This window comes from Triticum dicoccoides, chromosome 5B, assembly GCF_002162155.2.
Source record: "Triticum dicoccoides isolate Atlit2015 ecotype Zavitan chromosome 5B, WEW_v2.0, whole genome shotgun sequence".
Taxonomy (NCBI): Eukaryota; Viridiplantae; Streptophyta; class Magnoliopsida; order Poales; family Poaceae; genus Triticum; species Triticum dicoccoides.
In genome coordinates, this window is record NC_041389.1 from 237,949,053 (window position 1) to 238,021,141 (window position 72,089).

The following is a 72,089-nucleotide window of genomic DNA, read 5'->3' on the forward strand; positions in this document are numbered from 1 at the left end:
TATCGAACGGAGGGAGTAGCTCTTTCTCTGTCTCTGCTATCTCTCACGGGCCTCCCCTCTCACTCGAACTCTCTATACCAACGGATTATACGCTCACTGTGTGAGCGTATAGCTCCGCATATTGTTTAGTTGACCGGTCAACCAGTCTACATGCTGCTTTGTCAGCTCGTGTTCTCTATCTTCGTGTGCTGGCCCATGTGGCAGTGGGTGAAATAAGTAAACTAGAGGCCCATCTGACATGTGGTGAAGTAAACAAAGTTGAAACCACTCGGGGTAGCACCCCGCACGCTAGTAAATTGAGGGCGCATTGAGGACACACTTCTTCCGCGTGAAGGACGCACTCACGCACAATTCACCACTGTGCGGCGGCATGCACAGAAGGACGCACTCGCGCACACCCAGCAGGCCCTCCACTATGTAGGCCAAAACACGTGCCAAATTCACTTGTGATGCATTTGGCATCGATGCCCCTCCATTGCTCACCTGGAGCCCCAATCTGGATCACCTACTTTGCTCCGGTGCCAAATTAACTCACGCAATGAAAAAACACTTGCGTGGGAGAGAGAGAGGGCCGAGGCAATAAAAAAACACTTGTTTGGGAGAGTGAGAGGCTAGAGTAGTTGGTTTGATTGATTTGTTTATACATGTGGGTCTGTGTGCATAGCAGCCAACTCTCTCACATCACAAGAGCGGTGCCAAAATCTTTTGATTTGACATGGATGCGTATTATGTGGCATACTTTTGAGAAATATGGTATCGGCCACATAGTGGAAGGCAACAAATGTCCAAGCTCTTCACGTGCTCCTAGGTAAATGAGAGGAGAGAGAGAGAGAGAGAGAGAGAGAGAGTGAAAAATATCACTAGCCAGCCAACCCTATCGTATGAGCGAATGGTATTGGTACCTCTTGATGACACAACAATCTTATATAGCCAGCTGCTCTAATATGTTCTCTTCTTTTGCAGATAAAAAAAGACCCAAAAGTGAAAAATCTGCTACACTATAACAATCTCATCAAATTCCTTGATCTCCATCTTACAGAAATTGATTTGATCGACTACCAAGGCATCACACCTGAGATTAAATTGGCCAGGTTCTTTGTTCTGGAGGCAAGTGTGCTCAAGTAATGAGGTTTGGCGTTCTCTGGCGCAGCAATGAATGGCGTGATGATCACTACAAGCGTCTAAGACGAAATGACAAAGTCTCCACAGAAGCTGAATTTGTTTTGGAAACATCAAGTGGCCAGAGACTCAAAAACTTATTTGCCCATTAGTGACTTGTCAGGGCGGTGGATTTTAGTTTGTACGATAATGTTGCATCCACCTAAAGTAACAAAAGTTCTTACGTAAACTTCCTAGTAATTCCCTCTTCGTAGGTGCAACATTACTCCTAACATTTGTAATATCAGTTTGAAACTTGTAATATTGTCGTGCCCTATTCATGCGTTTTCGAAATCCTGCAAATCAAAGAGGTCCTGAGTTGGTGATGATATTGTGCCTGCCATCTTTCACCAATAGCCGTCGGATCTAGATCTGATGCATACAAACCAAACTTCTCCAGTTTTGCAAAAAGATGCTCGAACTTGTTCCCTATTTACAAACAACTCCTTGTCTCTCACAATTAGCCTTATCTCCTCCCCACCACATCTAGAAGGCCATGGAAAAATTTGGCGCGATGGCCGCTGCCAGTGCCGTCCACCCCCAATCCTGGTGTTCCGTGCAATGCACGAGCATCTACGCACGGGAAATTACGTTGAACACAGCTAGTTGTAAGCAGGCTAGCTCTACAGCCATGATGATAGTGACTACAGACGGTGAGGCTGACTATGGTTGCCGAACATGGCACCTATACTCAGGTGTCATCTCCAGCGCAGGGTCTTGGCACTTCACTGTGAGGAGTAGCACGTAATAATTTGACCAACGGGTAGTACAGTGCTACTACATTGGTAGTACTACTACTAGTACTAGCACCACCGTATGGATTTAGTAGTACTACCACGTCCATCTAGATTTTAGTATTTGACAAGAAATATATAGTAATGCATGTCACAAGAAATGTACTACTCCCTCTATAAATAAATACATGGTGTATTATTTTATTCCTATCGGTGAGAGAACTTAATGCCTTTTTGCTAATTAATAGGATTACATGCAATGAACTAACCACTGCATGTCATGTTTGATAGTCTCAAGTCACTGAAAGCATCGATAACCCACAAGTATAGGGGGTCAATTGTAGCCTCTTTTGATAAGTAAGAGTGTCGAACCCAACGAGGAGCTAAAGGTAGAACAAATATTCCCTCAAGTTCTATCGACCACCGATACAACTCTACGCACGTTTAACGTTCGCTTTACCTAAAACAAGTATGAAACTAGAAGGACTTTGTAGGTGTTGTTGGATAGGTTTGCAAGAATATAAAGAGCACGTAAATAAAAACTAGGGGCTTTTTAGATAAAGACGCAATAAAGTTAGTATAGTGAGTGTGGAAAAGTGGTGGTAGGAGTTGTGAAATTGTCCCTAAGCAATTGACTACTTTACTAGACCGATAGCAAGTTTTATGTGGGAGAGGCCACTGCTAGCATGTCATCCCTGACTTGGAATTCCATGCACTTATGATTGGAACTATTATCAAGCATCCGCAACTACTAACGTTCATTAAGGTAAAACCCAACCATAGCATTAAATATATTGGTCCCCCTTCAATCCCGTATGCATCAATTTCTATGCTAGGTAGAAGATTCTGTCACTCTTGCCCTCCAATGCGTAGTCCTATTAACATACAACTAACCCTATGGTGTGATCCACGCGCGCGCTCATATGATGGGCACCAAAGGACAACAACATAACCACAAGCAAATTAAACCAATCATAGCAATTCACCAATTACCGATAGGACAACGAAAATCTACTCACACATCATAAGATGGAAACACATCATTGGATAATAATATGAAGCAAAAAGCACCATGTTCAAGTAGAGGGTACAATGGGTTGCGGAAGAGTGGACCACTGTAGATAGATGGGGTAAGGTTATGGAGATGTTGGTGAAGATGACAGAGGTGTTGGTGTAGATCACGGTGATGACGATGGCCCTGGCGGCGTTCCGGCGCCACCGGGAGAGAGGGGGAGAGAGCCCCCCTTCTTCTTCTTCTTCCTTGAACTTCTCCCTAGATGGGAGAAGGGTTTCCCCTCTCGTCCATGGTCTCCATGGTGTGGGAGGGGTGAGAGCCCCTCCAAGATTGATCTGTCTCTCTGTCTCTCTCTGTTTCTACGTTCCCAGATTCTGCCCTTTCACCGTTTCTTATATTCTTGGAGATCCGTAACTCCGATTGGATTGAAACTTTCAACATGATTTGTTTCCAGATATTAGCTTTATTGCGGCAAAAGAAGGGCAACAACCGCCTTACGGGGTGTCCACGAGGGTCAGGGGCGCGCCCACCCCCTGGGGCGCGCCCCCTGCCTTGTGGGCCCCTCGAGCATCGTCTCGCGTTGATTCTTCTTCCCAAAAACCATAAATATTCCAAAAATATTATTCGCCCGTTTTTATCCCGTTTGGACTCCGTTTGATATGGGTTTTCTGTGAAACATAAAACATGTAAAAAACAGGAACTGGCACTGGGCAGTGGATCAATATGTTAGTCCCAAAGATAGTATAAAAAGTTGCCAAAAATATATGAAAGTTGAATAATATTGGCATGGAACAATCAAAAAATTTCGATATGATGGAGACGTTCAGCATCCCCAAGCTTAATTCCTGCTCGTCATCGAGTAGGTAAATGATAAAAAATAATTTTTGATGTGGAATGCTACCTAGCATAATCTTGATCATGTAATATAATCATGGCATGAATATTAAGACACGAGTGATTCAAGGCAATAGCCTATCATTTGACATAAAAACAATAATACTTCGGGCATCCCAACTAGCAATCATGTCTTTCAAAATATCAATGCTAAAGAATGCTATCCCTACAAAATCATATAGTCTTGTATGCTCCCTTTTCTTAATACAAGGTACCCCTCATGCACATCTCGGTGTCAGCCAAGAAATTGGTTCATACTTTTTAATGCGCTTCAGCCTTTTCAACCCTCATGCAATACATGAGCGCAAGCCATGGACACAGCACTACAGGAGGAATAGAGTATGATGGTGGAGGTTGTGTGGAGAAGACAAAAAGGGAGAAATTCTCACATCGACGCGGCTAATCAACGGGCTATGGAGATGCCCATCAATTGATGTCAATGCGAGGAGTAGGGATTGCCATGCAACGGATGCACTAAGAGCTATAAGTGCATGAAAGCTCAAACTGAACTAAGTGGGCGTGCATCCAACTTTATTGCTCATGAAGACCTCGGGCATTTGAAGAAGCCCATCATCGGAATATACAAGCCAAGTTCTATAATGAAAATTCCCACTAGTATATGAAAGTGATAACTCAAGAGACTCTCTATATGAAGAACATGGTGCTATTCTGAAGCACAAGTGTGGTAAAAGGATAGTAACATTGCCCCTTCTCTCTTTTTCTCTCATTTTTTATTTTCTCTTTTTTATTTTTTTATTTTTTTAGTGGGCTTCTTTGGCCTTTTTTTTGTTTGGGCTTCTTTGGCCTCTTTTATTTTTCATAAAGTCCGGATACTCATACCGACTTGTGGGGAATCATAGTCTCCATCATCCTTTCCTCACTGGGGCAATGCTCTAATAATAATGATCATCACACTTTTATTTACTTACAACTCAATATTACAACTCGATATCTACAAAGATATGACTCTATATGAATGCCTCCAGCGGTGTACCAGGATGTGCAATGATCTAGCATAGCAATGACATAAAAAACGGACAAGCCATGAAAACATCATGCTAGCTATCTTACGATCATGCAAAGCAATATGACAATGAATTCTCAAGTCATGTATATGATGATGATGGAAGTTGCATGGCAATATATCTTGGAATGGCTATGGAAATGCCATAATAGGTAGGTATGGTGGCTGTTTTGAGGAAGATATAAGGAGGCTTATGTGTGATAGAGCGTATCGTATCACGGGGTTTGGATGCACCGGTGAAGTTTGCACCAACTCTCGAGGTGAGAAATGGCGATGCACGGTACCAAAGAGGCTAGCAATGATGGAACGGTAAGAGTGCATATAATCCATGGGCTCACATTAGTCATAAAGAACTCATATACTTATTGCAAAAGTTTATTGGTCCTGGAAGCACAGTACTACTATGCATGCTCCTAGGGGGGAGGTTGGTAGGAGTTAACCATCGCGCGCCCCCAACCTTCACGCAAAGATAAACAATCAAAATACAATGCGCGCCAATTTGGTTACACAGTTAAGAGACCATACGTGCATGCTTCGGGAATCACAAACCTTAACACCAATATTCTTACTAAACACAACCATTTACTAGAACCTCCCACATATTATCATCTTTATATCACAAAACTATTGCAAGGAATCAAACATATCATATTCAGTGATCTACAAGTTTTATGTAGGATTTTATGACTAACCATGTGAATGACCAATTCCTGTCATCTCTCTAAATAGATATAAGTGAAGCAAGAGAGTTTAATTATTTCTACAAAATATATGCTCATGCTCTGACAAATATAAGTGAAGCAAAAGAGCATTCTACAGGTGACGGTTTTCTATGTGAAGAGAAACATGCAATCCAAACTTCAAATGATATAAGTGAAGCACATGAAGCATTCTATAAAGCCACACTCAAAAGATTTAAGTGAAGTGCAATGAGAATTCTATAAATCAACCAAGAACTATCTCATACCAGCATGGTGCATAAAAGAAAAGTGAAAACTAAATGCAAAAGACGCTCCAAGATTTGCACATATCACATGAATGAAACGAATCCGAAAACATGCCGATAATTGTTGAAGAAAGATGGGATGCCTTCCGGAGCATCCCCAACCTTAGACGCTTGAGTCTCCTTGAATATTTACTTGGTGTGCCTTGGGAATCCCTAAGATTGAGCTCTTGCCTCTCCTCCTTTTCCTCATATCGAGACCTCCTCGATCTTCGAACACTTCATCCACACAAAACTTCAACAGAAAACTCGGTAAGATACGTTAGTATAATAAGGCCAATCACTACTCTAAGTACTGTTTCAAACCAATTCATATTTTGTGTTTGCATCGTAGCTACTGTAATATAACTTTTCCATGGCTTAATCCACTGATAGAAATTGATAGTTTCATCAAAACAAGCAAACTATGCATCAAAAACAGAATTTGTCTTAAACAGGGAAGTCTGTAGTAATCCGAACATTCACCATACTTCTGGTATCCCAACAATTCTACCAAAATTAGGAAAAATAAAAAAAAATTATATAAATACAGTGCAAAGATTTTCAGAACCGTTTGACGTTTCAGTAAAAAAATTAAAATCACGCACTACAGCCAAAGTTTCTGTCTTGCACCGCACAAACCAACAAGCATTGTAAATATCCTAAAGGCACACCTTGGCACATTATTTTTATAATACAATGGAATTGTACAAGGGGATAATTATTTTTGTTGAGAAGTTTCTGTAATCAAGATTCACAAAGTTTCCGTGAGCATTGACAGTGCAACTATCCCTAGGTGGTTTTGGTAATGATTAACAACATATAGCTCATTGAACTAATGCCATTTCAAGATAAATATTTCAGGAAAGTTCAATGATTGGCCTGGCATGGATAAGGAATGTGGACCCCTCAAAAGCTAAGGACAAAATATTGGCTCAAGATCTAAAGTGCAAGACTCTACATTTTCTATTTTAGTGATCCAAGATCACATTGAGTCTATAGGAAAGCCAATACTATTAAAAGGGGATGAGGTGTTGCTTAATGGCTTGCTTGCTCAAAGTGCTTAGTGATATGCTCCAAAGCCCTCAGCCACTTTATCATATCCACATATGTCCAAAACCAAAAGTCAAACTTGGCCCCACCGATTTGATCCATCCGGCGCCACCGAGTTCATTTGACATAGCCACTGCCAGAAACCATAGTCTTTTCGGTCTCACCGATAGGGATCTCGGTCTCACCGAGATGGGGTTGCAAACTCTCTGTTTCCCTTTGTAACGTTTCGGTCTAATCGAGATGAGCGATTGGTCGCACCGAGTCTGCAATGCAAACTCCCTGTTAGCTTATTACCAAAGTCGGTCCAACTGAGTTTGAGTAATCGGTCCAACCGAGATTACGTTATGCCCTAACCCTAATGATATCGGTCCCACCGAGTTGACATGTTGGTTCCACCGAAATTGCCTAACGGTCACATATGTACTAAATCGGTCCGGCCGAGTTTTCTGATTCGGTCCCACCAAGTTTGGTATAATGTGTGTAACGGTTAGATTTTTTGTGGAGGCTATATATACCCCTCCACCCTCTCCTCATTCGTGAGAAAAGCCATCAGATCATGCCTACACTTCCACTACCCATTTTCTGAGAGAGAGCCACCTACTCATGTGTTGGGACCAAGATATTCCAATCCAACCATATGAATCTTGATCTCTAGCCTTTCCCAAGTTGCTTTCCACTCAAATCATCTTTCCACCAAATCCAATCCTATGAGAGTGAGTTGAGTGTTGGGGAGACTATCATTTGAAGTACAAGATCAAGGAGTTCATCATCAACACACCATCTGTTACCTTTTGGAGAGTGGTATCTCCTAGATTGGTTAGGTGTCACTTGGGAGCCTCTGACAAGATTGTGGGGTGAACCAAGGAGTTTGTAAGGGAAAGGAGATCGCCTACTTTCTGAAGATCTATAATAGTGAGGCAAGTCCTTCGTGGGTGATGGCCATGGTGGTATAGACAAGGTTGCTTCTTCATGGACCCTTCATGGGTGGAGCCCTCTGTGGACTCGCGCAGCCGTTACCCTTCATGGGTTGAAGTCTGCATCAACGTGGATGTACGATAGCACCACCTATCAGAACCACGACAAAAACATATGTGTCTCCTATTGCATTTTCACTCTCCATACCCTTCCCTTTACTTTCTTGCAAGTTGCATGCTTTACTTTCTTCTGCTCATATACTCTTTGCATACTTGCTTGAATTGTGTTAAGATTGCTTGACTTGTTCTAAGTAGTTAAAATCTGCCAAGAATTAAAATTGGGAAAAGGTTAAGTTTTTATTTGGTCAAGTAGTCTAATCCCCCCCTCTGGACATACTTTCGATCCTACAATTGGTATCATAGCTTTGGTCTCCATTTGCCTTGATTTCCATAGCTTTTGGTGATCATAGCCTTGGTTTCACAACCTAGGAGAGTATGGCGTCTAGCGAGGGAAATTACCACCGTAGAGGTCCTTACTTTGATGGTACTAATTTTTCTAGTTGGAAGCATAAGATGAAAATGCATATTCTCGGACATAACCCCGCCGTTTGGGCTATTGTGTGTATTGGCTTGCAAGGTGAATTCTTCGATGGGAGAGAACTGAACCGTGAAGCTACCGCGGAAGAGTTGAAGATGCTGCAATACAATGCTCAAGCTTGTGATATCCTCTTCAACGGATTGTGCCCCAAAGAATTCAACAAAATCAGCCTCCTTGAGAATGCGAAGGAAATTTGGGATACTTTGATTAACATGCACGAAGGTACCGACTCCGTCAAGGAATCCAAATTGGATGTGCTTCAAAGTCAACTTGACAAGTTCAAAATGAAGGATGGTGAATGTGTCGCTGAAATGTACTCTAGGCTTGCTCTCATCACAAATGAGATTGCCGTCTTAGGAAGTGAAGAGATGACCAATAAATTCATCATCAAGAAGATCCTAAGAGCCTTGGATGGAAAATATGATACTGTGTTCACATTGATCCAAATGATGCCCAATTACAAAGATCTCAAACCAACGGAAGTCATTGGAAGAGATGTTGCTCATGATATGTCACTCGAGGATAAGGAAGGGCTTCACAACAAGTCAAGTGGTGCTTACAAAGCCTCATGTGATGCTTCTACATCATCAAGTGAGAAACAAACCTTCAATGAAGAATTGAGCTTAATGGTGAAGAACTTCAACAAGTTCTACAAGAGTAGAAGCAAGGAAAGAAGTTCCAAGTCAAGGTCCTACAATGACAAAAGATCTTTGAGTCCTGAATGTAATTGCTACAATTGTGGAAGACCCAGATACTATTCCAATGAGTGTACGGCTCCTTACAAAAGGAGATAACATTCACCCAAAAGAAGAAGTACAAGAGAAGAATCACCACGAAGAAAGAGGAGGAATAGAGATGATCATTATGAACGAAGAACCTCCCGGAGAAGCAAGGATTTGGAAAGGAAGGACAAATGATCAAAGAGCTACACAAAGCAAAGACATCAAACTCATGTTGGGAATGAGTATCCGGCTCCGACTCCGACCATCACTCCAAGAGAAGCTATCACTCTGACTCCAAATATACTCAAGATGAAGGTGTTGCCGGTCTAGCACTTGTGTCAACCAACTCCTATGACATATTTGACTCACCAAATGAAGGAATTAGAAGATGCTTCATGGCTAAAGGCCCAAAGGTATCACACCCCGAGTATGTTGATTTCAATAGTGATGAAGATCACTTATTAGGTGATGATGATTTACTTGTTGACAACTCTGGTGATGAATACTATGATGAAACATCAATTAATCATGCTAATCAAGATAAAATGAATGACAATGATAAGGAGAAGATTGAGCGCCTAACTAAAGAACTAAACACTCTTAAGTTAGCTCATGAAACTACCTTGGAATATCATCGAGAACTTTTAAAGACTCATGAGAAGTTACACTTTGAAAAGCTCAACCTTGAGCAAGAGCATGAGTTTTTGAAGGCAATCAATGATGATCTTCGCAAGAAAAGTTCTTCTTACATTGCCAAGCGTTTACTCTTATCTACTTACATGCCACAAGTCAAGTCTAGTAACAAGAGTAAGAAAGATTCTTCTGCTAGTAGTAACAATAATCATGCTAAATCCAATGTTGTTGCTTCTAGTAGTTCTCTTGATTCCACTAATGATTCTCTTAGCCAAGTTACACTTGAGCAAGAAAATAGCTTATTGAAGGGAATTATAGAGAAGGGTGTCTACAAGAGCCTTGCCAGAAGTAAGCAATTTGAGGAAATTGTACGCAAGCAAGGCACCGGAAGAATCAAGGTGTTGGTTTTGAACGAAAGTTCAATGCTAATGGAGTTGAGTGGGAAGAAGATCAATACCCCAAGACGAAGTTTGTTCCCCAACAAGAGAAGTATGATCCTACTTCTTTCCAAGGGACACGATCTCAAGATGATCTTCCACCAGAAGACCACAAGCAAAAAGGAAAGGATAAGCTTCAAGAGGAGATTGATGCATTTGAAGAAGCTCCCAAGGCCTTGGTCTAGTGGGTTCCCAAGACTACATCAAGTTCTACTTCATCAATCTCCACTACTACCCCAAGGACTCCCATCAAGATGATGTGGATCCCAAAGAAGAAGGACTAAAGAGTTCTTGAGGGTGACTCCACCAATATTGTTCACTCACATATTTTTGGCAAGAACAAGTGCAATCAACTTCCACATCTTGCACTAGTTCAAGGAGTCACAAACCCTTTTGTTGGTAAGACAAGGGACAAGGTAACCTAATGCTTTCATGGACATCATCTTGTGTGTGCATCACTCTATGTCTATGGATATCCTTGCTTGTTCCTTGTGGGACTAACCTGTGTAGGTATTGAAAGTGCAACTCACTCCAATGGATTGCTCCAAATGAACTACAACAACATTGAGCATCCACATCTTCAACACCTACATGAAGTCATCATCGACAAAACCCAAGGTTAGTTCATCCCTCTTAGGGGGGATCTCACATTTAGGGGGGGAGCTTTACTCTAAAGAATGAGCTAAAGCAACTCTAATGGTGTGAACACAACAATGCTTTATTTAAAAGTGGCAACCCCACTTGTGCTTAAACGATGAGTATGACCTATGATCAAATGTTCTCATTTGACTCCTAAGTCAACATACTCATATATAGATGACCTAGTCATCGCCAATTGTTTGATAGATGCTAGAATTGGTTGTGCATGCTCTGCCAGATATTTCATTTGCCATCTTATTGTGTGAGCATGTTGGTTGCATATTTTACTCATTCGAGGACATCCACTTGTTGCTTTGTTTGTTTGGCTCCTTTTCTTTTGCCAAGTGGATGAACAAGAATGCCTAAGAACCTTCTCTAGCTATATATGCTTCTCTCATCTCAAACTCTATTCATGCTAGATCACAGAGTTTGATCAAGTCAGATTCGAACCACTTTGTGTGAGGAGCACTCAGAGTCCCCGATTCGTCATAGACTTAAACTTCCAAAACCTCTTTGTGCATTTTGGTCTGACCGAGAAATCCATTTCAGTCAAACTGAGTTCACTAAGTTGATCTAGGTTTTCATCTCGGTGCAACCGATTTGAACACTTCGGTCACACCGAGTTGTAGCAACCGCTTGCGATTCTGCAATCTCGGTGCCACCGAGTTGTTCCACTCGGTCACACCGATGGGGTCGGGATATAAATACCCACGGGTGAGATTTTAGAAATTACTTCAAATCCTCTCAGCCCGCGCGTGTCCTGCTCTGCCCCCTTGGGTCTCCGGATCGTCTCCTCGCCGCCAACGACCTCCCGCTGTTGGATTCTGCCGCCATTGACGGATTCTGCTCCGCAGTCACTGCCGTAGCGAACACTCGCCGTTCTAGGGTACGTGTTCGACCCCTTGTGCTGTCATTTTCACTCTGATTCCTAGCACAAGGACAATGCCATGTTTCTTGCCACGAATGAGATTAATCTATCCAGCTAAAACTTCCTTAGGTCTAGATTGATTTGAAAATTTTAGGGTCAGCTCTCCGTAGAACTCATCTCGGACCGACCGAGTCATCGAAATCGCTCTCACCGATTCAGCTTATGCCATTGCACATGCACTTTTCGGTCCAACCGAAAATTGCATATAGGTGTGACCGAGTTCAGGATTCTGTGAAACCCTAGAAATCTCGGTGCAACCGAACTGTGACACGGCCCAACCGAGTTCACTAGTTTAGGCTCCAAGAGTTGCTTCAGTATCACCGAGTTTGTCAATGCGGTAGCTCCGAGATCATTTCTGTAGAGGACTAAAACTAAGTTTTTGACTCAATTTATTTTGCAAAACCTCCGTACTTTGTGATGCTCATCTACTCTACCTCATCTACAACCTATTCACAGGGTCTGCTGACAGTTTGCCCGCAAGATGTTTGACCAAAGTGACAGCCAGAACAGGTCTGAACAGCAAGAGAAGTTGAGTGAGGGCACTAGTCCCTCCAGCAGCTATGATGAGGGCAGTAGGAGCACACCTAGTAACTTTCCCAAGGCAGCTACTAGAACAAGGAAGAAGAGAACTTCTGATTCATAGGATGAAGACTATGTTACAGCTGAGGATGAGGCCACTTCCAAGAAGAAGGTGGTGAAGAAAGAGTTTGGCACTGCTGCATCAACTAGGCAGGCATGAACAGAAAGGCACCAGCTAAGAGAGTGACTACATCCAAGCCAAGGAAAGTTGCCACAGGTGAAACCATGAAGTTCACCATTGAATCTGAAGAAGAGGCATCTGGTGAGGACAAGAAGAAGAAGAGGGCAAGGACAACAACAGCTAAAGTACTTGGAAAATCTTCAATGGTGAGATCTGATATGAAGAGGAAGAGGATGCTGCTCCAACACCTAAGGCACAGAAGCTCATGGGAGATGCTATTGAGTCAGAGGCTGCTGCTAAGCCCAAACCTTCTCCCAAAGCTGCTGCTCCAATTCCCAAGAGTGCACCCAAGAGGAGTACCAGGAACATACCTGCTGAGGAGAAGAACAAGGCCCAAGTGACTGTAGCTGAAGAAGAGGAAGCTGAAGCCCAAGTGCTAAGGAAGCTAAAGCCAAAGATCCCAGACCATAATGATGCACATCCTGTTGTAGAGGATATGAGGATCAGGAAGGATGCAGGACTGAGACAGTGGAGAAAGGCTGACCCATATGCTGTCAGGAGGAAAATTGTTGTGGATTACAGGTTCCACACAAAGGAACAACAAGATTTCTATGAGACAATCCTGGTTGACAAGAAGCCCATAGTGTGTGACATGAGATGGGTTGACTGGACCTACATTAGAGAGAATGAAGATCACTTCCCAGGTGTTTATGACAGCTTCAAGGCCTGTGAAGTGGACAAGTTTGTTGGCCAGAAGCTCACAAAGTGGAACAATGAGCTGATCATGCAATTCTACTCTACTGCTCATTTCTATCCAGATGACAGAATTGTATGGATGTCAGAGGATACAAGGTACCTGTCCATAGTTGATGAGTGGGCTAGATTGATTAATGCCTCAGAAGCTCATGAAGATGACTTGGATGTCTGTGCCAAGAAGAAGAAGGATCATAACTCAATGGCAAGCATGTACAAGGACATTCCTGATGCAGACCTAGAGACTCAAAAGTTTGGCTCAGTGAAGCACTTGCTGTCAGGGCTGCCAACTATCAATATCATTCTGAGGCACACTCTGTTGCCAAAATCCGGAGATCACAGAATGATAAGAGGACACTCCATCAACTTGCTGCATATATTTGATATCCCTTGATACATCTCCATCGTATCTACAATTTTTGATCGTTCCATGCCAATATTATTCAACTTTCATATACTTTTGGCAACTTTCTATATTATTTTTGTAACTAACATATTGATACAGTGCCTAGTGCTAGTTCCTGTTTGTTGCATGTTTTATGTTTCGCAGAAACCCAATATCAAACAAAGTCCAAACGGGATAAAAACGGACGGAGAATTATTTTGGAATATTTGTGATTTTTGGGAGGAAGAATCAACGCTATACGGTGCCCGAGGTGTCCACGAGGATGGCCCACGCCACCACTTCAAGTGGCGCGGCCCCCATCCTCGTGGGCGCCTTGTAAGGCGGTTGATGCTCTACTTTGGCCGCAAGAAAGCTAATTTTTGGAAAAATATTTGGGCGAAGGTTTCAATCCAATCCGAGTTACGTATCTCTAGATATAAAAGAAACGGTGCCAGGGCAGAATCAGAAAACGCATAAACAAAGAGAGACCGAGAGACAGATCCAATCTCGGAGGGGCTCTCGCCCCTTCCATGCCATGGGAGCCAGGGACCAGAGGGGAAACCCTTCTCCCATCTAGGGAGAAGGTCAAGGAAGAAGAAGAAGAAGAAGGGGGCTCTCTCCCCCTTGCTTCCGGTGGCGCCGGAGTGCCACCAGGGGCCATCATCATCACCGCGATCTACACCAACAACTTCACCGCCTTCATCACCAACTCTTCCCCCCTCTATGCAGCGGTGTAACCCCTCTCTTACCCGCTGTAATCTCTACTTAAACATGGTGGTCAACACTATATATTATTTCCCAATGATGTATGGCTATCCTATGATGTTTGAGTAGATCCGTTTTGTCCTATGGGTTAATTGATGATCGTGATTGGTTTGAGTTGCATGTTTTATTATTTGTGCTGTCCTATGGTGCTCTCCGTGTCGCGCAAGCGTTAGAGATCCCTGTTGTAGGGTTTGCAATATGTTCATGATTTGCTTATGGTGGGTGGCGTGACTGACAGAAGCACAGACCCGAGTAAGTAGTTTGTTTGCGTATGGGATAAAGGGGACTTGATGCTTTAATGCTATGGTTGGGTTTTACCTTAATGATATTTAGTAGTTGCAGATGCTTGCTAGAGTTCCAATCATAAGTGCATATGATCCAAGAAGAGAAAGTATGTTAGCTTATGCCTCTCCCTCAAATAAAATTGCAATAGTGATTACCGGTCTAGTTATCGATTGCCTAGGGACAAATAACTTTCTCGTGACAAAAAGCTCTCTACTAAAACTAACTTAGTTGCTTCTTTATCTAAACAGCCCCTACTGTTTATTCATGCGCTCTTTATTATCTTGCAAACCTATAGAACAACGCCTACAAAGTACTTCTAGTTTCATACTTTTTCTAGGTAAAGCGAACACTAAGGGTGCGTAGAGTCGTATCAGTGGCACATAGGACTTGAGAGAATATTTGTTCTACCTTTAGCTCCTCGTTGGGTTTGACACTATTACTTAACGAAAGAGGTTACAATTATCGCCTACACTTGTAGGTTATCAAGACCTTTTTCTGGCGCCGTTGCCGGGGAGTCATAGCGTGGGGTGAATACTCTCGTGTGTGCTTGTTTGCTTTATCACTAAGTAATTTCTATTTGCTGTTCTAAGTTGTTCTCTATCTTTAGCTATGGATATGGAACACGAAATACAAAAAAAATTAGGTGTACTTGCTACTCATGGAGATGGGGAACCTCCTAAAACCCTCGATGCTCGTTATGTGAAAGAAATTATGTACTACTTTGATAATCCTGAGAAAACCCCATTCAATGTTGTTATGGGAGACACGTTGGATCAACGTGAATACTTTAGGGATTATTGCTTGACACAAAAAGGGAAACTATTATGGGATCAAATTTATATGTTATATTGGTATGCTAGGCAACTATGCTTGAGATATGATTATACTTGTTGCTCTAGGATTAAGGCTCCACACCTTCCGTTTTCATGCAAATTTAATGATGATAAAACCTTGGCTTCTTATGCTAATGGTATCTATGATTACTATGATGTGGAACAAGTAGAAGAATTTGTTGCTTTTATGGGTGCTTATGAGATTGAATTTATGTTTAAAGAGTTTGAAGATTTTGAAGATTCAGTTTACAGACCTGAAAATTTTGCTATACTTAGATATTGCTATGAAAATTATGAATACAATTCCAATATTGATGCATTTACTGAGAAAGTCTCTGCTGTCCAAGAAGAGACTAATATTTTGCAGGAAGCTATGGAAGAAGAAATTGATGAAACTGTGAGCTCATTGGATGAAAAAGATGACGAGGAGAGCGAAGAACAAAAGGAGGAAGAGTGGATTAGCTACCCGTGCCCACCTTCTAATGAGAGTAACTCTTCAACTCATATATTGTTTAATTCCCCTTCGTGATTACCGAAGGATGATTGCTATGATGATTGTTATGATCCCGTTTTCTCTTGAAATATACCTTTTTGATGATGCTTGCTATGCTTGTGGCCAAGATGCCAATATGAATTATGCTTATGGAGATGAACTTGCTATAGTTCCTTATGTTAAGCATGAAATTGTTGCTATTGCACCCACGCATGATAGTCCTATTATCTTTTTGAATTATCCCGACCACACTATATCGGAGAAGTTTGTGCTTATTAAGGATTATATTGATGGGTTGACTTTTACTACTACACATGATGATTTTGATAGATATAATATGCATGTGCTTGCTGCTCCTAATTTCAATTATTATGAGGGAGGAACTATATCTCCACCTCTCTATGTTTCCAATATGATAAAATTGCAAGAAACTGTTTATACTATGCATTGGCCTTTACTATGTGTGCATGAATTGTTCTTTCATGACATGACGATGCATAGGAAGAGAGTTAGACTTCGTCATTGCTTTATTTATGTTACTTTGTGCTCACTACTAAATTACAAATCATTGTTAATTAAAAATTGGCTTTGATATACCTTGGGATCCGGGTGGATTCATTACTTGAGCACTATATGCCTAGCTTAATGGCTTTAAAGAAAGCGCTGCCAAGGAGACAACCCGAAAGTTTTAGAGAGTCATTTATTTCTGTTGTGTTCTTTCATATAGTCTAAAAACAAAAAAACAAAGAGGGGAATCCAAAACTTTTCAAAAAGGAAAGTGATATTGAGAAAGACAAGCATTGTTGAAGTGGGAGAGCTCCTTGAACTTTGTTCATGCTCACGGAAACTTTGTGAATCTTGATTACAAACACTTTTCATAAAAAATAATTATCCCCTTGAACAATTACATTGTATTATAAAAATAATGTGCCAAGGTTTGCCTTTAGGATGTTTACAATGCTTGTTGGTTTGTACGGTGCAGGACAGAAACTTTGGCTGAAGTGCACGATTTTACATTTTTTACTGGAATGTAAAAAGGTTCTGATTCTTTTTGCACTGTATTTCTGTACAAATTGTTTATTTTTACAAATTTTGGTAGAATTTTTGGGGTACCCTAAGTATGGTGAATGTTCAGATTGCTACATACTGCTCTATTTTTGACAGATTCTGTTTTTGATGCATAGTTTACTTGTTTTGATGAAACTATCGATTTCTATCATTGGATTAAGCCATGTAAAAGCTATATTACAGGAGACACAATGCAAAAAGAAAATATGAATTGGTTTGCTACAGTACTTAGAGTAGTGATTTGCTTTATTATACTAACGGATCTTACCGAGTTTTTTGTTGAAGTTTTGTGTGGATGAAGTGTTTGATCAAGGAGGTCTCGATATGAGGAAAAGGAAGAGAGGCAAGAGCTCAAGCTTGGTGATGCCCGAGGCACCCCAAGTAAATATTCAAGGAGACTCAAGTGTCTAAGCTTGGGGATGCCCCGGAAGGCATCCCCTCTTTCTTCAACAAGTATAGGTATGTTTTCGGATTCGCTTCGTTCATGTGATATGTGCGAATCTTGGAGCGTCTTTTGCATTTAGTTTTCACTTTTCTTTTATGCACCATGCTGGTATGAGATAGTCCTTGTTTTATTTATATAATGCTCATTGCGCTTCACTTAAATCTTTTGAGTATTGCTTTATAGAATGCTTCATGTGCTTCACTTATATCATTTGAAGTTTGGATTGCCTGTTTCTCTTCACATAGAAAACCGACATTTGTAGAATGCTCTTTTGCTTCACTTATATTTGTTAGAGCGTGGGAATAACTTTTGTAGAGAGAATTAAACTCTCTTGCTTCACTTATATCTATTTAGAGAGATGACAGGAATTGGTCATTCACATGGTTAGTCATGAAATCCTACATAAACTTGTAGATTGCTGAATATGATATGTTTGATTCCTTGCAATAGTTTTGCAATATAAAGGTGGTGATATTGGAGTCATGCTAGTGGGTGATTGTGGATTAGTAGAAATACTTGTGTTGAGTTTTGTGATTCCCGAAGCATGCACGTATGGTGAACCTCTTTGTGATGAAGTTGGAGCACAATTTTATATATTGATTGTCTTCCTTATGAGTGGCGGTCGGGGACGAGCAATGGTCTTTTCCTACCAATCTATCCCCCTAGGAGCATGCGCGTAGTACTTTTTTTCAATGGCTTGTAGATTTTGCAATAAGTATATGAGTTCTTTATGACTAATGTTGAGTCCATGGATTATACGCACTCTCACCCTTCCACCATTGCTAGCCTCTCTTGTGCCGTGCAACTTTCGCCGGTACCATAAACCCACCATATACCATCCTCAAAACAGCCACCATAGTTACCTATCATGGCATTTCCATAGCCATTCCGAGATATATTGCCATGCAACTTCCATCATCATCATATACATGACTTGAGCATTCATTGTAATATTGCTTTGCATGATCGTAAGATAGCTCGCATGATGTTTTCATGGCTTGTCTATTTTTTGATGTCATTGCTATGCTAGATCATTGCACATCCCGGTACACCGCCGGAGGCATTCATATAGAGTCATATATTTGTTCTAGATATTGAGTTGTAAGTAAATAAAAGTGTGATGATAATTATTATTATAGCATTCCCCAGTGAGGAAAGGATGATGGAGACTATGATTCCCCCACAAGTTGCGATGAGTTTCCGGACTTTATGAAAAATAAAAGAGGCCAAAGAAGCCCAAATAAAAAAAAGAGGCCAAAGAAGCCCACCAAAAAATAAAAAAATAAAAAAGAAAGAAAATAAAAAATGAGAGAAAAAGAGAGAAGGGGCAATGCTACTACCCTTTTACCACACTTGTGCTTCAGAGTAGCACCATGTTCTTCATAGAGAGAGTATCCTATGCTTTCACTTTCATATACTAGTGGGAATTTTCGTTATAGAACTTGGCTTGTATATTCCGATGATGGGCTTCCTCAAATGCCCGAGGTCTTCATGAGCAAGCAAGTTGGATGCACACCCACTTAGTTTCAGTTTGAGCTTTCATACACTTATAGCTCTTAGTGCATCCGTTGCATGGCAATCCCTACTCAGTCACATTGATATCTATTGATGGGCATCTCCATAGCCCGTTGATATGCGTAGTTGATGTGAGACTTTCTTCTCCTTCTTCTGTCTTCCTCACAACCACCATTCTATTCCACATATAGTGCTATGTCCATGGCTCATGCTCATGTATTGCGTGAAAGTTCAAAAAGTTTGAGATTACTAAAGTATGAAACAATTGCTTGGATTTTCATCGGGGTTGTGCATGATTAAATACTTTGTGTGATGAAGATAGAGCAACATCCAGACTATATGATTTTGTAGGGATAACTTTCTTTGGCCATGTTGTTTTGAAAAGACATGATTGCTTTATTAGTGCGCTCGAAGTATTATTATTTTTATGTCAAATGATAGACTATTGCTTTTATGTCAAATGATAGACTATTGCTTTGAATCACTCGTGTCTTAATATTCATGCCATGATTAGACATATGATCAAGATTATGCTACGTATCATTCCACATCAAATATTATCTTTTTTTTATCATTTACCTACTCGAGGACGAGCAGGAATTAAGCTTGGGGACGCTGATACGTCTCCATCGTATCTATAATTTTTGATTGTTCCATGCCAATATTATTCAACTTTCATATACTTTTGGCAACTTTTTATATTATTTTTGGGACTAACATATTGATCCAGTGCCCAGTGCCAGTTCCTATTTGTTGCATGTTTTATGTTTCGCAGAAACCCAATATCAAACGGAGTCCAAACGGGATAAAAACAGACGGAGAATTATTTTGGAATATTTGTGATTTTTGGGAGGAAGAATCAACGCCAGACGGTGCCCGAGGTGGCCACGAGGGTGGCCCATGCCACCACTTTAAGTGGGTGCGGCCCCCACCCTCGTGGGCCCCTCGTAAGGCGGTTGATGTTCTACTTTGGCTGCAAGAAAGCTAATTTTTGGAAAAATATCTGGGTGAAGGTTTCAATCCAATCGGATTTACGGATCTCCAGATATAAAAGAAACGGTGCCAGGGCAGAATCGGAGAACGCAGAAACAAAGAGAGACAGAGAGATGGATCCAATCTCGGAGGGGCTCTCGCCCCTCCCACGCCATGGTAGCCAAGGACCAGAGGGGAAACCCTTCTCCCATCTAGGGAGAAGGTCAAGGAAGAAGAAGAAGAAGGGGGGCTCTCTCCCCCTTGCTTCCGGTGGCGCCGGAGTGCCACCGGGGGCCGCCATCATCACCGCGGTCTACACCAACAACTTCACCACCTTCATCACCAACTCTTCCCCCTCTATGCAGGGGTGTAACTCCTCTCTTACCCTCTATAATCTCTACTTAAACATGGTGCTCAACGCTATATATTATTTCCCAATGATGTATGGCTATCCTATGATGTTTGAGTAGATCCGTTTTGTCCTATGGGTTAATTGATGATCATGATTGGTTTGAGTTGGCATGTTTCATTATTGGTGATGTCCTATGATGCTCTCCATGTCGCGCAAGCGTGAGGGATCCCCGCTGCAGGGTTTGCAATATGTTCATGATTTGCTTATGGTGGGTGGCGTGAGTGACAGAAGCACAGACCTGAGTAAGTAGGTTGTTTGCGTATGGGATAAAGGGGACTTGATGCTTTAATGCTATGGTTGGGTTTTACCTTAATGATCTTTAGTAGTTGCGGATGCTTGCTAGAGTTCCAATCACAATCATAAGTGCATATGATCCAAGAAGAGAAAGTATGTTAGCTTATGCCTCTCCCCCAAATAAAATTGCAATAGTGATTACCGGTCTAGTTATCGATTGCCTAGGGACAAATAACTTTCTCGTGACAAAAAGCTCTACACTAAAACTAACTTAGTTGCTTCTTTATCTAAACAGCCCCTACTTTTTATTCATGTGCTCTTTATTATCTTGCAAACCTATCCAACAACACCTACAAAGTACTTCTAGTTTCATAGTTGTTCTAGGTAAAGCGAACGCTAAGCGTGCGTAGAGTCGTATCAGTGGCAGATAGGACTTGAGAGAATATTTTTCTACCTTTAGCTCCTCGTTGGGTTCGACACTCTTACTTATCGAAAGAGGCTACAATTATCCCCTACACTTGTGGGTTATCATCCCCCAAAAATTCAAAGTGATGAGTCTGATTGTGGAAACAATCAAGAGGACTGCTGCAGATCAGAAGAGGTCTTGTGGGTATGCTCCACAAATTCAGGTGCTCATCAACTCCAAGATGGGCACATGCACATATATGTTGGACAAGGAGCATTTACCCCTCAGGCCAGACTTTGAGGACAACATTGTCGTCATGGATGAGGAAGATCCTTCCTTAGTGCAAGCACATGAAAAGAGAGAGAAGGCAAGGGCTGAGAAAGCTGCAAAGATGACAACATCTGAAGAGGCATCTCAGTTGTTCTTGAAGAGCAAGGAAGATCAGCTTGGATATCTGATCCAATCCACCTTGAGGATTGAGAAGGGCTTGGACACCCTGACTCAAAACCAGGAGAGCTTGGAGAGGATCATTGAGCAGAAATTCTATGATCTTGATGTCAAGGTAACTGAGATTCAGTCAGTGGTTGAGCAACTTCAGGAGGAAGTGGAGGAGAAGAAGGGCAAGTCTAGTACAGATGCTTTCACTAGAGTGCCCAGAAGTCAGAGGTCTTCTGTTGTGCATGTCCCAGATACGTGAGCTACTACATCTGCACCAGCAGCCAACAACCACTCCACCAGCTCCAGCTACATCTACATAAGCTTTCATCCTTGGAGTCATCTCTACACCACCTCATGAAGACCAAGCCCGAGAGATGCATAACACTATGCATATTTTTAACTTTTTGGTAACTTGTTGGCAAAGGTGGATAAATATGTATAGATTATAGTTTGAGAGAGAGAGAGTGTGTGTGTGTGTGTTGTTTTGTCTCTCTTTGCATTTTATTTGCTTGAACTTTATTGTGTGTTTGCTTGATACACTATGTCTTTTGTGAGATACTTGGATGATCATGTGTTTGATCATATGCTACTTTAATGTGTGCTTGAATGATATTATCCTTCATATCCATTTATGATCATTCACTTTGTTTGGTGATGAGTGCATGATTTCAATTATTATCATTTTGAGTGCTCCACCAAGATATATATGACATGGAAGAGTGGACCATGATCCTAACACATTGTTCATTTGCACTCCAAAGAAAATTTTTAAATGATGCACAAATTTAGGGGGAGCACTTGTTTGTCACATACTTCTCAAAACGACGATGTATTTAAATCTTATTATCATTTGTCGAAGCTTTGATCTATATGTTGTCATAAATTACCAAAAAGGGGGAGATTGAAAGTGCAACTATCCCTGGGTGGTTTTGGTAATGATTAACAACATATAGCTCATTGAACTAATGCCATTTCAAGATAAATATTTCAGGAAAGTTCAATGATTGGCATGGCATGGATAAGGAATGTGGACCCCTCAAAATGCTAAGGACAAAAGATTGGCTCAAGCTCTAAAGTGCAAGACTCTACATTTTCTATTTTAGTGATCCAAGATCACATTGAGTCTATAGGAAACCAATACTATTAAAAGGGGATGAGGTGTTACTTAATGGCTTGCTTCCTCAAAGTGCTTAGTGATATGCTCCAAAGCCCTCGGCCACTTTCTCATATCCACATATGTCCAAAACCAAAAGTCAAACTCGGCCCCACCGATTTGATCCATCCGGCGCCACCGAGTTCATTTGACATAGCCACTGCCAGAAACCCTAGTCTTTTCGTCCTCACCGATAGGGATCTCGGTCTCATCGAGATGGGGTTGCAAACTCTCTATTTCCCTTTGTAACATTTCGGTCTAACCGAGATGAGCGATTGGTCGCACTGAGTCTGCAATGCAAACTCCCTGTTTCCTTTTCATAACGCTTCGGTCCCACCGAGACGAGCGAATCAGTCCCACCGAGTTTGGCTGACCAACTCTCTGTTAGCTTATTACCAAAGTCGATCCAACTGAGTTTGAGTAATCGGTCCAACCGAGATCACGTTATGCCCTAACCTAATGATATCGGTCCCACCGAGTTGACATGTCGGTCCCACCGAAATTGCCTAACGGTCACATATGTACTAAATCGGTCCGACCGAGTTTTCTGATTCGGTCCCACCGAGTTTGGTATAATGTGTGTAACGGTTAGATTTTGTGTGGAGGCTATATTTACCACTCCACCCCTCCTCATTCGTGCAAAAAGCCATCAGATCGTGCCTAGACTTCCACTACCATTTTCTGAGAGAGAGCCACCTACTTATGTGTTGAGACCAAGATATTCCAATCCAACCATATGAATCTTGATCTCTAGACTTCCCCAAGTTGCTTTCCACTCAAATCATCTTTCCACCAAATCCAATCGTATGAGAGTGAGTTGACTGTTGGGGAGACTATCATTTGAAGCACAAGAGCAAGCAGTTCGTCATCAACACACCATCTATTACCTTTTGGAGAGTGGTGTCTCCTAGATTGGTTAGGTGTCACTTGGGAGCCTCCGACAAGATTGTGTAGTGAACCAAGGAATTTGTAAGGGAAAAGAGATCGCCTACTTCGTGAAGATCTACCCTAGTGTGGCAAGTCCTTCGTGGGCGATGGCCATGGTGGGATAGACAAGGTTGCTTCTTCATGGACCCTTCGTGGGTGGAGCCCTCCGTGGACTCGCGCAGCCGTTACCCTTCGTGGGTTGAAGTCTGCATCAACGTGGATGTACGATAGCACCACCTATCGGAACCATGACAAAAACATCCGTGTCTGCTATTGCGTTTGCACTCTCCAAACCCTTCCCTTTACTTTCTTGCAAGTTGCATGCTTTACTTTCCGCTGCTCATATACACTTTGCATACTTGCTTGAATTGTGTTAAGATTGCTTGACTTGTTCTAATTGTTAAAATCTCCCAAGAACTAAAATTGGGAAAAGGTTAAGTTTTTATTTGGTCAAGTAGTCTAATCACACCCCCCCTCTAGACATACTTTCGATCCTACCAGCATGAACAAAGTTCAAGGCTAGCTCCCACTTTAACAATGCTCGTCTTTCTCACTTCCGCTTTTCTTTTTGAAAAGTTTTGGGTTCCCCTCTTTATTTTTTTTGTTTTTAAACATTATGTAAGCACTCAACAGAAATAAATGACTCTCTAAAACTTCCGAGTTGTCTCCCTGGCAGCACTTTCTTTAAAGCCATTAAGCTAGGCATATAGTGCTCAAGTAATGGATCCACCCGGATCCCAAGGTATATCAAAGCCAATTTTAATTAACAATGATTTGTGATTTAGTAGTGAGCACAAAGTAACATATATCATGCAACAATGAAGTCTAACTCTCTTCCTATGCATCGGCATGTCATAAAAGAACAATTCATGCACACATAGTAAAGGCCAATGCATAGTATAAGCAGTTTCTTGCAATTTTATCATGTGGGAAACATAGAGAGGTGGAGATATAGTTCCTCTCTCATAATAATTGCAAGTAGGAGCAGCAAGCACATGCATATCACATTCATCAAAATTATCATGTGCAACGGTAAAAGGCAACCCATTAATATAATCCTTAATAAGTGCAAACTTCTCCGATATAGTGTAGTTGGGAGAATTCAAAAAGATAATAGGACTATCATGTGTGGGTGCAACAGCAACAATTTCATGTTTAACATATGGAACTATAGCAAGTTCATCTCCATAAGCATCATTCATATTGGCATCATGGCCACAAGCATAGCAAGCATCATCAAAAAGGGGTATTTCAAGAGAATCAACGGGATCATAACAATCATCATAGCAATCATCCTTCGGTATCCGCGAAGGGAAATTAAACAATGTATGAGTTGAAGAGTTACTCTCATTAGAAGGTGGGCACGGGTGATCAATCCGCTTTTCCTCCTTTTGTTCTTCTCTCTCCTCCTCATCTTTTTCATCCAATGAGCTCACAGTTTCATCAATTCCTTCTTCCATAGACTCTTCTTGGGCAGAGGAGAAGTCCTCAATATATATTAGTCTCTTCTTGGGCAGAGGAGAAGTCCTCAATATATGTTTTAACATAGGCATTAGAAGCATAATTACCATAACAATATTTAAGTATGGCAAAATTTTCAGATTTGTAAAGAGTAGCATCATACTTTCCAATCAAAGAAGCAATTTCATAAGCACCCTTAAAAGCAACAAATTCTTCAATTTGTTGAACATCATAGTAATTATAAACACCCTTAGCATACGAAGATACGATTCCATTATCACTAAACTCACATTTGTAGGGAAGGTGTTTCTTAGGGTTTTCATAACAACAAGTAACATCATATATTTCACATAAATTCCAAGCATATCATTCATTCCAGTAAAAGTTTCCCTTTTTCAGATATGCGGTGTCGCACATAACAAGCATGCTCATCTAAAGATTTGCCCTCAACTAAGCTAGTTGGGGTTTCAGCACGAGCACATAGGGATCGAAGATGATCCAAGTAAAAAGCTTCAGGAGTGTGATAGATTTTGAGTGGTTCTTCAACCATTGGTGTAGTAGGTACAACTATTTTTTTTGGTATTTTACATTTCCTACCCATAACTAAAGATATAAAACAACTAAGAATAGCAAATAAAAATTACTTAGTGATAAAGCAAACAAGCACACACGAGAATATTCACCCCACGCTATGACTACCCGGCAACGGCGCCAGAAAAAGGTCTTGATAACCCACAAGTATAGGGGATCAATTGTAGCCTCTTTCGATAAGTAAGAGTGTCAAAACCAATGAGGAGCTAAAGGTAGAACAAATATTCCCTCAAGTTCTATCAACCACCAATACAACTCTACGCACGCTTAACATTCGCTTTACCTAAAACAAGTATGAAACTAGAAGGACTTTGTAGGTGTTGTTGGATAGGTTTGCAAGAATATAAAGAGCACGTAAATAAAAACTAGGGGCTGTTTAGATATAGATGCAATAAAGTTAGTATAGAGAGCGTAGAAAAGTGGTGGTAGGAGTTGTGAAATTGTCCCTAAGCAATTGACTACTTTACTAGACCGATAACAAGTTTTATGTGGGAGAGGCCACTCCTAGCATGTCATCCCTGACTTGGAATTCTATGCACTTATGATTGGAACTATTAGCAAGCATCTGCAACTACTAATGTTCATTAAGGTAAAACCCAACCATAGCATTAAGATATATTGGTCCCCCTTCAATCCCGTATGCATCAATTTCTATGCTAGGTAGAAGCTTCTGTCACTCTTGCCCTCCAATACATAGTCCTATCAACATACAACTAACTCTATGGTGTGATCCAGGCGCACGCTCATATGATGGGTACCAAAGGACAGCAACATAACCAAAGCAAATTAAACCAATTGTAGCAATTCACCAATTACCGATAGGACAACGAAAATCTACTCAGACATCATAGGACGACAACACATCACTGGATAATAATATGAAGCATAGAGTACCATGTTCAAGTAGAGGGTACAGCGGGTTGCGGGAGAGTGGACCGCTATAGATAGATGGGGGAAGGTGATGGAAATGTTGGTGAAGATGACGGAGGTGTTGGTGTAGATCGCGGTGATGACGATGGCGCCGGAGGAGAGAGGGGGAGAGAGCCCCCTTCTTCTTATTCTTCCTTGACCTTCTCCCTAGATGGGAGAAGGGTTTCCCCTCTGGTCCATGGTCTCCATGGCATGGGAAGGGCGAGAGCCCCTCCGAGATTGGATCTGTCTCTCTGTCTCTCTCTGTTTCTGCATTCCCCGATTCTGCCCTTTCACCGTTTCTTATATTCCTGGAGATCCGTAACTCCGATTGGATTTAAACTTTCAACATGATTTGTTTCCGGATATTAGCTTTCTTGCAGCGAAAGAAGGGCAACAACTGCCTTACGGGGTGTCCACGAGGGTCAGGGGCGCGCCCCCTGCCTAATGGTCCCCTCGAGCATTGTCTCGCGTTGATTCTTCTTCCCAAAAATCATAAATATTTCAAAAAAAATTTCCGTCCATTTTTATCCCGTTTGGACTCCGTTTGATATGGGTTTTCTGCGAAACATAAAACATGTAACAAACAGGAACTGGCACTGGGCACTGGATCAATATGTTAGTCCCAAAAATAGTATAAAAGGTTTCCAAAAGTGTATGAAAGTTGAATAATATTGGCATGGAACAATCAAAAATTATAGATACGACGGAGACGTATCAAGCATGCACGACCCACATCTCTCATTGGTTGATGTGTCACGAAATAAGAAACGAGGAGGGAGTTAATGTACCGTGCCTAAGTGTTTGGGGATTATTTGGTTTTCGTAAGGTGACTTACATAACATTTTTGGTTACATGCATTAACATTTTATTAGTTAAATCAAAGGTCAAAACTTGGCAAAATGCAAAGGGGACCAATAAACTAGTAAACATCAAAGTTCTCTTGTTTGGCCCCAACTAGAGGTCCGGTGAGATGATTATACTGCACCGGCACGGAGGGGGACGCAGCTTCATTGACTTACTGCACCTGTCTTTGGGTGTATGGCACGTCGGCCCAACGGGTGGCTGGCCCACCTGTCATACAGCCAAATGCAGGTGAAGTAGAGGGTCGAGGAGTAGATGGCCAACACGCACGTGAATTCAACGCAGTCTGCACTTCTCATATAAAGGTTCCTTGCCAGTCCAATCTAGTACGAAATCCTACGCACCTACGCACGCTAACCAAGGGCAAGAGTGATCACTCCAATCGCAAGATCAATTGACTAGAAGCTAGACCCATGGAGGCAATGAGCGCGAGCATCAGCCAACTGTGCCAGATGGTCCATGACACCGGCCTGCGGCCCGGCAGCGAGGAACGTCTCGAGGTCGTGCTTGAGGCCGCCAGGGCGAGGGGGCGCTTGGACGACAGCTTCATCTCCTTGTTCGGCGAGGTCCTTATCGGCTTCCTCGACAAGTTCACCATCGTCAAGAAGCTCGCGGACGACCTTGACGTACGCCTCCAGCCCATGAGCCCAGGCTCTGTGATGCCCGCCACCCTCAACGGCCTCTATGGTGACAACCTCTTTGACGCACTCGTGCCCCTGCGACTGCCCGCCGTCGCGCCGAAGAATGTCCACCTCAAGGTCGCGCTCGCCACGCAGCGCCTGGCACAGCAAGACAACATCGACATAATCACCCACGTCTACGTGCAAATCGTCCACAAGGACTACTACATGCAAGAGGAGGACGATAGGACGCTGGCCTTCTTGGACCACAAGGCATCCTTGGACGGCATTGTTTAGAAGCACGTTGAGCTCGCCGCCAACACCGCTGCTCCTCACACGTCGGTTGGTGACACGGCGCACTAGAGCGTGAGGATGTCGTTGATGGATCCACATGTATCTTTATCTTTCCGTCAAATCCATGTAGTAGTATATGGTACTACTAGTAATTATCTTACCTTTCGCATCAACTTCATAATTTTCGTACGTACTCCATGCATGAACCACACCAGAACCAAACTTCTTATTACTCTAGGGAAAATCACTATTTCTATCTATCGGTCGCGCCATGGAGCGGAACCAAATTTTACAAGTTACAAGTTCAAAAGGAAAAGCCTGCCGTGTTCGTGTTGCACCCCCACACGGTTGGTCCGACACGCCGCTCAAGGGGGAATCTGTGTTGTGTTGCATTTTCACTTACAAGTGGGACCGCAGTTGAGCAAACCGACTATCGGCAAACCCCCACCCCACCGACCGCGTGATGGCTGAGAAAACAAGAGGGAGAAGGGATGGTTGTAGCACGGACTCAAAGAAAATTGGTGTCGGATGGGACTCATGTGGGTGGCGTGTGTCGTACTGCTAGACGTGAATGGTAGCTATGGCCCATGCCACCCTGCTATATCAAGCCTATATCAAGGTGCTGGTTACATAGAACAAATTTCTTGGAGTCCGTGGTGAGCCCTCCTCTATCTCTCTTCTCAACCAGCCATCAGACGCGCGGAGCCCATCTTCTGTTTGCTCATATGCGGTCCCACATGTTAGTGAAAATGCAATCGGACCCACTGAACATGCACATCTTTCACCTCTACATGCTGGTGATGAAAAAGAAATCCAATAAAGATCTTCGGTGGCTGCTTTTGTCGTTACTCAAGAGTAGTAAGATTCTATTTACAGTTTAACCCAAGATGCACATCATGTGGCTTCAACTACCACTCCATTTTTTCTTGCATGACACGACCTAGATGTTGGATGTCCCATGTGTCGGCAAAAGGAGGAAGAACTCGACCAAATCTTCAGTTGTGCTCTCGGATTAGACTAGTTGTGCTAACATAAAATTTTATTGTGTAGAATGGATGCAAGTTTTGGTATTGGGAAGAAGAGTACATCGATATATTGTGAGCGCAATTTAGTGGATGTTCTATCACTTTTAGCTAGCATAGAGGCTAGAGATGAGACTAGTGCAGTTGTTGATAGAATAGAGGCTAGACATGAGACTAGATGCGAGGAAGCAACGTCTACTTCTTTACACTCGAAGAAGAAAGAAGCACGCAAGATCGAGCCTCCGCAGATCAACAATGAATGCATCGAGAAGGCACTAATCAAACTTATAGGAGCAGTTTTGGAAGTTGGATATCTTCTAAAATGTATTCTTGTGGTTCTAGTTTTCTTTGGTCTTGCTTTTCTAGTCAAATTTTGGTGATGTATTTCCATGTACCAAAAATCAATGATGAAAAAAGATTTGTGCTTGCAAAGAAAAATGTATGCGGCCGGGATGCGGCCGCACGTTGGGCGCGGGGCCACCGCATCCGAGAAATGGCCCGAACACGACCCCATTGCCCTACCCAAACAGATAGAATCCGGGCAAAACATAGGTCCGTTTGGGGTCGTGCGTTGGAGTTGGCCTTACAAGTGGGACCGTAGTTGAGGAAACCGACTATCGGCAAACCCCCACCTCGCCCGCCGTGCGATGACTGAGTTAGAGAAACGACAAGGTTGAAGAGATAGATGTAGCACGGATTCCAAGAAATATGGTGTCAGATGGAAGTCGTGCTGGTGGCATGTGCCATACTCCTGGACGTGAATGCTTGTTCTGGCCCATGCCACCCTACTATATAGTATCGAGGATTCGAGGTGTTGGTTACATACAGCGAACACATTAACATATGGCCCACCTCACATTGTGGCCAAATTTCCTGGAGTTCGTGCTAGGTTAAAAAGTGTTCTTTGTGAGGGTGGGTGGCTAGTCTCAAGTTTAAAATTGTTGTATTACATATATGTAGACGTAGAGATAGTGCAGCAGTTTTGAAAGTTTGAACCCAAACATCATAATGCAATTTCTACTAGACTCATTCGAGGACCTAGGATGATAGGATTCGCAGCTACAGTAAAAACACCCACCCGATGCGCGAAGCATCTGAAGCTAGTAAAAATAGTGTACTATTGTTGATTGGCCTCATCCGATAACCTGTTGCAATGCACGTACAATTATGTATTTGGAAAATATTTTTTTTGCCTCGTCGCAGCACCCACTTAGAGAAGCGACTCGAAAGCCATTCATAAATTAGTAAGTTTATCACATGCATATCATTTTAATACATACAACATGTCATCAACCCACAACGACAACGAGGATACATTATAAATACTAAAGTTTTCATCACACAACAAATAACAAGCAATGAAATGAACTTCAGCTCAACCACTTGTCGGCATTGGAAACGCTTTCTTTGAACCAGAAGTGATTCTCTGGGAAGGGCTAGCTACTGTCATTCTCGAGACCAATGCAGGACTGATCATCCTGGCTGAAGCGGCCTACTATGTCACGACCAGGGTAGGGAACCACCGAAATGTCCGAGGTATAGATACATAAGCTTGCTTCTCATAAATGGTAGTAACCTTGTGTCAATAGCAGCTGGATCGCCTTTCACCATCATTGGATAGTTTTGTCCAAGGAAGAGCGAGTTTTCTCCAAGACTATCAATACTGTTCCAGGGAGAAGGTGTTGGCGCTACCACACTAGTATCCATCCTGAATACCCTGCAACGGGTGTTGGAATAGGTCCGGAGAGTGTGACCATGGGAGACAACACCTACTTCCTTAGTAGTAACATAAGCAGTGCGCTGTATACAGACAAGAAGGGGTGATCCATTGGAATAAGTTGCCAGGTGCCACTGAGTATATAGGCCCTACTCGTCCTCATGCTCGTGATCATCACCATCATCATCTCCCCCTTGGTTATAAACTTTTTCAAGTATAGGTGGTGGAATGTTCACAAGACCTTGGAAACACAAGAAGAAGGTTAATTAGTAAAGGGAAACTTGCTAACCTGCATGCATGTGGATGAAACAATTATAATTACGATGGAAGACAAACGTACCGAAACCACGAGGATCCCATGCAAAAACAGTGCCATGAGTGGTGGAAGCAAACACAATACCCTCGTATTGAATTGCATCACAGTACACATCCGTGTATAGAAACTGATTTTTTAGCAATCCATCTAGTCGAACCATGAAGGAAGGCAACAAGCTTGTCGAAGATAGCAACAACTCCATAGTTCCTATAATGCCAAGAGCGGTTGGGAACTCAACAAATTGCTATCTTCCGTAGACGACAGTCGTCATGATTGTATTTGAATGTGCGTAGAATACCGGTGTGCTCAACCTCTGGGCAATCTGAGATTTTTGGAAGTGGAACCCGGTGACGAGTGTACACATTCACAAGTTCCCACTCGCAGTTGGACCCAATATATAAACAACCCAATCTCCATTTGCGCCTGCCCAAGCCTTACCCTCAAGTGATGGCATCTTAACATCACACGTATCATTATCAAGCGGCATCAACTTGCACAAGGCGAGGCCTCCGTCATCCGCGCGCTGGTCAGTAGGGTCACAACAAAGAAGGTATGGGAGATCCAACCGCTCCTGGACCCTTGGGTTCCTAGTAATCATGTTATTAGTTGAGTCAAGAATGGTCTTGAATGAACCTACCATGCTAGCCGAGGTGATGACGTCGCACCGATCAATGAGTTCCTCCACCACATCATCTTTCAGATCGGGGCAAGAATGGCGGGGTCGTTTCCGGCCTGTTCCCTCCATGGAGAAGACGATCGAATAATGGCAGAAGGAAGGGTGAAGGCAAATGGAGGAGGGAGGAACAGCGTGTGACAGCAGTTCCAAATCGAGAGGGAAAGGCGAAGAGTCGGTGGACGGTTGCCAGGGTACACGAAGAGGCGCCCCGGCCTACATGTCCGTTCGGAAATTGTACAAAAGGACCCGCCGTCGTCTCACTGACATGTTGGAACGGGACCACATGTCAACAAAACATGGTGTGTAATTTCTCGTGCAAAATGCGATCTGGCCGCGTTGGCCCGAGGTGCTGCATTAGTTATCGACCTTTATTTTTTTAACATACTGAGTGGATAGCTCCTATGGTCATCACATGTGAGCGGATATATAGGTGGGCTAGGTGGGTAGGCGGCAACAATCTGAGTGCTAAAAGAGTTGATCCAATGCTTGGTTTTGTTTGGATTTTCCAACTATGACCATTGGATAGAGTGAATCAATGGCTTACATTCAAAGTTATTCTCATACTATAGAATGGTATAGGAACGTGGAGAGATTTGGTTGATTTTATATCGCTGAATAATATAAAATATTATGAGTGTAGACGCTCCACCGCGAGGTTTGTTGGTCCTTCTCGGTCGTCGGGAATCTATGTTCTTCCACTCTTTCATTTAAGACATGAGCTTTGTTCATCCTTTTGCTGACACGCGGGACATCTAGCATCAAGGTGGACGTGTCATGCAAGAAAGTGGAGATATGTAGTGCGTAAGTTAGTCGTGCACTTCGATGGCACCTAGTACTACGCAATATTTTTTCTCCTCAATGGCACGTGAATAGTGCACGTACTCAATGACAGAACACGGGATGGTAGCCATGGACATGGTCGGCCCTTTTTGAAGAGAGTACTAAATAACTTTGATGTGTCCCGTCAACTCGACAAGAAGCTTGCTTACTACGCCTTCTCCCTCGCCAACGCGTGCACGGTGGCTCGCAGCACGAGGAGAAACTTTTGCTTACAAGCGGTGGACGTGCAACAGTTCATTTGGTGCCAGATTGCGAGAAGTACTACTGTACTACCATCATTATTGTTTGACTTCTGGAAGAGGAGAAGATCCAAGCACAAGGTCATCTACTAACCTAGTACAGTACTACTATAGCCAAAGCTGGTCCACCTTTTTAGAGCATGGTTAATTAATATAGGCGGCTCTTGCAGCGGCACATCATTTAGATCAAGTACTCTCTTCGTAGGAACAAAGGAAGTGAAACAAAAGTTGGAGTGGATGCTAGATTGCCAATTAAAACATGATTACATAGGGAAAAAATCCTATAGCATTATATCCTATGAATCAAACGAACAATGTAGGAAAATTATGAGGGGGTCTCTCCAAAAGTGTTCCTCGGCTCGCACCTAGCATCACGGTGTTCGAACTTAGAGTCATTCATCTGGTACACGTGACATCTCAGATCTGGACACAAGGTTACGCGACCTCTCACTTCATCTGCCATTTGAAGCAGCGCACCGGTGGAGGGCTAGCATACTCCAATATTAGGTTGGCTCTATGTGATGTGGCAACTTCACATACTAACCGGATGCTGGCTATACTACTACGATACTCACATTCCAAGAAGTGACTCGAAAACCATTCATAAATTGAGTTTATTACATGCATTTGCAAATGTGCCATTCATTACATACAACAAGTCATCAACACACAACAACAACGAGGATACATGTTGGATTATAGATTATTTCCAATGAAACATTCTCGTAAATACTGAAGTTTTCATCACACAATAAATAACAAGCAATGAAATGAACTTCAACTCGACCAATCCTCGGCGTTGGGAACGCTTGCTTTGAACCATAGGTGCTCTAGGAAGGGCCAGGTATTGTCAATATCGAGAGCAACACAGGACTGATCATCCAGGCTGAAGTGGCATATATCAGGACCAGGGTAGGGAACCACCACAATGTCTGAGGTATAGATACAGTTGCTTCCCATAAATGGTAGTAACATTGTGTCAACAGCAGCTGGATAGCCTTTCACCATCATTGCATAGTTTGGTCCAAGGAAGAGCGAGTTTTCTCCAAGACTATCAATACTGAACCAAGGAGAAGGTGTTGGCGCTAGCACACTAGTATCCATCCTGAATACCCTGCAACGGGTGTTGGAATAGGTCCAGAGAGGGCGACCATGGGAGACAACACGTGCTCCCTCAGTAGTAACAACCTCAGTGCACTGTATACAGACAAGAAGAGGTGATCCATCGAGATTAGTTGCCAGGCGCCACTGAGTATATAAGTTCTGCTCGTCCTCGTGCTCGTGATCATCACCATCATCATCTCCCCTTGCTTATAAATATTTTCAAGTATAGGTGGTGGAATGTTCACAGGACCTTGGAAACACAAGAAGGTTAATTAGTAAAGGGAAACTTGCTAAACCGCATGCATGTGGATGAAACAATTATAATTATGGTGGAAGACAAACGTACCATGAGGATCCCATGCAAAAACAGTGCCACGAGTGGTGGCAGCAAACATAAGACCCTCGTATTGAAATGCATCATAGTACTTATCCGTGTACAAAAACTGATTTTTGAGCAATATCCATGGACGAGCCGTGGAATCAGTAACGACGGCAACAAGCTTGTCAAAGATAGTAACAACTTCATAGTTCTCGTAATTCCAAGAGCGGTTGGGAACTCGACAAATTGCTATCTACCGTAGACGACAGCCACCATGATCGTATTTGAACGTACGTAGATCATCTATGTGCTCAACCTCAAGGCACTCTGAGATTTTTGGAAGTGGAATCCGCTGACAAGTGTACACAATCACAAGTTCCAACTCGCAATTGTACCCAATATAAACAATCCAATCTCCATTTGCGCCAGCCTAGGACTTACCCTTAAGTGATGGCATCTTGACATCACAAGTATCATTATCAAGCGGCATCAACTTACACAAGGCGAGGCTTCCGTCGTCCGCGCCCATGCGAACAGGCTTATAGCGAAGAAGTTAAGGGAGATCAAACCGCTCCTGGACTGTTGGGTTCCTTGTAATGATGTTATTAGTTGAGTCGAGAATGGTCTTGAATGAACCCGCCATGCTAGCCGAGGTGATGACGACAGATTGATCAATGAGTTCCTCCACCACGTCATCTTTCAGATCGGGGCAAGAATAACAGGGTTGTTTCTGTCTTGTTCCCTCCATGGAGAAAGACGATCGAACAATGGCAGAACGAAGGGTGAAGGCAAATGGAGGAGGGAGGAAGAGCATGTGACAACAGTTCCAAATCGAGAGGGGAAGGCAGAGAAGCGATGGACGGTTGCCATGGTACACGAAGAGGCGCCCCGGCCTACATAGACGTCCGTTAGGAAATTGTACAAAGGACTCACCGTCATCTCATTGACATGTTGGAACGGGACCACATGTCAACGAAACATGGTGTCTCATTTCTCGTGCAAGATGCGATCTGGCCGCGTTGGCCCGAAGTGCCGCATTATTTCTCGACTTTCTTAATGGCGTGCCGTTCAGTTTTCAAGCACGACTAACTGGTACTGTATGCAGAGAAAATATAAACTACTCTACCACTACTCCACCTCTAGTACTAGTAGTATAAAAAAGATATACAGGATGGAGCTTCAGCGCTTTCGCTAAGGGCTGCCCACTTGCTTCTCACACTATCACCCTCTCTCCACATCTAAAAAAGACGACCTCTCTCTCCCTCCTCACCGGCGGTCACAGATCCGCCGAGAAACAGCATTGACGCACTCGTCGTCGGCGAGCGGGGTCACGCACTGACGACAAGGCCGTCCTCTCAGACCTAGCGCTCGCGCGGGATGGCCTACATCCCCAAGCTCGATGCTTTAGTGTGTGCGGAGGACGACGACTACGAGTGAAGCCACTTCCTACGGACCCTCAGGTATGCTACCTCTTTTCGAACCATACCCTTGTTCTCTTGCCCCATCTGCCACGTCGCTGCATGTGGATCTTTTTCCACTCCACCATCTTCCTAATTTGCGATCCTCTGCTCTCCTGGTCACGTAGACAAAAACCTTAATTTGCGTTATTAAAGGAAACCCTACTTCATGCAGAATAATCCATGTCTGGGTTGAATAAGGAAAGGAAGGGAGACTGTATTGTCCAAGAGAGTAGGCATCGAACCCGCATCTAGGTTGAAAAGGGGAAAATCAGTAGCTAAGGAACGAGTCTCGTGTCTCTTGGTTGAAGAAGGGTAGAAAGGCATGACAACGCAATAGAGAATGACCAGGTCAATCGGTTTGTTGTCCTCACATAGGAAAAAGGTGGCTAAAGAGAACAAAAATGGGACGTAATCCACATATGCTGCCTGGATATTTGTTGCTCGGGGTAACCATACCTCCCTCACCACTCTATGTGTCCGTGGAGGTACATTGTACCGGTGCACCCACTGTCCGAATGGGCCTCCCATGCTCTTATTGCCACTTTTTGTTGTTAGCATAACGCCGGCGATCAATTCAATCAATGCTACTGCTAAAGTGCTACCAAATTTAACTAATGCTGCACTCAGTCTAATGCTACCGATAAATTTAAGCAATGCCATTTAATGTCACTGGATTATTTTAGGGTTAGCTGTTGATTGTGGATGTATTCAAGATTTTTCAGCTAAGGCATTCTAATGTTGTTGCACAACCAGTATACCAACGATGAATCTTGTTACTACCTTCAGATTTTTGCACTGTTAATGCTTATATATTACATACCTCACTTTCATGAGGTAAGTCAATTTTTTTGTACAATGTCAAGAGGAAAGGTCAAGAGTGGGCACCTCTTCCTCCGGCTGTTCTCTTGATTCGTTCGATCAAGTTTTTATGTTTGACTGATTATCAAGATTGGGATAGCAATTTTTAGGTCCCCTCGAGTTTGAAATGATATTTACCTTGAAGGTACATGGTTTGCAATTTTTTTATACTGTTATTAGTTAATAATGCTAGTTACCTTCAGACTTTAGTATTTGGTTTAATTCTCTTACACAGCTTGTATACCAATGCTGAAACTTGTTACCTTTACATTTTGTATTTTTAATTCTTATAGAAATCTTCCAGTGCTAGAGTTTATGGAAATTTGTTTAGTAAAACCGTTGTACTGTACCCTGTAATAAAATAACTACTCTACTGTTGCGCTAGCCACTGGATTAGTGTATATTTATACTATTCGAATGGTGTTGCATTAGCGTATGGACATAAATAAAGCCTGGCAAGCTTTCCCAGATATATGCTCAAGAAAACTACTACCTATTTTTCTAAATACTAGACGTTTGGGTACTTTAAATTGAACTGCAAAAACGTCTTATATTAAGGAACAGAGGGTGTAGAGTTCACTAAAATTATCCTGGTAAAGCTAGTCACACCTTTGTTAAGATTAATGTTCATTATGTTATGGGAGGAGCTCTGTATGCTTGTCTCTAATGACTGTCGACTACATACCTAACATCATGATGTAATGTTAAGTCATTTTCTTTTATACAGTGTCACTGAATTGTCAAGGCGGTGATGGCATTTTATTTTAGTTGAACTGCACAAAATATGCTTAAAAGAAGAGGAAAGGTCAGGAATGGTTCATTTTTTCAGAAAGAACTATATATGCCTTCCTGACATCAGCCGTTGTTGCCTTATTTATTCCTTCAAACGAGTGGTTAGAAACGGTCTTGCTACCGTTTCCCATTAAGAAATTGGAATGCTTATATTGAGTCCATGCTTCAACTAGTGCCACTTTTATAGTAATCACACTTTCAATATCTATGCAAACAGGGATGCTCGATTTTAGTGGAACTGCACAAAAAGTCCAAATGGTTCAACATTAGGAGCATGATTTCTTCCAAACCTTTATTTCCAATTGGTGGCACTATGAGCTGTTCATTACGAAGGTACATGGCTTGCTACTATCTTGCTACTCTTTTTGTACTGTCATTAGATAGTAATACTAGTGGTTTGCATGTGAATTTATTGGCAGGGTGGACCTACATTGGAGGTGCAAGACAGGATTCAATGATTGGATGCTCAATTTCAGTTGTATCAATTTCACCTCTTCCATCACTGCGAACATGGATATCCTTGGTCTGATGAAGAATAGGCGCTATATTTCTTATCTAAACCAGCAAATCAATTCAGTATGAAATTGTCCAGGGCAAAACATGACTGTATCAAATTGTCCAGTGCAAAACATGACATGTGCTAAGTGGAAGAGACGTGTTTAAACCGAAAATACAAGGTGGGGTATATGTTTACTAGCTGCTTGATATTTGTGCAGACAGAGATGTCTACCCGTTGCTGTTTGGCAAACAAACAAAGTGACCGCAATTTTTGTTCAACTACACAAGAGAATATTATAGACACTGCATGCAGTGCCATTTGAAAATATACACAGAAAGATTGGATAGTCACTTCATGGACTGCAAAAAATTAGTACTGTACTATTTATTAGCCAACACTAGGTGCTTCATTGCTTTGGTCTGATTATACAATGGGCATCATTTTTCCTAAGTTAAAGTTTGTATTCCGAAAATAGTCTCGCCGTGTGATCGAGAGAAGACCAAATCATATTGTAGTGGATGTTCCTCCATCATGTGTGGTTCATTCTCATGGTTCCAGCTGTTGGTGAAACCACTTACGTTTGCAAGAGGAATTGTAGACTTCACAAACAAATTTTTCTTTCACTCTGTTCTGAATGTTGGCCAAGAGAAGCATCCATGTTAGTAGGAAGAACAGATATTTTTTTCTAGATCTTTGATTTTGGAGCTACATATTTGTATATGATATGTGAATCCTTGAGATGCCTTAACATGTTGACCTTATGTATGGGAATCGTACTAGTTGGTTTTGAGTTTGGGTTACTAATGTGAACATATTACAATGCCAGGCCTATGAGTCTCGTGTGAACATTTCAAACAGATCGACTCTTACTACTATGCACAACATGATCCTTATTTCTATGTTCTCAGTGTTACCAAGTTACTAACAGTTCCTTATTTATATTCGCTCAGTGTTTACAAGTTACTGATCGATCACTAGCTAGCCTACTAATGCACTCCTGGAAGTTTTAGTTGCGACGCAAGATCCAAAGTGGCAGTTTTTTGAATAAAAATGCCTACCTATGAAGAAACTGACAAGTTGCTCTGAATAAAATGCCATGCGAATCTCAAGAAACTGCCAGCAAAAACGTTCGCAAATGCCTTATCTCCCAGCTAGCGTTCATCAGCTAATGCGATCGTACACGTACACCATCCGACCTACTCGATCCTACACGTGCACTATCCAACCTACTCGATCCTACACAGATAAATAGCAGATCACGCACGTACTACCTCCTTTCCAGTTTGCAGGGCTCAATTCAAGAAACGACCTACTCAATCCTACACGAATAAATAGCGGATCATACACGTACTAGTACCTCCTTTCTGGTTTGCAGGGCTTAATTCAAAAATCTCACCAACCAAAGTACTCCCTCTGTCCGGGTTTATGAGTCCCGTGAGCCAAAGCAGCAAGACCAAGGCATGGCAATAATTAACTCCATGCAGAAGTTTAAGCCTAATTAATTCCAGCAATAAGTGGCTGCATGCGTGACCTCGGCTGCGACTCATTGCATGCTGCTCCGCGTACTAGCTGCGAGCGATTCTGAGTGGCTACATGCAGCCGGTCGTAATTAAGGCAGCTCACTAATGCGAAAAAGATGCGCTTTAATTGTTGTGGGCCTTTTAAATCTGTGGAATCATTATTGACAAGGAGGGAGTACCTCATCTGGATGATTCGAGCGCACCCATTTGACCATCATGCCGGTGTGCGACCCAGCACGGACGGGATGGGACGTCACAGTCATAATTTCTGTTTTTCTAGTTTTCCACGGCAAGCTGGCATGCTAAGCCATGCCTGCTTATGCATTGAATTTTGATGACCGTCATGTTTCCCGCGACACGCTGGTTTGCCTACCTTCCACCTATAAGTATTGTTTCCCGGCATATTCCAGTGGCACCATCACCCAACTCGCAGTATTCTCATAAGCCCCCACTGGCCTGACATCACTCGCCACTTATCCTCGCTCTCGCCATGTCCGCCATGCCCCTGCCCATCCGTGATATGCGACGCCGGAGGCGGTCACCGCCGGAACTAGTGTTTGGTTTTTCATCGGAAGACAGACGGAGGGAGGAGGTATTCTATCGGTCTTTAGATGGCAATGCGGAGTATGAGGAGTTGTTGGAGTGCGACCGCCTGGCGGAGGAGCAGGAGTTGTTGGAGTGCGACCGCCTGGCGGAGGAGCATCGCCCATTTTTGCTGCTAGCGGGACATGGAGCAGCAGCGCACCGACGCTCTGAGTCATGAGCAGAGCGCCCGCAACTGGGCCAACTACGTGGAGGCCAGCGCCCGGTAAATAGCCCTGGAGGCTGTCGGGCACGCACGCGTTCGCGACGCCGAATTTTACTACTAGCTCGTCAAGTGGGTTTCCCGCTTAGAAGCCGAAGCTTTGGTGGACCACGCCGGCATGGAAAGGGCCACGCGCGAGCAACGCGCCCTATCGCACCCGTGGAAAGTCCGAGGCACAGCGGAGGACGTCGGTGCCGGCGTTTAGCGTCTATCGCAAATGGCCGCCGACATCTTCTAGTTAGCTAAGAGTAAGTTAGTACTTGTATGCTACTAGAGTATTAGTGGGAGTAGATAGTTAACTTGGCTATGATGGTTGTCAACATGGAAGTTCAGTACTCTATATCTGGATCAGACCTGTTACTTTGCTCTGAATGTTGAAATTTCCGTTTGAACATATGGAATGGGATGTTTTTTTTAAATGGGTTGTATTTGTCTGCCACGGGTTTAGAGGCTGACTTGTGGGCCTACCAGGTTGACACGTACACAATCAGGAGATGATTGTACGTGGAGAGGATGACAGCAGGGACCCGCCAAGGTCCTGGAAGTACGCAAGCAAGTGCCTCCTTATTTCAAGCCAATAAAAATGGCTCCTCCTAATGGATTTTTGAGATTTGGGTCCCATGCCACTATCAACGTAGTCAATAAACGAGAGAATTGCACAACAAGTGGATGACACCAGGGACCCAGCAGCTCGCCCAGTTATTTTTGTTTTGGGTTAATTTGATAAATGTCACTCCAAATCTGGTGATTCCAAGAAATGTCACTGCAATTTCTAAACTTTGAAAAATGCCATTTCATGCCATTTCTAGTGGCATTTTTCGAAGTCTAGAGTGGCGTTTTTCAAAGTTTGCAAATTGCAGTGGCGTTTTTCAAAGTTTGCAAAAATTGCAGTGACATTTTTCAAAGTTTGGAAATTGCAATGGCATTTTTATGAATCGCCATAATTGGAGTGGCATTTATAAAATTTGTTTCTGAGACGGAAGTAGGGTGTCAACTGGGCTATGCGGGGCACTCTGGCCTGTCTAGAAAACCTTTTCTTTTATGTTTACCACACACCAGCCCAGTAGTTTTTTTTTCTTTCTGAAAATGGCTAGCCCAGTTTTTTTGTGATTTGTCAAGTAAGTCGCTTTGTCAGGCCTGTTGGGCTGCAAATCTTTCAAGACGATGAGAGCTTCATTCGGCTGGCCGAGAAAATACCTATCAGTAATGAGAAATGGGCTATACATTTTTAAAACACATCAAACCGGCAATTAGTTTCAAATTTCTTTTTTTTTCATTTCGAGATTTTAAATTGCATTGATTTTTATGAGTGGACAATCTGTTGGATTTTATATTGATATAAATTTATTTTTAAAATCAGTTTGAATGTGACTCGAAATTTCGGGATTAAAAATAGTTCAGACCGCACCGAAATATGCAAAATTTCGTATAATTTTTTAACCATGGCCACAATATGGGTTGTAATGCTAACAAAAAGAATATGGGCTCCAAAAAACCCTTAAGAATTAGCAAATGGGTTGTAAATTATTAGAAATAATGGTAGATGGGTTGTCTGCTGTTTTCCACAGATTTGAGGCTTTCCTAAAAAAAGGTTGACGCACAAGCAGTGACTGTTGGATGTCCATCCAACGGCTATCGTGCTTCTTCAATCTCTACTCTTCCTACTCCAGCCGCTCAAACAAGTGCCGACGGGACTGCTGCTCCCTCCTCCCACGGCCGGCTGTGCTGCCGCGCAGGCCTCACCGCCCCACCATACTCCCACACTAGCCTAGCCATCCCCCTACTCACCCACACCTGCTGTTATTCTTCGGCGACGGCAGACGAACCAGTAAACCCTCGTACAGTTGAACCCGCCTCCGCGTGGGAAACAACTGCCGAGTCTTCCCTGGCTCTGTGTCGTTCCCTTCCTAGGCCTTGCCGTCGTCCACCGCCCTGGTGCTCTCGGGGCGGTGTGGTCAACCTGGTCAATGACCGACATGCATCTAAAGTGGACTGTACGTGGAGAGGCTGACAGCTGGGTCCACGGCCGCACGCAAGGAAATGCCTCCTTATTATGTGCAAAATAATGATTCCTCCACCTAATATCTGGGACCCACCGACAGGGCCTCTGTATTTGGTGAAAAAAATGTTACCGCCGCTGACAGCTCAGGCCCACTAGCTATATCTTCGCACGCAAGGAAGTGCCTCCTTATTACGCACAAAAAATGAATACTCCCCCTGCTAGCTGGGACCCAGTATAGTGGGAGGTTGACTTGTGGACCTACTAAGTTGACGGGGATGGAGGGCTTTGTCAACTTAGTCAATATGAACGATTCTAGCTCCAGTGACCATACGATGTCCATCCAGCGGTCGTAGTGCTTCTTCAACCTCTGGTCTTCTTGCTATAGCCGCCCAAAGCAGCGCCGGTCGTGTCGCCTGCTCCTGCCTCCCGTGGTCGGCTGTGCTGTCGCAGAGGCCTCACCGCCCCTACTACTACCACCATTGGCCAGGCCATCCCTCCACTCACCCACACCCCATGTTATTCTGCAGCGACGACAGCCTCACACCGCAGCCGAACCAGTGAACCCTCGTACTTCTCTCCGCATGGGCATCCACTGTCTCGTCTTCCTTGACTCCGCGTCGTCCCCTTCCTAGGCCTCGCCGTCGTCCACCGCCTTGGTTCTCTTGGCGCGGCGTGGTCAATGTGGTTAACAACCAACTTCCATTGGAAGAGTACTGTATGCGGAGAGACTAACAACTGGGTCCACGGCCACAGCAAGGAAGTGCCTCCTTATTACACGGAAAATAATGATTCCTCCACCTAACAGTAGGGACCCACCGTATTTCGTGAAAAAAACATTTCCCCCTAACCTCTGGGACCTACCATCTACATCTTCGCACTCAAGGAAGTGCGTCCATATTACGGGCAAAAAAATTGATTCGCCCCCGGACTGCTGGGACCCGCCAGCTACATCTTCGCACGCAAGGAAGTGCTTGACAGTCGGGACCCACCTGGTCGAAGCATACGTAACATTGTCATTCTGGTCGCGAACGTGTATGTAGTCGATGTAGAGACGCACACGTGTCATAGTAGAGGCGTGCACGTGTCGTAGTAGAGGCGCGCACGTAGCATGTACACGTACGTACAACAGCCAGGGTGCAAGAAAGTAAATACGGCCACGTACGTACATACGAGCGGGGTCTCGAACACCTACTCACGCATATGTATGGCCAGGGCTCGTGCACATGGTTGGGTCGGAACGGAGATACTGCGTTGTCGTCATGTTCATGGGGAGCTAACCGGCTGGGTTGGAACTGAATGCATCGTCGTGTTCATCGGGAGAGCTTGGATGGAACAATCGATGGAAACGAGGCCTGGCATACCGCAGAACGGAGGAAACGGCCTTGTGTTCGACTGACCATGGTCGAAACAGGATCCTGTTCATCGGGAGGGGTCTAGCGTACCGCAAAATGGAGGAAACTGACTTCTGTTGGACCTCCTACGGTCGAAACAGGGTCCTGTTAATCGGGAGGGATGTGGCGTACCGCAAAACAGAGGAAACGGATTTGTGTTGGAGGGATACGATCGAAACGGGGGGTCCTGTTCATCGGGAGGGGTGTGGCGTACTGGAAACGGGACTCCACGGGATACCGTTCATCTCCACCGTCGACCTCCTCCAGCCTCCACGGGCTACTGTTCATCCACCACCGACCTCCTCGAGCCTCCACCTGCGATTGTTCATCCACGGGCTCCCGTTCATCCAGCCTCCACCGCGGCTCCTCCACCGGCTACTGTTCAACCAGCCCTCTCCACGGGATCGTGTTCAACCACCCCTCCACAGGCTATTTTTCATCCAGCCCTCCACTGGCTACTGTTCAACCAGCCCTCCACGGGGTCGTCCTGTTCATCCAGCCCTCCATGGGGTCCTGTTCATCCACCCCCAACCGGCTTGATCGGGGTCCTGTTCATCCAGAGGCAACACCACGGGGTCCTATTCATCCACCCCCACCAGGAATTGTTCATCCAAAACCCCCAAACAATGCTCATTGTTCATCAAGGGAAGGAGGCAGTAGGGTTCGATCGGCTTCAGTTAGTAGTAGTAGCGAAGGAATCACTCGGGTTCAGTAACGTAGCTAGTGCAATCGCTCGGGTTCAGTTAGAGCCCAACGCCTCGCTCGGGTTCAGTTAGAGCCCAACGCCTCGCACACATGTGCGTACGTGTACGAGAGAAACGTGCATCGCTCGGCCCCCGACCACCCACTGTAACTGGGAACTCCCCAAAATTTTCCTCGCCCTCGCTTGTACCACGGTTTTTTCCGTCATGGACAGCCCAAAGAATGTCATGCAGCTGCGTCTCCGGCCCGCCCAGGACGAAAAGCCCATTTTTTGTCATGATTTTTTGTCATAGAAGTAGGAGCCCACCACATCTATGATGATACCGGGTTTTGTCACAATTATCGTCATAGAAGTGTCATAAGCATGACAGGAAAAAATTCGTTCGGCCCAAAATGTCACGGACGTGTCTTTTTTTGTAGTGAACCCTGTAATGAAATAACAAATGTCTCTTATGTCCCCAACACACCAAATACAATGGTAAATTGTATAGGTGCACTAGTTCGGTGAAGATATGGTGATACAAGTGTAGTAATGATAGTAGATATTGATTTTTGTAATAGGAACAATAAAAACAGGAAGGTACCAAGTAAGAAAAGTGAGCACAAACAGTATTGCAATGCTTAGAAAAAAGATCTAGGGTTCATACTTTTGCTAGTGCAATCTCTCGATAGTGCTAACTTAATTAGATCATATGGAAATCCCTCAACGTGAGATAAAGAATCATTCCAAAGTTCTTGTCTAGCGGAGAACATAAAACAAAATTGTTTGTAGGGTACGAAACCACCTCAGAGTCACCCTTTCTAATCGATCTATCGAGCTATTCCTATAAGTGTCACAAATAGCCCAAGAGTTCTTACTAAAATAACACCATATGATACACATCAACCAACTCTAATGTCACCTAGATACTCCAATGTTAACACGAGTATATGTGAGTTGATTATACGATATGCATCGAACAACTTCAGATTCATAATACTCAATCCAACACAAAGAACTTCAAAGAGTGCCACAAGATTTCTACCGAAGAAACAAAGACGAAAATGTGCATCAACACCTATGCATAGATTACCCCAATGTCACCTCGGGAATCCGTGAGGTGAGTACCAAAACATACATCAAGTGTTCTCTAATCCATAAAAGTATTCAATCCAATAATAATGAAATCTCAAAGGTAAACTCAATTCATCACAACAAGATAGAGAGGGGAAAACACCATATGATCCAACTATATTAACAAATCTTGCGGTACATCAAGATCGTGCTAAATCAAGAATACGAGAGAGAGAGAGAGAGATTAAACACATAGCTACTAGTACAAACCCTCATCCCCCAGGGTGGACTACTCCCTCCTCATGATGGTGGCTGCCTGAATGATGAAGATGGCCTCAAGTGATGATTTCCCCCTCCGACAGAGTGTCGAAACATGGTCCAGACTTGTTTTTCATGGCTACAGAGGCTTGCGGCGGAGGAACTTCTGATCTAGGGCTATTTTTGCGAGTTTGCTATTCATAGGATTTTTTGGCGTCGGTCTCACGTCCAGATGGGCTTTGAGGGGCCCAACACCCACCAAGGCACGCCAGAGGGGTGGCACGCCCTAGTGCCTAGTGGGCAGTAGGGGACCCCCATCCAGTGGTTCATTTGTTCCATAAAAAACTCCAAAAAGTTTTGTCCAACTCCATGAACTTTTATTTTTGCAAAAAAATCAACACCACAGTAGTTCTGCCGAAAATAGTGTCAGTCCGGGTTAGTCCCATTCAAATCTACCAAAACCCTATAAAATTATTGTAAATATGGCATGAATACTTCATAAATTATAGATATATTGGACACGTATCAGCATTCCCAAGCATAATTCATGCTCGTCCCCGAGTAGGTAAATGATAAAAGAAATAATTTATGAAGTGTGAATGCTAGCATAGTGCATAAGTTTGATCAATAATAATTTTCAATCACTTTTCCTAGCATCATAACAACAACTCTTTCTCATAAAACTTATCATGTTAAAGTAGCAATCAATTCAGGTGTTATGGTTCAAACAATGAATTCTGTTGAAACTTAACAAGCTATGTTCGTTGTCACCAAACAATTGCAATTCAACTTATTCAACAAAGTCCAAGTAAGAGCTCCACATACTCAATCATCATATAGTCTTCTATGATTGCTGATACGTCTCCAACGTATCTATAATTTTTTATTGTTCCATGCTATTATATTACCCATTTTGGATGTTTATGGGCTTTACTTTACACATTTATATCATTTTTGGGACTAACCTACTAACCGGAGGCCCAGCCCGTATTGCTGTTTTTTGCCTATTTCAGTGTTTCAAGAAAAGGAATATCAAACAGAGTCCAAACGGAATGAAACCTTCGGGAGCATGATTTTGGGAACAAACGTGATCCAGAGGACTTGGAGTGGAAGTCAAGAAAAAAGGGAGGCGGCCACGAGGGTGCCCGGCGCGCCCCCACCCTCGTGGGCCCCTTGGGTGTCCACCGATCTGCTTCGTCCTCCTATATATACCCATTTACCCCGAAAACATCAGAAGCGACCACGAAAAACTATTTCCACCACCGTAACCTTCTGTATCCGCGAGATCCCATCTTGGAGCCTTCGTCGGCGCTCCGCCAGAGGGGGAATTGATCACGGAGGGCCTCTACATCATCTCCAAGGCCTCTCCGATGAGTTGTGTGTAGTTTACCACAGACCTTCGGGTCCATAGTTATTAGCTATATGGCTTCTTCTCTCTCGTTGAATCTCAATACAATGTTCTCCTCGATCTTCTTGGAGATCTATTCGATATAACTCTTTTTGCAGTGTGTTTGTCGAGATCCGATGAATTGTGGGATTATGATCAAGTTTATCTATGAGAAATATTTGAATCTCCTATGAATTCTTTTATGTGTGATTGAGTTATCTTTGCAAGTCTCTTCGAATTATCAGTTTGGTTTGGCCTACTAGTTTGATCTCTCTTGCAATGGGAGAAGTGCTTAGCTTTGGGTTCAATCTTGTGGTGTCCTTTCCTAGTGACAGCAGGGGCAGCAAGGCACGTATTGTATTGTTGCCATCGAGGATAAAAAGATGGGGTTTATATCATATTGCATGAGTTTATCCCTCTACATCATGTCATCTTTCTTAATGTGTTACTCTGTTCCTTATGAACTTAATACTCTAGATGCATGCTGGATAGTGGTTGATGTGTGGAGTAATAGTAGTAGATGCAGGCAGGAGTCGGTCTACTTGTCACGGACGTGATGCCTATATACATGATCATCCCTAGATAATCTTGTAATTATTCGCTTTTCTATCAATTGCTTGATAGTAATTTGTTCATCCACCGTAATACTTATGCTACATTGAGAGAAGCCACTAGTGAAACCTATGGCCCCCGGGTCTATCTCTTATCATATAAGCTTTCAATCTACTTTTATTTGCATCTTTACTTTTCCAATCTATATCATAAAATACCAAAAATATATTTATCTTATCATATTATCTCTATCAGATCTCACTTTAGCAAGTGGCCTTGAAGGGATTGACAACCCCTTTATTGCGTTGGTTGCGAGTTCTTGTTTGTTTGTGAAGGTGCATGGGACTTTTGAGGAGCCTCCTACTGGATTGATACCTTGGTTCTCAAAAACTGAGGGAAATACTTACGCTACTATTGCTGCATCACCCTTTCCTCTTCAAGGAAAACCAACGCAAGCTCAAGATGTAGCAATTGCTAGTACTCAAAGCATATTTTTAGAACAAATGGCATCCATTGGACACAGAGAAAGATAGGGGCTTAATGTTTCACCTCCCAACTCATTTATCATAGATATAATTGTCAACAATGATAATTCATGATCAAGTATATTTGACTGGCCATATGAGCCTAGATCTTTCCCCACCACATGACGCTTGCCAACTAGAGAATAATTGAGGTTCAAATGAGAATGCATACTATTGACTCTTACATAAAAGTAAATACAGAAAATTAAAAGATAGGCCCTTCGCAGTGGGAAGCAGAGGTTGTCATGTGTTTTTTATTTTTGGATGCAAAATCTCTTAATGCAAAGGAACAATACATCATATTGCCCCTTATGATAGCAACCTTTATTATGCAGTCTGTCGCTTTTATTACTTTGCCATCACAAGTTGGAACAATGCTTATTTTCCCTTACAATAAAATATCAAACATATTTAGGAGCAATTTTATTGCTTTATGCACCGATGAAAACTTACTTGAAGGATCTTAGTCAATCCATAGGTATGTATGGTGGAAACTTCTGGCAAGAAACTGGGTTTAAGGGTTTTTGGATGCATGAGTAGTATCTCTACTTAGTACGAATATTTGGCTAGCAAAAGATCCTAAGCAAACACCACATGTTGGAGGATCCATAACAATATAACTTCTATCCAAATATACACAACCATAACTCATTTCGTTGTCTTCCTTGTCCAACTTCAACTAATTTTATCAAGTTTGAAAATAATTAATGGGTATTCACAATCATAGAATATGTCCAAGATAATATATTTGTATGTGAAAGTTCTCTTCCTTATACTAATCATTCATGAATTGCTTGTATTACCAATATTGTGGTTCTCAAGCTTCAATAGATTTCACTTTCTAAACCCAATGAGAAGCCACTAATAGGCATGATACAAGCATATGAAGCACATATAATTTCAACTTTGTGATATTCAATTCATTCAACAATTTACTCTTAGGATATAAGTGAAACACGAGAGTAAATGACAAACTACTCCAAAAAGATATAAGTGAAGTCAAGCGAGTAGAGTAAATGGGTAGCTATTCGAGGACTCTCTCTCATTTCAAAGATTTCAGATCTAAGTATTTTATTAAAATAGCTAGCAAAACAAAATAAAATGGCATTCCAAGAATAACACACATCATGTGAAGAAGCAAAAAACTTAGGCTCAACCGATGCGAACCGATAATTGTTGATGAAGAAAGGTGGGATGCCTACCGGGGCATCCCCAAGATTAGGTGCTAGAGACTTCTTGGAATATTATCTTGGGATGCCTTGGGCATCACCAATCTTGAGCTTTTGTGTCTCCTTAATTCCTTTTATATCACGGTTTCCCTAAATCTTAGAAACTTCATCCACACAAAACTCAACAAGAACTCGTGAGATAAGTTATTACAAATAAATGCAATAACCTTATCATTCTCTACTATAGCAAATCACTAAAATTATTATTTAACAGTGCATACTAAATGCCTCTGCATATTTAATACTCCATTCTCAAATAGAATCATTATACAAGCAAACATCTGCAAACAATGCAAACATAACAGCAACCTGTCAAAACAGGACAACATATAAAGGATGCAAGAATATTCATACTTATTTAGCTCCAAAAATTCTGAAAAATTACACTGTAGAAAATTCATCATAGCTTACTATGTTAAAATTTCAAGATTTTATCATGTTTTGACATTTTGTAAGAATTCGGACAATGATAGAAAAACTTTCTGTTTTCAAAACAACAACATATAGACTTGCAAAATAAGCATGGTAAAGGCTATACTTGACACTTTTATTGAAATGAAAGATGAAAAACATTATTCTAAATAACAACAATTAAATTTCAACAAAATAAAATGACGCTCCAATCAAAACTCATATCATGTGACGAATAAAAATATAGCTCCAAGTGAGGTCACCGATAGTGTTGAAGACAAAAGAGGGGATGCCTTCCGGGGCATCCCCAAGTTTATTTGCTTGGGTCTTCCTTGAATATTACCTTATGGTGCCATGAGAATCCCCAATCTTAAGTTCTTGCCACTCCCTAATCTCCTCATATCGATATCTCACCCAAAACTTGAAAACTTTAATCACACAAAACTTAACGGAACTTCGTGAGATAGGTTAGTATGATAAAACAAATCATTCATATGGTACTGACAAGATTCATAATTGTTCTCACATAATTTCTATGGTACCTTATCATTTACACAATTTATATTGAGCAACATAAGTTATAGAAACTAGAAAACAATCAAACTATGCATTGAAAACAGAATCTGTCAAAAACAAAATAGTTTGTAATGATATGAACAATGGCCATACTTCTGTTACTCAATTCTGAAAAATTAGAAAAACATAGAAAATTTGTATATCAATCATCTTTAAAAAAAATTAGAATTTTATCACGTTCCAGTGAATTTAAACAATTCTGTTACTAGAAGCAAAAGTTTCTGTTTTTGCACAGAATCAAGTAACCTATCATCCACACTATCCCAAAGGCTTTACTTGGCACTTTATTGAACAAACGCTATAAAACATTGATTACTACAATAGCTTAATCATGTGAACACTCAAAAATAGTAGTTAAAAGTGTTTGGTTATCTCCCAACAAGCGCTTTTTAATGCCTTTTTAGCTAGGCATGATGATTTCAATGATGCTCACATAAAAGTAAAGAATTGAAACATAACGGGAGCATCACGAAGCACATGACTAGCACATTTAAGTCTAACCCACTTCCTATGCATAGCGATTTTGTGAGAAAATAATATTTGGGAGCAAGAATCAACTAGCATAGGAAGGCAAAACAAGTATAACTTCAAAAGTTTCAACACACAGAGAGGAAACTTGATTTTATTGAGATGTGTAAAAGCATATGTTCCTCTCTGATAAGAATTTTCAGTAGCATTATGAATGAATTCAACAGCATAGCTATCACATAAAGCATTCTTTTCATGATTCATAAGCATAGAAATTTTACTACTCTCCACATAAGCAAATTTATTCTCATGAATAATGGTGGGAGCAAACTCAACAAAATAACTACCATGTGATACTTGATTGGCATAATCCAACTGAAAATTAAAATCATGATGACAAGTTTCATGGTTATCATTATTCTTTATAACATACATGTCATAATCATAATCGTCATAGATAGCAACTTTGTTATCATAATTAATTGAAACCTCTTCCAAAATAGTGGAATCATCACAAAATAAAGTTATGACCTCTCCTCCACTTTCATAATTATTACAATAAGATTCAACACCATTAAAAATTGTGGGATCATTATTACCGAGAGTTGAAACTCTTCCAAACCCACTTTCATCATTCTAATCATCATAAATAGGGGGCATGCAATCATCATAATAAATTTTCTCATCAAAACTTGGGGGACTAAAATATCATCTTCATCAAACATAGCATCCCCAAGCTTGTAGCTTTGCATATCATTAACATCATGGATATTCAAAGAATTCATACTAGCAACATTGCAATCATGCATATAATTCAAAGATTTTATGCCAAACATTTTATTGAATTCTTCTTCTATCAATTGAGCACAATTTTCCTTTCCATCATTTTCAAGAAAGACATGATAAATACGAATAATATGAGGCAACCTCAATATACTTTCTTGTAATTTTCTTTTATAAACCAAACTAGTGATAAACCAAGAAACTAAAAGATTCAATTGCAAGATCTAAAGATACACCTTCAAGCACTCACCTCACCGGCAACTGTGCCAGAAAAGAGCTTGATGTCTACTACGCAACTTTATTCTTCTAGACTCATGTTGGGCCTCCAAGCACAGCGTTTTGTAGAACAGTAGCAATTTCTCCTCAAGTGGATGACCTAAGGTTTATCAAACCATGGGAGGCGTAGGATGAAGATGGTCTCTCTCAAACAACCCTGCAATCAAATAACAAAAAGTCTCTTGTGTCCCCAACACATCAAATACAATGGTAAATTGTATAGGAGCACTAGTTCAGCGAAGAGATGGTACAAGTGTAGTAATGATAGTAGATATTGATTTTTGTGATAGGAACAATAAAAAACAGCAAGGTAGCAAGTAACAAAAGTGAGCACAAACGGTATTGCAATACTTAGAAACAAGGTCTAGTGTTCATACTTCTGCTAGTGCAATCTCTCAACAGTGCTAACATAATTATATCATATGAAAACCCTCAACATGCGATAAAGAATCACTCCAAAGTTCTTATCTAGCAGAGAACATAAGACGAAATTGTTTGTAGGGTACAAAACCACCTCAAAGTTACCTTTTCCAATCGATCTATCGAGCTATTCCTATAAGTGTCATAAACAACCCAAGAGTTTGTACTAAAATAACACCGAATGATACACATCAACCAACTCTAATGTCACCTAGATACTCCAATGTCACCATGAGTATCCGTGGGTTGATTATACGATATGCATCAAACAACTTCAGATTCGTAATACTCAATCCAACACAAATTACTTGAAAGAGTGCCCCAAGATTTCTACCGAAGAAACAAAGACGAAAACGAGCATCAACCCCCATGCATAGATTACCCCAATGTCACCTCGGGAATCCACGAGTTGAGTGCCAAAACATACATCAAGTGTTCTCAAATCCATAAATGTATTGAATCCTATAATAATGAAATCTCAAAGGTAAAACTCAATGTTGGGATCTACGGTAGGGTGTGTCGACTGCAAATTAAAAATTCCTATGCGCAGAACAACAGGAACATGCTACGGGAGATGGATCATAGTTTGTTACCACTAGACGTGCAGTGCCGTGCAGCGGAAGAAGAGTTGGGGCAGCGCGTCCGTGTGGATCGTCTCCTCCTCGTCTGATTTCCCTCGAACAGCCAGTCGTCCGATCCCATGTACAAGTTCGCTGGAGTGGCGCCAGTGCACCGCCTCTAACGGTGTCCACGCGTGTAGGAGGAACACCGTGCGGCGGACTGCTAGGTCCGATCATAGAGTCGGCAGCGAGTGGAGGTGGCTATTCGCAACACATACAAACCCTAGTCGCAGCATCAAAGCGATCAACCACATGAGTGTGCTGCACCTCCACTTTATATAGGCGTCCGTCACGGACTCAACACTTGGGCCTCGCACGGACCCTAAAGCCCACAAGTCTACTCAGCCACAATCTGAATACAGCTCGGACCACATCTGACCAGTGTCCTCGGATCTGACCTCAGAGGTTCCTTCCCTTAAGCGCGCGACCCCTTACGTTCAAGTCGGCTTGGTCACAGTTCGGATCACCTTCGACCTGCACGGTTGGTAGCGGCCTCTAGCAAGGTGTACCGACCACCAAGCAGACTATGAAGCTGGTTAGGCGAACCTGTACAACGTGTCACACTTCTGTTCCCTTTGCTGCACGATATATGTTGTCGGGTTCAAGGCGAGATCGTCATCCTTGTGCTAGCCCGACCTCTTTCTCGTTCAAGTTATACCGACCACTATCCGGATTATCTCATAATCCTTGTCGCATGGCCATGCTTATCCTGGTCGGATCACACGAGGGGCCCAGAGTATATCTCTCCTGATTGGAGGGGCAAATCCCATCTTGCTCGACCATGTCTCGTAGCATGGGACTGGACAAACCCGAAACCTACCTTTGTAACTAGCCAGTCACGGAGTAGTGTTTGGTCGGCCCAAAGCAAGTCTGTCACCATCTCAGGTCTTAGGACATAGAACGTATGTTGTACTAGAGACTCACATATGACATATCGATGTGTCTCATAGTTGGGTCTGTCCGACTCGGACCAAATCTCGACTCGGATCCGACTACATCGAATCCGACCAGACCTTTCCAAGTCCATATTATCCGGTTAGCATCCAATGCTCCATGGCTAGTGAGACCATGCCATCGACTGTGCCATATGCTAGTCTAGTCGGCTGCGCGTCCACACGGCCCTTTCGACTAGGGACCTTTTAGGACAATCATCATACAATGCATAGTCCCAAAAACAAGTCACGTACTTGTTGATACACATCATTGATAATGTCCAAGGACTATCTTTATACATAAACACATAGGAAATATCATCATACATAATTGCCTCTAGGGCATATCTCCAACACTCAATACATCACAACAAGATAGAGAGGGGAAAACACCATATGATCCAACTATATTAACAAAGCTCGCGGTACATCAAGATCGTGCCAAATCAGGAACGAGAGAGAGAGAGAGAGAGAGAGAGAGAAAGAGAGAGAGAGAGAGAGAGAAAGAGAGAAAGAGAGAGAGAGAGAGAGAGAGAGAGAGAGAGAGAGAGAGATTAAACACATAGCTACTAGTACAAACCCTCATCCCCGAGGGTGGACTACTCCCTCCTCATCATAGTGGCCGCCGGGATGATGAAGATGGCCTCCTGCGATGATTTCCCTCTCAAGTAGAGTGTCGGAACAGGGTCTAGATTGGTATTTTGTGGCTATAGAGGCTTGCGGCGGTGAAACTTCTGATCTAGGGTTATTTATGGGGGTTTCTGTATTTATAGGATTTTTTGGCATCGGTCTCACCTCCAGATGGGCTTCGAGGGGCCCACTACCCACCAGGGAGCTGGCATGCCCTGGTGCCTAGTGGGCAGGAGAGCCCCCCCTCAAGTGGTTCTTTGATCCAATATTCTTCATTTGTTCCATAAAAAATCTCCAAAATGTTTCGTCCATTTCCGAGAACTTTTATTTCTGCACAAAAAGCAACATTGTCTGCTGAAAACAACATCAGTCCGGGTTAGTTTCATTCAAATCATGCCAAAACCATATAAAATTGTTGTAAATATGGCATGAATACTTCATAAATCATAGATACGTTGGAGATGTATCAGTAATCTGTGTTGGTATTTCCCTGAAGAGGAGAGGATGATGCAACACAGCAAAGGTAAGTATTTCCCTCAGTTATGAAAGGAAGGTTATCAATCCAGTGGGAGAACCAAGAACACTATGTAAACAACATCTGGACACAGATAATAAATACCTGCAACCCAACGGTATTGAGATAGATTAAATTGTATGAGATTTGATAAATAGCTCTAACTAAAATACAAAATAAAATAAATAAAATAAAATTGCAGCAAGGTACTTTTGGTTTTGATATGATATGAAATAGACCCTGGGGGCATAATTTACTTCTCTCGAGAAAATAGCATACGGTGGGTAAACCAATTACTATTGGGCAATTAATAGAAAAGCGAATAATCATGACGATATCCAAGGCAATGATCATGTATATAGGCATCACGTCCAAGATTAGTAGACCGACTAATGCCTGCATCTACTACTATTACTCCACACATCAACCGCTAGCCAGCATGCATTTAGTGTATTAAGTCATGGAAAACAGAGTAATGCAATAAGAACGATGACATGATATAGACAAGATAAACTCATGTATGAATAAACCCCATCTTGTTACTGATACGTCCATTTTTATCATGTTTACCTACTGTTATTTATGTTTTTTTATTGCATAATAATGCTTTTTTGAGTAATTCTAATGCCTTTTCTCTCATAATATGCAAGGTACACACAAAAGGGGAGAATTCTGCCAGCTGGAAATCTGGACCGGAAAAAGCTACGTCAGGCTACCTATTCTGCACAACTCCAAATAAGCTGAAACTTCGCGAGGATTTTTTATGGAATAAATGAGATTTTTTGGAGTCAATAAGTACCAGAGGGGGCCCACCAGGTTGGCACAACCCACATGGGCGCGCCAGGGAGCCCAGGCGCGCCCTAGTGGCTTGTGCTCCCCCAGGCCCACGTCCGGTGCCCCTCTTCTGGAACATAATTCCTTTTGACCTACAAAAAATAATGGATGACTTTCAGGAAGAAGCACCACCGTCTCGAGGCAGAACCTGGGCAGGAGCACTTTTTCCCTCCGACAGAGTGATTTTGCCGGGGGAACTTCCCTCCCGGAGGGGGAAATCATCGTCATCATCATCACCAACAACTCTCCCATCTTGGGGAGGGATATCTCCGTCAACATCTTCAACACCACCAACTCCTCTCAAACCCTAGTTCATCTCTTGTGTTCAATCTTTGTACCGAAACTATAGATTGGTGCTTGCGGGTGAGTAGTAGTGTTGATTACATCTTGTAGTTGATTACTATATGGTTTATTTGGTGGAAGATTATATGTTCAGGTCCATTATGCTATTTAATACCCCTCTGATCTTGAGCATGATTATCATTTGTGAGTAGTTACTTTTGTTCTTCAGGTAACGGGAGAAATCATGTTGCAAGTAATCATGTGAATTTGATATGTGTTCGATATTTTGATGATATGTATGTTGTGATTCACTTAGTGGTGTCATGTGAACGTCGACTACATGATACTTCGCCATATTTGAGCCTAAGGGAATGCATTGTGGAGTAGTTATTAGATGATGGGTTGCGAGAGTGACAGAAGCTTAAACCCTAGTTTATGCGCTATTTCGTAAGGGACCAATTGGATCCAAAAGTTTCATGCTATGGTTTCTAATTTATTCTTAATACTTTTCTCGTAGTTGCAGATGCTTGCGAGGGGATTAATTATAAGTAGGAGGTTTGTTCAAGTAAGAACAGCACCTAAGCACCGGTTCACCCACATACCAAATTATCAAGGTGGCAAACATGAATCGAACCAACATGATGGAAGTGACTAGACGAAATTTCCGTGTACCCTCAAGAAAACTTTGCTTATCATAATAGACCGTTTTGGCCTATCCTTTGCCTCAGAAGGATTTGGCTACCTTGCTGCACTTTTTTTACTACTACCATCACTTGCTCGTTACAAAATATCTTGCTATCAAGCTACTCTGTTACTTACAATTTCAGCACTTGCAGACATTACCTTGCTAAAAACCACTTATCATTTCCTTCTAGTCCTCGTTGGGTTCGACACTCTTACTTATCTAAAAGGCTACAATTGACCACATATAGTTGTGGGTTGTCAAGGCTATTTTCTGGCACCGTTGCGAGGGAGTAAAGCACTCTTGGTAAGTGGAAATTGGTAAGGAAAAATTATTACTCTGTGCTAAAATTTATTTTCACTTGTTACCATGGAAAACAATCCTTTGAGGGGTTTGTCCAGGGTATCTTCACCTCAAACGGAACCACAATCAGTTACCACTCAACCTACTGCACCTATTGAAAATATTGAATATGAAATTCCTTCGGGTATGGTAGAACAACTGCTAGCTAATCCTTATGCAGGAGATGGAACCAAACATCCTGATATGCACTTGATATATGTGGATAAAATTTGTGGATTGTTTAAGCTTGTAGGTTTACCCAGAGATGAAGCTAAGAAGAAGGGTTTCCCTTTATCTTTGAAGGGAAAGGCATTGACATGGTATAGGCTATGCGATGATATTGGATCTTGGAACTGGAATCGGTTGAAATTGGAATTCCATCAAAAAAAATATCCTATGCATCTTCTTCATCGTGATCGGAATTATATATATATATATATATATATATATATATATATATATATATATATATATATATTGGCCTCACGAAGGATAAAGTATCACTCTAGCTTGGGGGAGGCTTAAGTCAATGTTATGTTCATGCCCCAATCATCATCTCTCAAGAGAAATTATTATTTAGAATTTTTATGCTCTGCTTTCTCGTAATGATCAATCCATGCTCGATACTTCATCTACTGGTTCTTTTATGAAGAAGACTATTGAATTCCGATGGGATCTTTTGGAAAGAATTAAACGCAACTCTGAAGATTGGGAACTCGAGGTAAAGAGTTAGGTTTGAACCTAAGTTTGTTTGTGTTAAATCTTTTACGAATACCGATGTTTTTCAAAAGTTTAGCACTAGATATGGACTTGACTCTGAGATAGTAGCTTCCTTTTGTGAATCTTTTGCTACTCATGTTGATCTCCCTAAGGATAAGTGGTTAAAATATCACCCACAAATTAAAGAAGAAATTGAAGAACCGGTAAAAGCTAAATAAGAAACTATCATTTACAATGTTGATCCAGTTGTTCCCACAGCTTATATTGAAAAACCACCTTTCCCTGTTAGGATGAAGGAACATGCTAAAGTTTCAACCGTGGTCAACAAAAGTTATATTAGAACACCTAAACCAGCTGAACAAATCAAAGTTGAACCTAGTGTTGCTATGGTTAAGGATCTCTTGGTCGATAATATTGATGGGCATGTTATTTACTTCTGTGCTGAAGCTGCTAGAATTGCCAAACCCGATGAAAAAGATAAACATAGACCAGTTGTTGGCATGCATGTTGTCTCAGTTAAGATAGGAGATCATTGTTATCATGGTTTATGTGACTTAGGTGCTACCGTGAGTGCTATTCCTTTTTCCTTATATGAAGAAATTAGGAATGATATAGCTGTTGCTGAAATAGAAGACATAGATGTGACTATTAAACTTGTTAATAGAGATACTATCTCGCCAATTGGGATTGTTAGAGATGCTGAAGTCTTGTGTGGGAAAATAAAATACCCTATTGATTTTCTTGTACTTGGTTCCCCACAAGATGACTTTTGTCCCATTATGTTTAGTAGACCTTTCTTGAACACCGTTAATGCTAAAATAGATTGTGAGAAACAAACTGTCGGTGTTAGCTTTCGTGATGAATCTCATGAATTTATTTTTTTCCAAATTTAGTAGAAAACCTCATAAGAAAGATTTTCCTAGTAAGGATGAGATTATTGGTCTTGCTTATATTGTCATACCTCCTACTGATCCTTTAGAAAAATATTTGCTAGACCATGAAAATGATTTGCATATGCGTGAAAGAAATGAAATCGATAGAATCTTGTTCAAATAACAACCTCTGCTCAAACACAATCCGCCTATTGAAACACTAGGAGGTCCTCCTCCACCTAAAGGTGACCCCGTGTTTGAATTAAAACAATTGCTAGACACTTTGAAATATGCTTATCTTGATGAGAAAAAGATATATCCTATTATTATTTGTGCTAACCTTTCAAAACATGAATAATAAACATTATTGGAAATTCTAAGGAAGCATCGAGCTGCTATTGGATATACTCTTGATGATCTTAAGGGCATTAGTCCCACTCTATGTCAGCACAAGATTAATATGGAACCTAATGCTAAACCCATTGTTGATCACCAATGTCGGTTAAATCAGAAGATGAAAGAAGTGGTAAGAACGGAAGTATTGAAACTTTTGGAGGCAGGTACAATCTATCCTATAGCTGATAGTAGATGGGTAAGTCATGTTCATTGTGTCCCAAAGAAGGGAGGTATAACTGTTGTTCCTAATGATAAGAATGAACTTATTCCACAAAGAATTGTCATAGGCTATAGAATGGTAATTGATTTTAGAAAGTTAAATAAAGAAACTAGAAAATATCATTACCCTCTACCTTTTATTGATCAAATGCTGGAAAGATTATCTAAGCACACACATACCTGATCAAGAAAAGACCACTTTTAATTACTTGTCCTTTTGGAACTTATGCTTATAGATGTATGCCTTTTGGTCTATATAATGCACCTTCTACCTTTCAAAGATGTATGACTGCTATATTCTCTGATTTTTGTGAAAAGATTGTTGAGGTTTTCATCGATGACTTTTTTATTTATGGGAAGTCTTTTGATGATTGTTTAAGAAATCTTGATCGAGTTTTGTAGAGATGTGAGCAAACAAATCTTGTCTTGAATTGGGAGAAGTGCCACTTTATGGATAACGAAGGTATTCTTTTGGGCCATAAAATTTCTGAAAGAGGCATTGAGGTGGACAAAGCCAAGGGTTATGCAATTGAGAAAATGCCATGTCCTAAATATATCAAAGATATTCGTAGTTTCCTTGGTCATGCTAGTTTGTATAGGAGATTTATCTAAGAATTTTCTAAAATTTCTAGGCCTCTTACAAATCTTTTGCAAAAGGATATTCCTTTTGTTTTTTATGATGATTGCTTGGAAGCCTTTGAAACACTCAAGAAAGCCTTAATTTCTGCACCTGTTGTTCAGCCACCTGAATGGAACTTGCCTTTTGAGATTATGTGTGATGCTAGTGATTATGTTTTTGGTGTTGTTCTAGGACAAAGAGTCGATAAAAATTTAAATGTTTTCCACTATGTTAGTAAAACTCTAGATAGTGCTCAACGAAATTATGCTACTACTGAAAAAGAATTCTTAGCAGTGGTGTTTGCTTGTGATAAATTTAGATCCTACATTGTTGATTCCAAAGTGTCCGTTCACACCAATCATGCTGCTATAAAATATCTTATGGAAAAGAAAGATGCTAAACCTAGACTCATTAGGTGGGTTCTTCTACTACAAGAATTTGATTTGCACATCACTGATAGGAAAGGAGCACAGAACCTCGTAGCTGATAACCTGTCTAGGCTTGAAAATATTCTTGATGACCCACAACCTATTAATGATAGCTTTCCTGATGAACAACTAGCTGCAAAAATGTTTCTAATAGTACACCTTGGTATGCTGACTATGCTAATTATATTGTTGCTAAATACATACCACCTAGCTTTGCATACCAACAAAGAAAAACTTCTTCTATGATTTAAGACATTATTTTTGGGATGAGCCACATCTTTATAAAGAAGGAGTAGATGGTATTATTAGACATTGTGTACCTGAGCATGAACAGGAACAAATCTTACAGATATGTCACTCCGAAGCTTATGGAGGACATCACGTGGGAGACAGAACCGCTCATAAGGTATTGCAATCTGGGTTTTATTGGCCTACTCTCTTCAAGGATGCCTATAAGTTCATCTTATCTTGTGATGAATGTCAAAGAATAGGTAATATCGGTAAGCATCAAGAAATGACAATGAATTATTCACTTGCTGTTAAACCATTTGATGTTTGGGGATTTGATTTCATGGGACCTTTTCCTTCCTCTAATGGGTATACTCATATTTTGGTTGTTGTTGATTATGTTACTAAGTGGGTAGAAGTTATTCCAACAAGTAGTGCTAATCACAACACCTCTATTAAAATGCTTAAGGAAGTTATTTTCCCAAGGTTTGGAGTCCCTAGATATCTAATGACTGATGGTGGTTCACACATTATTCATGGTGCTTTTCGTAAAATGCTTGCCAAGTATGATGTTAACCACAGAATTGCATCACCCTATCATCCTCAGTCTAGTGGTCAAGTTGAACTTAGCAATAGAGAAATAAAACTAATCCTACAAAAGACTGTCAATAGGTCCCGAAAGAATTGGTCTAAGAAACTAGATGATGCACTTTGGGCTTATAGAATAGCATATAAAAATCCTATGGGTATGTCTCCTTATAAAATGGTTTATGGAAAATCTTGTCATTTGCCTCTTGAGTTAGAACATAAAGCATATTGGGCAATTAAAGAACTCAACTATGATTTCAAACTTGCTGGTGAAAAGAGGTTATTCGATATTAGCTCATTAGATGAATGGAGAACCCAAGGTTATGAAAATGCAAAGTTATTCAAAGAAAAAGTTCAAAGATGGCATGAGTTCAAGGTTAGAGAATACGTTCTTTTGAACAACTCTCGTTTCCGATTCTTTGCAGGAAAACTCCTCTCCAAATGGGAAGGACCCTATGTTATCGAGGAGGTTTATTGATCTGGAGCTATCAAAATAATGCCAAAGGTACTAACCAAAAGGTTGTTAATGGGCAACGAATAAAACACTATATCTCAGCTACGCCCATTAATGTTGAAAGCAATATTATCCAAACTATGACACCGGAAGAACACATAAAAGAAACCTTCTAGAACACTCCAGAATCGTGAAAAAGAGGATGTACGTGATACAGTAAGTAAACGGACTCCAAAAAATCCACAAAAATTATTATTTTTGTTCACTTTTGGAATAGTTAGAAAATTATGAAAATAAGAAACTACCAGGAACGTGACCCTGGTGGGCACAAGACACCAGGGCGCGCCTGGCTTGCCGGGCGTGCCCAGGTGGGTTGTGCCCACCTCGGGTACCTTCTGGACTCCGTTTTTCTTCCGTTTGCTTGTTTCCCCAGATAAAGAATCTTTATATACCCCCCGAACCCGTTGACCTCTGTATCGCAGAGAAATCTCCTGTTTTCTTTTCTCGTTGTTTCCCGACAGATCTGCAATTATGTCATCCCAAGACTCAGCGGGTGAGAGCTACGTTTTTGATTATATCACAAACCCCAAGGTCTATGAAGATGTGGAGCACCATAGCTGGACTTCGAAGGAAGAAGAAGACTATGATCCTAAGAGGAAGGAGGAGACGAGGTCAGACGAAGACGAAGCTCCATTGCCCCAACCCGGGGATATGCATGTTGAATTTAGAAAGTCAAGTCTCCACAACAAAGCAAAGAGGCCTAAGATCCAGTTTATTCCCTTTCGTCTTTTGCAGGAAAACAAGAAAGATTTATGCAAAAAGGCATTGGAACTCGAGTGGGAGATCAGTGAATTAAAAGATGAGAATTCACTCAAGCATAAGCTAAGGAAGAAAGACAAACCCGCTACTTCATCACCACCTCCTCCTTCTTCATCACCAAAAGAAAATTGAGTATCGGGTATGGGCACTCCCCTTGGCTTTCGCCAAGCTTGGGGGAGGTGCCCCAATATCCTATCACCTCCACTATCTTTTGCCTTTACTTTTCTTAGTTAGATCCATAGTTATCTTTTGCTTTAGATGAATAAAAGTTTAGTTTGATCCTTTCTTTTCGAGAGTTTGCTTAGTGATTTATCTTTGTAATCGTGTGCAAGATATATAATAAAGTTTCGTTTGACTTATTCTTCTTTTACTTTCATGTTTCAATAAAAGAAAGGAAATAAATGAAAAAGATCATATGCTAATCTTATGGTAAGTGATGACATTACACAAGGAAAAGTATAAGTAGAAAAGTTTGTTGTAGATTGACAAACATAGCATTGGTCAATGATGCAACTCATGATAAAATTAATAAGGGAAGAGAAGATTCACATGCAAATACACTATCCTGGAAATCTTTTGTGATCATGAGCACACATCAAAATATTATATGCCAAAATTGTTGACATTGGACAAGGAAGATAATGTAATGATTTATGTTTATTCATATTCACATAGAAGCTATATTGTCATAGGATTCCTTCAACATGTGGTGTTTGCCCCCATCTTTGCTAGCCAAAAATTTCGCACTAATTAGAGATACTACTTGTGCATCCAAAACTCTTAAACCCAAATCTTATTTTGAGAGTCCACATACCTACATGTGGATTGAGAAAGATCCTTCAAGTAAGTTGTCATCGGTGCAATAAGCAATAAAATTGCTTCTAAAAGTGTTAGATCATTTAGTGTAAGAGAAAATTGAGCGTTGTGCGTACTTGTGATGGCGAAGAATAAAAGCGATAGACTGCATAATAAAGGTTGCCATCATAAGGGGCAATATAACGTGACGTTCTCTTACACTAAGGGGTTGAGCATACAAACCAAAAGTGCATGGCAACCTATGCTTCCCTCTGCGAAGGGACTATCTTTTACTTTTATGTATTTACTTTCATGCAAGAGTCAAAGTTTTTCTCTCTATTCCTTTTTATTTTCTCCTTTGGTAAGCATCATGTGGTGAGGAAAGATCTAGGCACATGTATCCAGTTGAATATGGGTAGCATGAGTTATTATTGTTCACATCACCCTTGAGGTGAATGCGTTTGGAGGCGAAACTATAAGCCCCTATCTTCTATGTGTCTGGTTGAAATGTTTTTCTCATGTGTACGCGGTGAGTGTTAGCAATCATAGAAGACTAAATGATGGTTGAGTATGTGAACTTGCCTAAAGGCTCCGATATGTGACCCTTCCTGAAAAGATGATGAATTGTAGTTGCAAAGTTGACTGAGAACATAGTTTGTTGGTTTCCAATAGAGTCTATACTTTATACTTCGATGTTGTGATGAATTGTTACTATGCATGCGAAGTCTATGATAAAGGTTTTATGTTAAAGTTTGCCGCTGTTATAATAAGTTACATGATGATTCTATGTCCGTATTTTTGTTTTTATCGACACCTCTCTCTCTCTCTCTCTCTCTATCTCTCTCTCTCCCTCCCTCTCTCTCTCTCTCTCTCTCTCTCTCTCTCTCTCTTTCTCTCTCTCTCTCTAATCATGTGGACATGTTTTCGATTTCGGTTTTCAGTTGAGGACAAGCGAGGTCTAAGCTTGGGGGAGTTCATACGTCCATTTTGCATCATGTTTACCTACTGTTATTTCTATTGTTTTATTAGATAATAATTCTTTTTGGAGTAATTCTAATGCCTTTTCTCTCATAATATGCAAGGTACACACAGAAGGGGAGAATTCTGGCAGCTTGAAATCTGGACCTAAAAAAGCTACGTCAAGCTACCTATTCTGCACAACTCCAAATGAGTTGAAACTTCACGAGGATTTTTCATGGAATACATGAGAATTTTTGGAGTCAATAAGTATCAGAGGTGTCCCATCGGTTGGCACAACCCACCTGGGCACGCTAGGGAGCCCAGGCGCGCCCTGGTGGGTTGTGCTCACCCAAGCCCACCTTCGGTGCCCCTCTTCTGGTACATAAGTCCTTTTGACCTAGAAAAAATAAGGGGAGGACTTTCGGGACAAAGCGCCGCCGTCTCGAGGTGAAACCTGGGCAGGAACACTTTTTCCCTCCGGCGAAGCGATTCCGCTGGGGGAACTTCCCTCCCGGAGAGGGAAATCATCGTCATCATAATAAACAACAACTCTCCCATCTTGGGGAGTGCTATCTCCATCAACATCTTCAACAGCACCAACTCCTCTCAAACCCTAGTTCATTTCTTCTGTTCAATCTTTGTACCAGAACTATAGATTGGTGCTTGCGAGTGACTAGTAGTGTTGATTACATCTTGTAGTTGATTACTATATGGTTTATTTGGTGGAAGGTTATATGTTCAGATCCATTATGCTATTTAATACCCCTCTGATCTCGATCATGATTATCATTTGTGAGTAGTTACTTTTGTTCTTGAGGTCACGGGAGAAATCATGTCGCAAGTAATCATGTGGACTTGATATGTGTTCGATATTTTGATGATATGTATGTTGTGATTCCCTTAGTGGTATCATGTGGATGTCGACTACATGACACTTCAACATATTTAGGCCTAAGGGAGTGCATTGTGGAGTAGTTATTAGAAGATGGGTTACGAGAGTGATAGAAGCTTAAACCCTAGTTTATGCGCTATTCGGTAAGGGACCGATTGGATTCAAAAAATTAATGCTCTGGTTAGAATTTATTCTTAATACTTTTCTCGTAGTTGCGGATGCTTGCGATGGGGTTAATCATACGTAGAAGGTTTGTTTAAGTAAGAACAACACCTAAGCACCAGTCCACCGACATACCAAATTATCAAACTGGCGAACATGAATCGAGCCAACATGATGGAAGTGACTAGATGAAATCCCCGTGTACCCTCAAGAATACTTTGCTTACAAGTTCAGCACTTGCAGACATTAGCTTGCTAAAAACCACTTGTCATTTCCTTCTGATCCTCGTTGGGTTCGACACTCTTACTTATCTAAAAGGCTACAATTGACCCCATATACTTATGGGTCATCAGTTACCCATAATGGCAATGATACATGCCTGCCATGTCTCTTTTTGTCACTGGATTGAGCACCACAAGATAGAACCCATCACAAAGCACCTCTTCCCATGGCAAGATAAATCAATCTAGTTGGCCAAACCAAACAAATAAATCAGAGAACAAATACGAGGCTATGACAATCATGCATAAAAGAGTTCAGCAAAGACTCAAATAATATTCATGGATAGAACTGATCATAAACTCACAATTCATCGGATCCCAACAAACACACCGCAAAAAGAGTTACATCAAATAGATCTCCACGAACATCATGGAGAACAATGTATTTAAGATCAAAAAGAGAGAATAAGCCATCTAGCTACTAATTTTGGACCCGAAGGTCTATGGTAAACTACTCACGCATCATCGGCGGGGCAACAAGGCTGATGAAGAACCCCTCCGTGATAATTGCGCCCTCTGGCAGAGTGCTGGAAAAGGCCTCAAGATTGATCTTGTGGTTCCAGAACTTGCAGCGAAGGAAAAAGTATTTCTTCGACTCCCCTCGGGTTTTGGGGATTTTAGAGTATTTATAGAGGTGGAGGTAGTTCCAGGGAGTGCCCGTGGGCCCCACTACCCTCCAGGGTGCGCCTAAGGCCCCTGGCGCCCTGGTGCCTAGTGGGCCCCATGAGCATCCACTCGTGCCATCCAGAAGCTTCTTGGGTGTCTTCCTAGCAGAAAAAATCTCCAAAAAGTTTGGTGGCATTTGGACTTCATTTGGTATTGATATTCTGCAAAGTAAAAAACAAGCAAAAAAACAGCAACTGGCACTATGCCAATTGGCTAGTCCCTAAAAATGATATAAAGTTGCAAGTAAATGTATATGAAACATCCAAGATTGATCATATAACATCATGGAATAATCAAAAATTATAGATACATTGGATATGTATCATGCAACAACAATATAATATGCCATTGAATTTTTACCCTAGTCAAACCAACCAACTTGTGGCTGCACCTACATATCCTAATCCTATTATGAGTGTGCCCAATTCAGTGTGAACGCTGGATCACTTTGTCACACCACCCATAGGCACAAGCATGTTTGGTTTTCTGCCGAATTATGGTTCGGCAGCCATCCCACAAGTTGCACCACTAGCTACTACTCAGGTTGCTCCTATGTCATTGCCACAAGCATCTTCATCTACCTCGGATCCAATTTTTGCTAAATTAAGGGAGGATCTGCATAAGATGTTTCTAGAAACTTTCAAAAACGAGCCGAAAGTAAAGAGTCGTGTGTGCCAAAAGCCTTATCATGAACACTTTGATGCAGTTTTGTACCCTCAAGTTACAAGGTTCTTGAATTTGTTAAATTTAGTGGAGAGGGCACAAAAACAACATGGGAGCATGTTAGTTAGTATCTAGCGCAGCTGGGTGAAGCAAGTCCATAGAAGAATTGGAAGTGCGTTTATTTCCATTATCTTTAACTAGCACCGCATTTTCATAGTTTGCTGATTTACCACATGGTTCAATTCTCTTATGGTCGCAATTAGAGCAAAAGTTTCATGATCCCTTTTATAGCGGCGATAATGAGCTTAAGTTGTCACATCTTACAATGGTTAGGCAAAAACATGATGAATCGGTCACCGATTATGTCAATAGATTTAGAGATATAAAAAACCAATGTTATAATTTAGTGATAAGCGTGAGAGACTTGGCGGATCTTGTTCTTAATGGCTTGAAAGCTCATATTAAGGAGAGGCTAGAAACTTATGATTTTCTGAATATTAACGAAGTCTTGCAAAAAGCTTTGGCTCAGGAGAGTTGAAGTAAAGAGGTTCATAGATCTACAACCAGTCGTCCTAGAATGCATATGGTTGAATACAATGACGACAATTCGGACAATGAGGTTGATGTCTATACTACTGAATTTGTTTGGTCCTCAAAGGCCAAACCCTATACATGCAATTCTCTTAAGCCGGTTCGCAAGAATCGTGATGAGGAGATGAAGTTTATTTTTCATATATCTAAGTGCGATAAAATATTTGACGCTCTCTTGCAAGACAAGATTATTAGAATATCACACACCATACCGCCATTTGAGGAGCTGAAACAGCATGCTTATTGCAAGTAACAAAATTCATTTTCTCATGCTACTAACGATAGCAATGTTTTTCGACGACAGATACAATCGCCATTAATGACGAATGATTGAATTTTGCTGAGATGCAAGTTGATAAACAGCCATTCCCGATAAACACCATGGACATGGAAGGGAAGGAAATGTTAATTCAGCCTAACATAGCCGAATGTGCTAATAAAGATAATGTTTTTATTGGTGAACCCAGGAAAAGCAAGGAGGGCGACAAAGTCTTGGGAAGAGAGGTTGTGCTTGATAAGCAACCAGATGGGAAGGAGGTATTGAAGATCACCATCAAAAATCCAGCAGGCAACCGCAAATACAGGAGGATACTCATATTAAATTTATCCAGCCCAAGAATTCAAAAGTTGGCAAGTGGAAAAAGAGTGAAGCTAAGCGCAAACAATCAAGCCAACTTTTGGTATGTTGCTATCCAAATATGTCAATCAAGCGGCCGGGTCTAGTTCTAATCATCCATCACCTTCAAAATGTTCAAGATCACCTTCGAAGCATGAATTTCAATGCTATGCAAGGCCATATGGGTCATGGGCACCGACATCATGGATGTTACCACCACCCCTATGCACAATATTACATGGGAGGCTTCAATGTAGGTTCGGGCCAGCCCCTAGAGCCTCCTTATGCTTTTCAAATGGGGTGGGCAGCACCTAGAAGGCCTACTTGCCAGAGGATTTTATTATCCCACACAAGGCTGATGAGGACATCAATACCATTCTTACACCCATAGCCCCTGCTGCTATACATACTCGGCCAATTACTAGAGCTCGCGCACACCAATTAAATTACCAGGTACTTTCGTTTCTTGGTAATGATTCTAATGTTCATGAGAATATGATGCTTCCTAAATTGGATACATTTGTTTTTCTTACAAATGAAGGGACTAGCTTAAAGGATGAACATTGGAGCAAGAACAAGAATGGAGATGATGGCATGCGCAAGGTGAACAAGAACGGAGTTTCAAGTGATGATTTTAGGACTATGAAGCCACCGTAATGATTGCATGAAGGCTTGGACGAAATATACAGGATGCCACTTCACAAATTTCGTCCAGAGGCTATTATAGTTACTGCGTCACCTTATTATTGGGCCAGGCCCATGTAAATTCGAAATACATAAGTAGAGGCTGTTTTTAGAGTCCGTTTGTGTGGGGAAACAAGAGATAGGGTTCGTTTCAGACCCCTATTCCAAGGTCACGAAATTCACCCCCTCTTCCTCCATATATACAACCCTTAGGGCATCATTTAGACTTTTGGTTTTGTTTAGATTAAAAGTTCGCCATTGTTGTAACTTCGCATACTTCGTTTGTGTTCAACGACCAAACAAAGGCGTCATAGAACCCCACCTTCATTAATAAAGTTTTCCTCTTATATTCACAATTTCCAGATTGCAATCTTAATTTGTTTCTTGTTCTTTGTTTGCTCGCAGGAAAACAGACCCTCGTGGTCAGCTTGATTGTGCTCCAGCATGGTCAATAACCTCACGGAAGTTGGTTTAGCGATTGCTAAGGCGCCATGTCTCGCACGTTCGTAGTAGGATCGTCAAGGTTGACTCCCACAGAAAACAATAGCCACCATCTCATCGAAACATCGGGACACCTTCGCCTCTATCAAGTGGTATCAGATTTCCAGGTTGCTCCGTGAGATTTTAGAGTTTCCATAGTTTAGATCGAGTTTGTTCTTCATACCTACAGTCCACGAAAAGGTCAAAAAAAATTTAGGGTTAGTTCATCATATCCAAAGAAGGGGAGCCTTGGCGCAGTGGTAAAGCTGCTGCCTTGTGACCATGAGGTCACGGGTTCAAGTCCTGGAAACAGCCTCTTACAGAAATGTAGGGAAAGGCTGCGTACTATAGACCCAAAGTGGTCGGACCCTTCCCCGACCCTGAGCAAGAGGGAGCTACCTGCACCGGGCTGCCCTTTTAGTTCATCATATCCAAACCAATCTAAGCCTTTGCATAATCTTTCAGGGTTTTTGCTTTGTTGAATTTGCGGTTGCATCGTCGTGTCTAGTTGCTGGTCTTAGCGTCTAGTCCTTTAGAGTTTCGAGTTCTATCATAGTGGGTCATGCCGCCGCACCAGCTTCATCGCTGCTGCCATATCCTACCACCGCTGCCATATACCGCCACCGCTGCCATATCCTACCACCGCTGCCATATGCCACCACCGCTGCCATATCCTACCACCGCTGCCATATACCACCACCGCTGCCATATACCACCATATATCCACCACCAATCGAGTTCTTTTCATATTAGGTTTGTTTCCGAGATCCATCTATTTTCCGATTCGTGTTTCCTTGCATGAGTATGTTTCTAGAAAAAAAGAGTCTGGAGACCCCCGGGCAGTTTTTAGGACAAAATTTTGGTGATCGAAAACATTTTTTCCCTATCCTGTTTTTAGGTCCCAAGGAGCGTTTTGAGACACTCGCCATCATAGTGATTTTTTGTAGCAGTTTTCTTGTCGTCATTGCCCTAATTTCCGAAAAAATTGTCACCAAATTTCGTGCCTATCCTATTACTTTGATTTGGGAAGAGTTTTGAGACACTCGCCATTATAGTGAATTTTCGCAAAAAAAGAGGAGCACAAAAAGAGAGCTATTTTTTCTTTCTGAGTGTGCTTTTCCCTTGTTTCCGTGCCGCGGTGTGATTTTGTTAGTGTTCTAGGATCGCGTCTCCAGCACAATCTAGCCTAGGACCAGCACAGTACCATCATTGAGCGTTTATTCAACTTTGCATCTCTGAATTGATTATTGCTGACCCTTTTTGCTACCATATTATAAGCCTTCCCAGCTTCACATACATCTACGTCATCCATTTGACTCTCCTTGGTAATGGCTCTATCCAAGCTTTGAGAGTTTTGACTACAACGGTTGCCGATCACCACCTGCTGTTGGGTAAGAACTGGTAGGAATTTGAGATTTTCTTGACGGGTTTCTGACACACTGCCACTTTCTAGTAGTCTGTAGGATCGTATTGTTGTGTGTTCTATTGCTGCTAACCATGGAAGGACCACAAGACGAAGAGATTGACTAGAAGAACATGACGAAGAAGGAGCTTCATGATAAATTTCAGCAAATGTTGAGTCATCAGGTGGAAGACGTCATGGCCAGCTTTGGAAAGGCACTGGAGAGGATTGATGACGTCGAGAAGACAATTGACACCAAGTTGGACACCAAGTTCGATGAAGTACTCGCGCATCTTCCACAACCACCACATGTCTCTACTACACCATTACAACAACAACCACCTCCACGTTGCGAAACAGCCCTCCGCCGAGCGGGCCGTGTTCCTCTTGAGCTAGGACAAAATTCTGTTGCCGCTACTACTGTTGTTGATGCTTCTGTAGCTCCTCCTACTACTACAGAGGTGGAGGACTATTATGAGGATGAGATTGATCAAAATCTGAACTACGTGCAACCACCAGCACCACCACCAGCAGGTCGACCTCAGGCATATAATCGCAACAGTAGGGCTGTAGCACCACCTTAGGTAAGAGATTATGTCCATATTCCTAAACTGAAATTGAATATTCCACCGTTTGACGGTAGATACATTCCTGATGTATATCTTACTTGGGAGTTAGAAACTGAACAATGTTTCACGTGGTTACAATATCCTAAGGAGGTGTTGCTGCTGCTGTTTGTGAATTCACTAGTTTTGCTTCTGTTTGGTGGTCTGAACATTGTAGATTATATCATGATAATATCCCTACTACTTGGGCTGCTTTGAAAACTGCTATGCATACTCGTTGGGTTCCACCATATTATCAACGTGAATTACTTCAAAAATAAGGGGAGGACTTTCGGGACGAAGCACCGCCGTCTCAAGGCAGAACTTGGGCAGGAGCACTTTTGCCATCCGGTGGAGCGATTCCGCCGGGGGAACGTCCCTCCCAGAGAGGGAAATCATCATCATCATCATCATCATCACCAACAACTCTCCCATCTCGGGGAGGGCTATCTCCATCAACATCTTCAATAGCACCAACTCCTCTCAAACCCTAGTTCATCTCTTGTGTTCAATCTTTGTACCGGAACTATAGATTGGTGCTTGTGGGTGACTAGTAATGTTGATTACATCTTTTAGTTGATTACTATATGGTTTATTTGGTGGAAGATTATATGTTCAGATCCATTATGATATTTAATACCCCTTTGATCTTGATCATG